We start from the raw sequence: 72089 nt of genomic DNA, 5'->3' as shown, positions 1-72089 counted from the left end.
TGAACTGGCAAGATGAAGTTTTTAAGTGTCGAAGTGTTTTTGTTTGCAAATTATTGCCACTAAGTGCCGCTAAATAGCGAGTTGTCTTAAAATGCATTGTTCAAGCACACACCCAACGCTGATTGATCTTGCAGGTAACGCCTAGAACATCACACAACTAAGGCGAAATAGCCATGTCCATTGAGTCCTGTCTTTGTCATGAGTTACCAAGGGGGTGGGGGGGGGGACTTATATAGCCTACCAGTCCCAGGTATAGCCTACAAGTCCCTCCCACCCCCCTTGGTAACTCATGACAAAGTCAGGACTCAAGCTGCGTGGCTCTTTCGCCTTAGTTGTGTGATGTTCTAGTCGTTACCGATCTTGCAGTTTCTTTGTACACAAAGTTGAGCACATAGCCGTACGAGACCAAATCATTTTGGGGGAGCAGAACGTAAATTTGCCCAAATATGCTCGCTTTTATAGAAATTGCCCAAATATAATGTCTGCAGAGCATGATAACAGTGAAAAACTAACATAACAAGATCACCAGCTAGCTAGAATTTCTTACCAAAGTACCGTAATCAAAATAGAAGAACTGAATTCATCTTTGAAGATACCTTGCTTGTGCATTGCTCGATGATTCTGCACTTTGGCATGGTAGATTGGTAGGTAGGAGCAGGGCCCACAAGAGGGAGGGACAACCGGTGCATTGCACCGGGGCCCGGTGAGTTCAAGGGGGCCCGACAAAATGTCTAAATTCACGCCATAAAAAGATTGATTTCAACGATTTTGCATAAAATATTGTTTTTATATTAGTTTCGTATGTCGAATGGGGCCCCCTTATGGGTAGCCTGGGCTATGTCCTTTTTTAAAATTACAGAATTTTCAAATTTTTGAGTTTAGCGGGGCCCGACAAAATGTTTAAATTTGGTGCTCAGGTCGATTTTGCATAAAATATTGTTTTTTATATGAATATTAGTTTTGTATTTTAAATGGGCCCCCTCATGGGTAATGCCCTTTTTTAGAACAACAATATTTTCATATTTTTGCGTTCAGGGGGCCAATAAAATGTTTAAATTTGCGTGTTAAGGTCAATTTTGCATAAAAATTTTTTAATATTTTGAAGTTGGTATTTCTTACATGAAGTTGGTATTTCTTATATTGAAGTTGGTATTTTTTAATGTCATGAACAATAGCAATGCATTCATCCTAAGTTTGCTTCCCTAGTCTCTGCAGATTTCAAGGTCAGAAATGGTATGGTATGTTAGTGTAAAGCTGTAAGCACATTTATGCAATGCTATGTCAGCCATGTCGGATATTATTGCAATTTTTATCTTCGAAACGACTGACTTTACCCACTTGCTGCCATGGTTACAATCAGGTGTTGCCAGTGTTAGGAAGGGTTAGAGTTAGGAAAGGTTAGGGTTTTGATCTTTGCCCAGGACTAAAAAAAAATATCCAAAATACAAGTTTTTGTTTTCAACAGCTATAAACTTTTTCTCAAATTAGGTCAGAATTCCATATCTGACAACGCTATTGAGGCTATATTTACACTATGTAGTGTTTTAGCTTTTTACAGCATTTTATCTTTGTGTATAACTAGTGTGTATCTGTGAATTTAAAGTTATATTTACAATAGTGCATTGTTTGTGAAATAATGGAGTGTTAATACTTTAACTTAATTTATCCTTTGTAAGAACGCGCACCGCAAATTTTGCTTGTGATTGGTGAGATATCACGCGACATGTCGCGCTGGGGGGCCCGGCAGCAACATCTGCACCGGGGCCCGGCAAGGCTCTTGGAGGCCCTGGGTAGGAGTAGGGGCGCCGGAACGATTTTTGGCTGGGGGGGCAGGATTATGAAAAAAGGGCACTTTTGTTGCTGAAAGGACAATTTTTTTTTAATTTTTAAGATAAGATATAGCGATAATGCTGATCTATCAGCTCATTATCGAGTAGCTTAATGGTAGGCTACAAGTGTCCAGTATACAAAGAACAATGGCACAGAAGGGCATCATGCTGTGTTGTAATGATGTAGACCATGGGTGGCCAACTTCTCATTGCTTGCGATCGACTAGAAAGTGTCTTAATCACTAGTGATCGACTGGTCGGTCATGAAGTTTCCTGTGGGCATAGGATCTTTACTGTAAATGGATTTACATTTATCACACATTTGCCATCGTCAGCCGTCGTCGTTGGCTCAAGCTCGTGTCTGAGCATTGGTTTTGTCTTCAAGCTGCTGTGATGGAATAGACGTGAGCAAAAGTCATATTGTAGATGGAGAATGTGGAAAGTGTTTTTTTTGCTTTTCCTTTCAGATGTTTTGTTTATCCTGACCCTTTTGTTTCCTTTCTTTTTTCAAAACATTTCGTGCCATCCCTAGTTTTCTTTTTTCTGATTGACCTGCCACTGACAAGTTCTTCTTACGATCTCAGATCAATGCTGGCTTAGTTCAAGAATAGGCCTAGTTTAGCCGATTTTTATATCGAAGTTTTGGCCTTCCAAGAGGCTTTTTTCTTGTCTCCAGTTTTCCACAGAGCATTAAGCTTATTCGAGAAAGCCTCGAGTCCATCCGTACGACATGTCCTGTCTAGCGAAAGCAGTGTTACAGTAAGGTGACTTCTACGTAAACGCGATTGAGGATTGCATCTTTGGTGAAACTATCATCCCAACGAGTGCCTAGTAACCTACAAACCATCGTCAGTACCAGGGCCCGATTAACCATGAGGCACACGAAGCACAGGCCTCAGGCCCCCTGGTTTTGGGGGCCCCAAATGTTTTTACATTAGTATCATAGGCGTAGGTGGTGAAAGTTGTTGTGCCAATGTGCCAGTGTGTGTACAAATGTTATTTTTGAGTAACAATTTCAAATTGTGTAACGATTGCCAAATAGAATAACGATTCCAAATCGTTACGCTTCAGCGAATTTCTCTATGCTTCAGTTGAGCACTGCTGCTCTGCATCGAAAGCGATTGTCAATAGGGGCCTCTAAACTTTGCTGTGCCTCGGGCCTCCGTGAGCCTTAATCAGGCCCTGGTCAGTACTAAGCAGTAGGCTCTGTTAGTGTTTCAGCTCATTTAGTAGAAATGATTAAATAAGTGTTAGGCTGCAATAAACGCACGTATAACAACTCTTGTAAGAATAACTAGCTTCTTCTTTTAACCCAAGCAGCAATCACACTGGAAGTTACTGCTTTATCTTTGCCAAGGCACCTGCTTTTTATCCTTGTTACATAATAATCTGCTTTAATAGGAGTGTATGACAAGGATTTTTTATATCAACTGAAGCCCTGATTAAGTTTATTCAAACAAATAAGTTGTCCGAGTTAAAGTGCCCCTGACAGGTTGGATCCAAGTATAGTAACTTTTTAAAGCATTTCCTAGCGCAGAATTATACTTAGCGAACTTTTTAATCTTAACCTCGTAGCTCGACTGGTTAGGGCGTAATTTAATCAAACGACTGCTCCGCAGCGCCACCACAGGCGAAACTCCATATTTCACTGCTCTGGGACGACTTTGGTGGTATTACGTCATCCTAAGTGGACGTCGTTCGCAACGGATGAAACAAACGCTTCCTAGATGTAATTAGTGGATCACAGTTTGGTCGGAGTTGATACAAGCGGTTGCTTTTTTCGAACATTTATTGTTTTTTGCAGTTTAATAAAACTGTACTGGATACGTTCCTACAAAACCTAAAGTATACTGTGAAAAATGAAGAAATCGTACGAATCATCATTCATATTTAATTCATCATCACTATTCAAAAATAAATAAAAGTTCTCTCTCTCTCTCATAATGTGCCTTCAGTTGGCCATTGAAATCCTGTGTTACGGCCATCTGGATCTGGAAAATTGTTTCGGATTCGCCAAACAATGCATGACGGCATCACAATCCGATTGTTGGTTCCGAGAGCATCACCTTGTAGTATGCACTCCAACACATGCCTGTAGGCATTTTTACTTTAGTGGTATTAACAAAATCATCTTCAGTGAAGTGAACATATACGACTAGTTTTGTACGGCCCATCCCACTTTCGAACACTTGAAGAAAACTTTGATCATTTTCTTCTCAGTAGCCTACCTTGTTTTATGGGAAAAGAAAGCACACGGTCTTTGTCACTGACAATGTCACATAAACAGCAATTTGTAGGCATTGCCTCAACCATAAATTAAAGGTGCTGTTTGTGAGATACTGTTGTTACACTGCAAATGGCTATAGCCAGATTAGGACAAATAAAAAAGTATGAAAATTGTAGCCCTATTGAATTGAGATACTGTTTGATAAAAGTAACCTCAACCTATTTGATCGAAACCTGATAGTAATAATAAGTCCACTTTTTCATTTCGGTAATTCTTAATTTGCACATGCTTTAGACCAGTGGTTCTTAACCTTTTTTTCCCCAGCGCCCCTTTTCAGAGATTTCCATAGTCTGGCGCCCACCATAATATAAGGGCTGTAGCCTACTAATGACATTTTCTTCCAAGACTATAAGGCTAGCCTACAGCCAGTAGTAATTAGTTAGTAAGAAAAAACTAGTTTAAGCCGATGTTAGTTTTAATACTAAAAAATCAGCACAGATGTGCCTTAAGGCTCTTAACTTAAAAGTCTTAAGGCACATCTCTGCTGATTTTTTAGTAGTTAGTAAGAGTTACACTAATAACCATTATTGACTGACTATTATTATGACCAGTCCTTATGGTTTGCTTGCACTGCCTGCCCGCTGTCCCTGCCAAAAGCTGACCACAAAATGCCATTTACTTACTACAAGGAAAGGGAAACAATGCCCATTATCAACAACAAAGGCCATGCACAACACCATCCGGCGTCCACGCTTGTCGGATGGTGTTGTGCATTGTGCTGTATAGGCCAACATAGAATGCTCTGAGAGAGAATCACTACTTCCCTTGTTAAACACAATCTCTATACTGTATATAGCTCCTCATCCTCGGTGGATTCTCGTACCCCCAGCAGAACTACTAAAGCAAATTTGCAGTGAGGAAAATATCGTTACACCTTCTGAATGTAGCGCCCCCTATAACGCCCCCTGAATATTTCCGCCCCTCTAAAAGTTAACAGCGCCCACTAGGGGGCGGTAGCGCCCATGTTAAGAACCACTGCTTTAGACCAACAGAGCCCCACACATTCACGTTTTGCAGTAGCCGTACCATACTTCACCAAGTCATCACAGAGAAAAAATGTATCCTTCCCGCTTACTGTGACGTCACAGTGGTGTTGCCATTTTTATTTTCGCAATTGAATGAGTGCCAGATTCGCCGATGTCAACGAAAGTTTGCAAGCGTGTAACTTAGTAGCCTGTTGATATTTTTTACGATTTGCTGGTCAGGGAAGTTTGTTAGTGTCATCTTTTTGGTATCTTAGGTAAATTTAGCGAATTTATTTACCTGTCAGAGGCACTTTAATAGACAATTTTCCTCTCAGGACTATCGATAATAATTGAAAAACGCGCTTTTAAGAATCTTGTCAAGTCAACATAAAATCCGACGCGATCGACCAGTTAAGACTTGGAGATCGACTGGTCGATCGCGATCGACGTGTTGGCCACCCCTGATGTAGACTAACCTACTGTGATACAGAATTTTGTGTCGAGAATAGGCTATTACTTTGAGGCAGAAATGAAAAATTATAATTTGGTTAAAAACGAATAGCTGAAATTGTTATATCGTATTGCAAAATGTGCAGTAGCTTACATAACCTCAAATGGGCACCATTGCCCCCCTGCCCCCCCATCTACAGAAAAAGTGAGGGCAGGGGGAGCATCTGCCCCCCCTGCCCCCCCCGCTTCCGGCGCCCCTGGGTAGAAGTAACAAATGTTGTTTTACACACCACAAATAAAAAACAACACCACTTAAATATTGGATTAGTTGCAATTTCCTTGGATTGCAAAAGTAACAAACAGATTTTGGACCAAATTAAACCAGACATATCCCTAGCTAGAAGCTAGAAATTATAATATTTTGCCAGCTTGCATGGCAGGCTTTAAGTTTGGAAAGCTTTGAAATAAATGAATATATTATGATTGGTTTGAGATTATATATTTCAGCAGTAGCATTTTAAATGTTGGTGAAGTTAACACGACACAGTTGCATAAACAAACTAAATATTTTATTTTTATTTTGGGGCGCAACTGCATCATTTTAAGTAGGGTAGTTTTTTAAAAGTAACCAAACAAAGCTAAGCAACACCACAACATTACATTTAACAGGTATAACATTTTTTTGTTAAATGTTGTGGTGTTGCTTAGCTATGTCTGTTTATGGAAGAAAAAGTACTGTAACCTCTCCACCCGAATTGTTTTATGAAAGTATTCACCAGATTTATATACAGTCATATTTTGTAGTTGCCCAAATCAAGATGATGCATTTATGGATATTATGAAAAAAATTAAACACTGTGTCAATTTTGATGCCGAGGCAACTGCATCATGCCAATTTGGGCAGTTTTATAAATAGAGTATGATCAGATAATTTCATATTTTTTGTTGCCCAAATCTAAACGATAGGCTACAGTTATGTAAATGGGAAAAATTAATGAATTTGTTCATTTTGGGGAAACTGCCTCACGCTAATTTGGTCAGTTGTATATACAGACTAATCAGTTTCATCGGATAATTTCATGTTTTCAGCTGTCCAAGTCAACACGATGCATTTAGAAAATTATAAAAATTACCTATATAGGACTAGCAAATTTTGCATTTTGATTTGGGCAGTTTCACAAAAGTATTAGAGACATCTTTTGGTGGCTGCCCAAATTGGCATGATGCAGTTGGTTAAATGCATTTCGTACTACAGTTTGATCACCATGCAATGCAATACATCAATACGGACGTGCCAAATGAAAATTTTGCGCGCATTTCTTATGCAAATAAGAGGCTGTACTTAGTTTGATAGGTAAATTATATTAATTTATAGTTTTTCTTAATTCATGCATTTTGTAGCTTTTTATACAGCAGTTTTTGCCCTAATAATTGCAAGATTTTGCCCGGATTCGCGACGTTTTGAACCAATAGGGGGGCAGCTGCCCCCCTGCCCCCTGGCTCGTACGGCTATGGTTGGGCACAACCAATTGAGCTATCGGGGCAGACATTTATTTCATTAATTATAGTTTTGTCGCTTGTAGGCTATACAATTTTTTAGACCTCTGCTATCCTTGGCATATATCGTTTTTTATTGTGATGGTCAGAAATACAATTGAACAAACTCAGGTTACTAGTTTGACTCCCATCTATTCATCATGTACCATCAAGTTATCCCATTTTCAGCTGAACTTTGTCCACAGTTTATGCTTTTCAATTTGGTTGAGTTCTACCGAAATTCTAAAGTAGATCTACATAAGATTTAATCTACTTGCATGCACCCACTTTTCTGATTTTCATTTCCTTCTACTTTGCAACAATAGCTGCACGATAATTCAAAAAGTCCAATGTTTAATTTAGCTAATTTAGCTATTTTTATTAGGTCTACATACGTAGGCCTACCTTTTGCAGCACTCCAAAAGCAAGACAAAAAGCACGGATAACCAACTGTAGCCTAAAATAAAAATAACAAAAAAACAAACGTTGTATCTTTCATCTCTTAGACTTAGGCCATTCAGTAGAATGAAATATGTTCGGTTACTCCATAAACTTCAATTACCTCATTTTCGATAATGCTCAGAAAGTAGGCTACCTGAAAGATGTTGCTTGATGACATTTCACTCAGAAAACAGAATAGCATTAGCTACCGCAATTGATTTGACGACTTGTTAATATTTTTCATTACAAGTTGTTTCATAAAATGTTTTTTGTAATGCAAATAAGGTACCTGCAGCTAAGAAGGCCCGGTCAGTAATAAGCATTGGGCCATGCCCCCCCCCCCCCCCCCTTAAAAATGTTTTAGTACTTAACGACTTAGATTAAGGCATTTAATATGTTTTGGATAGCACTTTCAAAGCAATTAACAATATTGCTTTATAGACTAAGCCAATACGAAATACATGGCCCAATCCACCTACTCCACCCCAGGTATGCCAATGTAGCATATTGCGAGAATGATTCAGCTCTCAAACAACTATTGCATTTTCACTTCAATCTCTGCTACCGAAATATTGTTCAAGTCGACCATTTGAAGCCATTGAAAAAAACGTTAGCACGTACAGCTCTTTTCTTTCATGTGGAAAAGATTCGGTCAAAATAGAATATTTGAGATGGCAAATCCATTGGCGAGTTCATGTATACCTGATAACGTTATTGCTGTTTTCAAAGCCGCAGTGGACCAACATCGCAACGTTGCTACAGATACTTGCAACTATACCAGTAACAACAGCTACGAATGAGAGATCTTTCAGTAGTCAGTACTCTAAAGCAGTGCTTCCCAACCGGTTGGTCGTGACCCATTGGTGGGTCGCGAAGCTATTTCAGGTGGTGTTACGGACAATCTTCAAATCGAACGTCACATAAAACCGTTGTCTACTGAACCTGACGTCTTACGTCTTATGGACTATTGCTAGAAATAAGCAAAAATTGCATCACCTTTGTCACACCTGTGAAGCATTACATCATCGTCAAATCTTGAATTACGAGATGTGGTGTAAGCCAAATTGAACAGGTGCTTGAATAACTTCATAATGCTTATCATTATTACGTTACAGAAGATGGTTACGTGCGTTTGGAATATTGCAATCTATTCTCTCATTCTTAAAATTGTTGCTTGAAAAGTTGGTCGCATATTAAAACGGTTTTGCTTGTGCTCATCAACTGTACGAAATTTCCGTCTTTATCTACTATAGTATAAGGCAACTCTTGATAAAAAAAAAGTCAAATTATATCGAATGCCCCCCTCCCTACGGAACAAAATCCTGCGTACGCCACTGAACGTACCCTCAATACGCGTAGTTCATTGGGTTTAGTAAGCCAACTACGTCGTCTACGTAAGGCATTAAATGCGTCCTTAAGAATGTTATATCGTATCGTTTGTTTTCAAGACAAGATCTATCCAAATGAGTAAACTAGCCGTTGCAAATTAAAACATTATCATCATTGCAAGCTGAGTACCAGAGTACCTATGCCAGTACCCTATCGGCTATTATTAGCAAATGGGCGTTTTTTAATTTTTTTCGTTTCAATCCAAAAGCATTTTCAATGCCCCCCCCTTGAGAAAATCCTGCGTACGCCACTGCTCATATTGCATTGCCGCTATGACTCCTGCGGCAAATATCAGGTTAAACAGTCGCTCAAATAAGAAAATGAATGAATTGTTCAAGAAATGTCAGCAGTATTTGAATATTAAGTTGACCCAAAGTGCCATGCCGAAACTTATGAGGTGAACTTTGGTTGCATCGCATGCTTTAATTCTATTACGTAATAGACGAGCCGATCCTAATTTGACTGTAATCGACATGCGTTGTGGTACATGTAGTTTAGGGTCAATGTACACACTGTAGGCAGCAGCATAGATTTATTTTAATGCATTCCGGTACAGTTTATTCTCGCGGGCTTGAGCTTGACACATTGAAAATAACAAATCAACAATGAAAACTTAGCTAGCTTGGTAACTCCAAGCACAAATTTTAATAACTCTTGAAAATACAATCTCCTTCAAATTGTTTGTTCGCAATTAATTTATTAAAATAAAAACTTCAAAACTGCTTGATCATTGTTTGCAGGGTTCTTATGATCTCAACAATGTAGCATCGTGCCGTACAATAATAACTCTGTAAACGATCGGCGACGTGGAAGGGCAAACTAGTTTGTGACTTCGCTAAGTGGAAGGTTCTTCAAACTGTTGGTTCATGATAAGATTAATTTGCGCAACATATCAACGAACAATGCGTGTGATGCCAGGACTTGGTACAGCGACCTTCAAACTGTTTGTTCACGATAACACTGATTCTCATAATTGCCAACCTGGTATCGGAAGATGTGTTGACAGAACTGACCGAAGCACAAATGTCAATCACAATATTATGCCAAAGTGATGATGGGGAGAAAATGTTGATCAGCTGTGACGTGGTAGATTGAGGATTTATTACGTAATTTGTTAGAACAACGACAAGTTGCATATGACCCGGATGCTGCTATGACCTTCTTACATATTACGTGTGTTTTTGTCAAAGACGTTTCCATTTTGATATTTGGGTTCTGGGGAAAAAGTTAATCAACTTTAACAATGTTGTTTTTGACATTTTACGTAATTTTTAGATTCTTCGCATAAGCTGCACAAAACGCTTTTATTTATTGCATATTAATTTTAATATACAAGGTGTTCATAAAGTTCTGTTACATTCTTTCATGTAACATAATTGAAATTGTAACAGAACTTTGTAAATATCTTTATAATCTATAAGTCTACTGCATCAAATCCTATTGCATTATTGTTGTAGAAGTGAATAGCAAGAGCTTTTTTCATGTTGGTTTGATCATTGTTGTGAGAGCTTTACAGTAAACAGTAGCAGTTCCAAGACGGAGGGAGGCACCTTTGGTCATCTGCCCCAATAAAAAACAAAAGCGCAATCCATATATACTTGCATAAATCGGGAATATATGTACTCAAACATGCAGTTTTGCATACTTGTAGAGGCTTTTGACGTAGGGCTGGTTCCCCAGATTGACAAAGTGAAGTTTCTGATAGTTGTTCGTGTTGTTGCCGGGAAGAATTATTCCATCCATTTGGTGCGCGAATAAACTGGTGTGTAAGTAACACAAAATATTTCACTTAAATTTTTTTCAATCTGTCTCTACTTTTGTACGTTGTTTGTCGTCGTTTTCGTGTTAGCCTCTGGGGCCGAGGGTTTATCTTTTTACCATCTAAGATTTACGATACTCCCGGATTCGGCTACGCTAGAAAGCTACTTCTTCATCGTGTGTCACACGGCCGTAGCCCAGAGCATCACGCAGGCTCTTGCTCTATTGTTGAACTCGGCCAAATCCTGTGCAGAGCACCTTGCTTTTAGGTCAGGGCATTCAAGTAGATGTTGCATCGTTTGCTCCTGTCCGCATTTGGAACTTGTGCTCCCCATGGAATACCCCCAGTAGTCCAGTCAAAATAGGGTTTGACCCACCACTAATTGCAAATGTTTTGACCCATACATTTTCTGAAAGCTTACATCATACAGAATAACATACTAAAAATCTGCCACGAAAAATCTAGTGGAACCCCCTTTTTAGGGGTAAAAACAAAATGGCCGCCATGTGTCCTAAAAATCTTCATTTTTCCATATTTTTTCACCTAATTCATATAATTTAGGCTTGTAAAAGAGCTCATTCTATATTTCTGGTACAGGAATCCAGAAACAGACATTGAAAAGTTGCAATATGAAACAAAAACGTGTCTTTTTAAAATTTATAACAATTTAAAAATAAAATGGCCTCCACAAGTCCCAAAAATCTTTAATTTTTTCATATCTTTTCATCTAATTTAGTTCTGCAAAAGACCTATGTTAATAACTCATTGTAAATCGAACATAAACCTTTAAAAAGTTTGCTAGTTTGATCATATTCATGTTTCTTCAACTTGCAAATCAATATTTCACAAACATTACCGTTTGTATTATGACGTAACTATCGTGATAATTGCGCTGCTTTGCCTGAAAAATTTAGTTCTGCAACAGACCTCATTCTCTATATCTGATGATCTGGGAAAGACTGTATATCCTTCGGTGTCCGACAAATTGTTCGTAAGCAATTGTTCGTAAAGCAATTGTTCGTAAGCAATTGTTCGTAAAACAATTGTTCGTAAAATTAATTCTTCGTAAAACAATTCTTCCTAAAGCATTTTTTTCGTGCATGCAGTTAAAATTTGATGTATACGAAGAAATGCTTTACGAAGAATTGTTTTACGGATTTCATTTTACGAACAACAGTTTACGAACAATTGTTTTACGAACAATTGCTTACGAACAATTGCTTTACGAACAATTGCTTACGAACAATATGCCTATAACCATATCCTTCTTGTAAGTGTGCTAGATTTTATTGATATCTCTACATTATGAATGAATGTGTTTTTTGCTCGAATTCTATACTGGAATGTGATGCAGCTGTGACTTTGACAGCGAAAGGTGTTGACGGAATTGTGAAAGCAAGTGCACAGAGAGGAGAAAATCTGAACATTGTTGTTGGTCAGTCTGTACACGTGGAGTGCAGAAAACGTTACACCAATCCAAAAGCACTCTTGGCACAAATGAAAAAGTGTCAGGAAGATCAAGATGAAGATCATGGTCAACACTCACTTCGTTCAGAATGCACTTTCTATTACAGAGACAACTGCATATTATGTGGATGTCCTGATATGTATGATGGCAAAAAAAATGACCATAAGCTTATTCCGATTAGAGCTTTGGACTTCCGTGATAAGCTACTTCAAGCATGTGTTGCTTTTCCTGGAACCTGGGCTGATGCTGTCAAGGGGAGAGTCCTCTATGTACACGATTTTCCAGCTGCAGATTCAGTCTACCATAGCCTACTGCTTGTAATGTCAACTTTCGCACTTGCCGCAGCATTCCAAAAGTTTTTGATGGTGATTACCCATTATCTACTACATGGAAGCGAAAGAAAGTTGTTAGAAGTGGAAGACCCAAAGATGTTAAACGACACGAGGCATTCCTGATGACAATGGAATACTTCACAAACAATGATGATGAGACATTGTCAATTCAAGATTTGAGAGATAAAATGCAAGAATTTTTGGAGGGCACCGACATGGAACCATATGGATTCACTCATATGAAAAATGAGATGTAGCAGTTTGTAGCACTTCAATGAGAAGGTAATAATTACAGACATGCAAGGAAAAGAGAATATAGTTACTCTGCACGCAACTGCCTCACAGATTATTGGCAACTTTCATCAAGAATCAAAGCAAGACAGAGATGAGGAAAAGAGAAACATAATAGAAACAGCAGCAAAGTTAATAAAGCAAGACATAAAACAAGTCGAACAGTTAAAAGACACCTACCCAGACTTTGAAGACTTGTCAACAGAGACGGCATTGCAATTCATACCTCAGTCCCTACTTCAATTTCTTCAGACTATGGTTTGTAGCAAGAATGCTGACCCTAAAACAGCTTCTATTGGACAAGCTATTATGTAAGCAGCAAGACCAAATGCTATTACTGCTCCCCTACAGTTAGGCTTAGGCGTGCAGATGCATCATCTGTTCCAGTCAAAAATGCTTGTTGACTCTTTGAGCAAGCATGGATTTTGCAGCTCCTACAGTGAGATTCAAATGTTTGAGAGAAGTGCAGCAGTAACACAAAATACTGACATTGTAGAAGATATGAGTGAGGGCACATTTCTTCAATATTCAGCAGATAATGTTGACCACAATCTGCATAGCATTGATGGTTATGGAACATTGCATGGAATGGGCATTATTTCCATGATGACACCGGCAGCAAAGCACTCATTAGTTATACCAAGAGTCAAAGTGACAGCAGATGACATTATTAACGTTGGCAGAATTTCTATTAAGTACTTTCACCAAGACAAAGAGAATTTACATCAAATGCAGTATGGAAACTTGAATGATCCTGGTGTAAAAGAACAATACGCAATGGCACATCTATTATGGGAATCGTCTTTGGTTCTTAAGGTACCACGTCCTCAATGGTCTGGCTTCATGCAACTTATCCACCAAGGAGAACACCAAGGAAAAACTTCCGTCTTGTTCCTGCCCATGATTGCCATGGACCCCAGTGATCTCTCATGCATCTATTCTACCCTGAAATTCATTTCGTCTCATGCAACCAGATACAAAGTGTGTCCTGTCATCACACTTGATCAACCATTGTGGCTAAAGGCATTTAGCATGGGTAAAAGTCAGCCAGAACTTCAACCATCTGTGATAAGACTCGAAGGATTTCACACCATGATGAGCTACCTAGGCAGCATTGGACATTTAATGAACGGAACTGGACTTCAACAACTCTTGGAAATAGTTTATGCACCTAATTCAGTGGTCCACATGCTGTCCGGAAAAGCAGTGAGTCGCGCAGTCAGAGGACATCTTTTGGTGGATGCAGCCCTTAATGCACTGTTAACTTCGTCAGCATTAGATATAAATTGTGCAAATTAGGTTAAACGATAAGGAAAAACGAAGATTTTGGGACTCATGGCGGCCATTTTATTTTTAAATTTTGTTATAAAATTTTATTAAGACAAATTTTTATCTCATTTTTCAACTTTCCAGTGTCTGTTTATAAATTCCTTGTACCAGAAATATAGAACGAGCTCTTTTACAGAACTAAATTACATGAATTAGGTGAAAAGATACGTTAAAATGAAGATTTTTGGGACACATGGCGGCCATTTTGTTTTTACCCCCAAATAGGGGTGTTCCACTAAATTTTTCGCAGCAGATTTTTAGTATGCTATTCTGTATGATGTAAGCTTTCAGAAAATGTATGGGTCAAAACATTTGCAATTAGTGGTGGGTCAAGCCCTATTTTGAGCCGGATTGACTGGACTACAGTGTCTCATCAAGGTTATACACCTGCTAATACGAGTTCTTAAGCGGTTGAGGCATCGCCAATACTTCCATGGTTCACGTTTTCCGGGAGGAAGGCTCTCCATGGGTGTGAGCTCTATATTGGCCAATGTCGGTCCGGCTGCCAGTCCCTCCTGCCATAGTTGAACCCGCACATTGGCGGCGACATCGTCTTGACCTAATGGGACAACTGAAGCAAGGAAACTTTTTCTTGACTTCAGACGCCAGTGTGCTGGAGTTTGGCCATGCAGTGGGTGTCTCAAATCTATGTCCTGACAAGATCTTTCCTTTCTGCTGGTCACGCTTCTTCTGATGTTGGAGGGAGCAATTCCAGACAGAATGTGCAGCGACGTGATGTTGGTTGGTTTGAGACAACCTGTAAGCAGACGGCAGCTTTGGTTCAATATGGGGTCAATTTTCTTGGCATGTGCTGAGCGTTCCCACACTGGGCAAGCATATTCTGCAACCGAATAGCATAAGGCTAAAGCAGTTGACCGTATTGTGTCAGGGAGGGCACCCCAATCAGAGTTTTCGAGTTTCTGCAAAATATTATTTCTAGAAGCCACCTTAGCTCTTACTTTTTCGATATGGGATTTGTATGTGAGGGACCTATCTAGAAAGCTATTAGAAAGCAGTCAGTCTTTTGTATCATCATCCAAGACACGCAGACCATCCACTCCCTTAGGTGGCCTGATGATGGTGCAATCGTTGATGATGTGTTTTTTTATCATCCAAGACACGCAGACCTTCCACTCCATAGGTGGCGTGATGATGATGCAATCGTTGATCTGCGATCTGTTTCTCAGCACCGCATTCAAAAGTAGAGAAAGAAACCATTCCCCATTGGTGCATGTTTGAGCGAAAAACCCGACACTCGTGAAGAGACGGTTGAGGCGCATCCACGCTTGTCTTTGTAGTGTCAGGCCGGTGGGATGGGTGTCGGCATCGAGGATGAACGAATGGAGTCTGGTGGTGTTTGACTTCCATTGAGAGTTCCATTTATGATTCGCCCAATTAGCCGCAGAGATGTTTTGTCTATCAGCTTTGGACAAAAGGTTTGAGGAAAACTTTAAGGGCCGCAGAGGTACAAATTCTTTGAAACGAAAGGACTGAGTTTTCTATTCCAATCAACGTATTTTGTGGCGTATTGTTGCTGGTTTGCGACCATAAAAGTAGTTTTCAAATAGCGTAGTGCCTCCTTGAAAGTTATATGGCTTTGAGCTTATTTTTTTGTGTTTAGTGCTATAATGTCTGTAATAAACTCCAGTGTGATTGATATTATAATGTAAAGCACGTCAGGCTCCATGGTTTCCCTATTGCTATTAAGAAATATCTCATCTACCAATTCCAATTAAACTCTCAGTTTTTCTCTGGTATTTTTTTGACGTTGAAGAATGGCGCTTGACTAAGTTTACTTCAACAACGACAACTGGTAACTTACGAAAGTCTATGCTTGCAACAAGACCGAATATTAACGTAGGTTTGTGACGTCACAAACTGTGAAAAGGTATTGTGACCTTATACATGAGTAAACAGTGGGCTGTCGTAAATTAAACGGTACTTCGACGTTGTAAGCCTACGACCAGGGCCGGATTTAGATAAAGAGAGGCTGTAGGCTATTCCTACTTCGGTAACCTGGTAACTATTAAGCTAAGAAATAGCTGAATGATTGATTCTATATTTGAGAAACCCGTCGAGATTGTTTTGCTTGTATATAATTTGATAAAGGTCCGTACCCTATGAGACAAAACGTGCTCTTCTATAGACTTAGTTTTGTCTCATGAAGGCTACAAGGCGCAAACTTGTCCACAACTATAGTAAGGGACTAGAGGTGTGCAAAAGTAACAGTTTTTTAAACATTAGCGGATATTTTCCTGAATGACTATTAGCAGTTGAGCTATTAGATAACAGTTAAAACGTAACCTTTTAGCTATCTTAGCCTATCTTTTTCTTTCGTAAAAAATAAACACACCAGAAATTTAATTTTCATTACCACCTGTTTATGAATAGCCTGAATAAGCTATCTACTTCATTAGAACTGACTGCCAGAAAATTTCAGGTTATTACCTAAAGAAATTTTTACCAGTCTATAGGTTCAAACGTTTTAAAATAGACGTGGTAAATTTTAAAATTTGAGTCTCCTAAATCTTGAGGCTCTAGACTTCAGCCTTTCCAGTCTAGTGTTCTTCAGATTGACCTATAGTATGTAATCGTCACTGCCCAAAGCGCAAAAATTCCTGTTTTTTTTTATTGAGTTGTCCAAAGTTGTCTTGAATCATTTTAATTCTTCAAATTCAATTACAAGAAATTTTCGTGCCTGGAATAAATAAGAAGGAGGTCGTTTTCATCATGAAAATCCAACAATTTATAATTTCATGTTGTACAACAAGTTGTCCATTTGGAAAGGTGAGTCTACGTTGTACGCTGAACTCGAAACACCAACGTAAAAATTTGTTCCAAAACAAAACTTCGTCACTAAACTTTTTATCAAATCTTCATCATTTTACCGATGATCCAAACGGATGTGTTTGTGTAGTGTGATAATATCACAATATCACACTAAATATCAAAAATATCAAAGGTAGGCAACATCACACTAAGTTGACAAATTCAATTTATTAAAGCAGAACTTTTACCACACACGTGTGGCTTCTTTAGTACAATCCACAGCAAACAAATTAAATAAAAGAATGCAGTAAAGATAATTATAAAATTAAGATTACTCATGAAAACAAAATAGGCTATCCTGGAGATTTATAAAAGTATTAAAATGTTTCATTGTAATTTGAAAAAAAAACAAAAAAACGTATCATACAAGTAACTTCAAGACTGTTGGTAAATATATAAGATGATAAGACAAATATTAAGACGTAAAAAAAGGTAGATTTATATTATTCTTCATTCAATATTTTGCGTAGACCTTTGGTTTCTTTAACGCATCCAGTTTGCCAATCCATTTATTTCCTACGTTCAGTAACGCTTCTGAGTAGTTTTTCCATGTATCGATTCTATATTGCCAAGATATCTTTATTTTTTTTTATCCACGCCACGTCAACATGGGATCCCTACAACATCCAGTTGGCCTTTATTAGATCGTTTTGCAATCATAAAAATATGCCGGAGGCTCTCTTCTCTTTGAGAAGAGATTTTTTTTACAGTACTCTTGATTTCCTTATTATTTTTTTCTCGTTATTTTGGCAGTGTGGTGAATAATTGTAAAGTCAGAACCCTGCATGGATTGATTCAAACAGTTTAGAGAATCAAATATATCGGCTAATTAGGCCTTAGCCACTTCTGCAATGAAATGTTGTGACGTGTATGACGTCATTACATGCAATAATTATTTTGCAAACAATTTAAAAATAGATGGAAACTTGACTACATCAAAAAACTTTCAACGTTAGTCTAAAAAACAAACCCAAAACTTACATAAGCTAAACTAGCAAAAAATAACCCAAAGACAAGCAACCCGTAAAGAAAAAAAAACACTCAAGCTCGAAAACGTGAAACTATGGGGAGTTATGGCGACCCCAGAAAAATTTTAGGCGTCCCCATGTGGGATCGCGACATATAGGTTGGAGACCACTGACATATGGTACATCGCATGAATTTGCAAACAAGCCAGAAAAATGACAAGAACAGGTGGTATCACAATGTGTTCATTCATTATTGGATAAAAATTATAAATATTTTACTTATTTCTTAAAATATTCATTATTATGAACATTTTACTTTTTTGGACAGTCTTCATGAGTGCTGTAGTAGTTAACGAAAAACCTGCTGCTGAACACTACTTTCAAAAACACTTAAGTAAAGATTTACAATGTTTGCCATCATGTGACAAAGATTTAAATATTGTACTGTAAATATTGTATCGACATCATGTGATGAGAAAGAAAAAAGTCTCACTCTCTTTCATATAAAACTTATGAGTCGGTTGGATATTCATATCTCGGTTTCTGGAACTTTATAGCGAGACCAGTCGTCGTTGTGTGCGCAGAGTGAGAGTAGAAGTTGCTAACATTTGATGGTTAGACTTTGTTGCTAACAAGTTTGTAGAAATACAGATGAAAATAAAATTGTGAATGTAACAAATTGTTGTTTAAGAGATGAATATTGTTTTGACAAAACGAAATCAAAATCTAAATACTTGGATCGAAATGAAACAAAAGTCTTTAGAAAAACAGTTTTTACGTTTTTACTAGAAAAACAGTTATCAAATCAAATATTAGGCTACATGAGAACAGACAATACGAAAGTCAAGCTCAAAGGAACTAATCTCCTGAAAGAAATCAATAAAATTCCAAAAATATTTTGGGTACATTTTTCTTCATTTGCTCCTTTTTATCATCTAAACATTTGTAACAGATTTTTGTTTAAATAACATGATGCATTCTTCTGATACAAACTAAGCTGAACTATTACAATATGGATAAGGTGATAGTTCAACTTAGTTTGCACCAAAAGAACGTATAGCCTATCAGTGCTTCCCAACCGGTGGGTCGCGACCCATTGGTGGGTCGCGAAGCTATTTCAGGTGGGTCGCGAAGCATTTCTAAATGTTACTGATTGTTAAAAGTTTCTAAAAAATACCGACATTACTATGGATCCCACAAGCCGCAGTTTGGTCTTGAACAGTACCGCGCCTTCGCCATCGTTACTCTTATCTTCACTTCATTTGTTGACTTTCCATTTTCATGAATTGTGCACCCTGTTTTTTATTAGATCGGGAAATTATTGCATTATCATTACGTGATATTTATGCAACAATGTAACAAATATAATATGTAACAATTAGATCTGTTGTGCCGCATTAACTATTTCAGTACGTACGCCAGTAGTAAAGATGCCATAATAAAGATGTCATGTCTCATTGTGGGTCACACAATAAAACTTGCATTAAAAGTGGGTGGCGAACTGAAAAAGGTTGGGAAGCACTGGCCTATATCAGATTATTTAACTAAATGCCTCGTGAACAGCCTCATTCAATTTTTAGATTTATGTTTGTTGATCACTTTTAGGCAGTTGGTGATATATTGTGTTGCATTTGTTGAACTGTGTGTATCAAAACTTTTCAAATCTCAATATATAGCCTACGCAAAAGTAAATCATGAATGGAGCCTATTCGATGAAAACATGTTTTCTCTAGCCTACTGTTTTAAACTTTCATTCTGATAGGAGTGTGGTTTGGTTAATGTTTTTTTTGTAAATTGTTTGGTGCAGAGTCACTTGTAGTAAGCTCAGGGCCTCCAAGAGTCCTGCCGGGCCCCGGTGCAAATGTTGCTGCCGGGCCCCCCAGCGCGACATGTCGCGTTATATCTCACTAATCACAAGCAAGATTTGCAGTGCGCGTTCTTACAAAGGATAAATTAGGTTAAAGTATTAACACTCCATTATTTCACAAACAATGCACTATTGTAAATACAGTAGAACTTGGATAACTCGTCACCCCAAGGGGAACAGAAAAAGTGACGACTTACGCGAACTGACGACCAATGCAAACAGCTAAATTTTGCAATTGTTTCGCGTCGCATTTAATTTCATGGTGCTCCGCGACTTAATTAAATGCGATAGTGGTAAAGTGAGACGAAGAGGAAAGCGAGAAAAGAATTTAATTACGGTACACAATAAAGTACAGTAGGCTACAGTAGCGTAGCCAGGAATTGTGAAAGGGGGGGGAGGGGGGTTTGACGGCGTTTTCGCCAAAGGCGACACCCAGCGGCGGGGGGTCTGAGGGGCCTCCCCCAAAAAATTTTGAAAAATTACTTTGAATTTGGTGCATTCTGAGAGCATTTTCAACAAAAATGTGGGTATAAATATTCTTGTAAAATGGTGCTGTCCGGTAGCATAGCAAAAGGATAAGATCATGTTTTCTTGGGCATTTTTCGGAAATCAAGCTAAGTTTCTATGTTTTCTTGTTGCTAATTCTTGGCTGAGATATTTGAATGTTTGGTATTGGCAAAACTCGCTCTTTTAATGCAGTTTCGTTTAAAATTAAGCAAACTTTGTTTTAGAGACATAGAGACTGAAAGCATCATTCTCAATATCATGACGTCACATGCGTGCCAAAGGGGGGGTTGTAACCCCCCCCCCCCCCTTGGCTACGCCACTGGGCTAGGCTACAGTAATAACACACTTTACAGCTTAACTGAAGAACACAGATATTTTTGACTGCGTTTTGCTTGCAAGTGTCTTGTCAACCAAGTAGTCATGCATTTTTGATGGTGAGCTTGCGAATTCACCACTGTTTTCTTGGCATAACATACAGTGTTGGAGCTTTCCAACCATCTGCAAAGCTTCTTTTGTAGATGGAGGTGGCACAGGCTCTTCTTCCTCTTGACCATCATCTTCTTTGTTGTCTTCATTTTCTGTACCTAAGGTGCCTTGGATTTCTTGCAGTATTGTTTCTTCTGTGATTGTTTCTCTGGTTACCAGCTCCTCATCGGCTTCATTAAATTGATGAAGTCCTACTGTGGCAGGAACCAAATCGGTAGCTTGCAACTTTTCCCAGATCCCTAGAAAATTTGGACCATTTTCTTCTTGAAGAGTTTCTTCAGCTTCATTGCCATTCAGTGAAAACTTGCGTACGTGCGCACACACCCGCAATCGACCAGACCAACATACTCGACGCATGTGCGTCTGGCCCGATAGAGTGTGTGCGTGCACACGTCCTAGCGCTGTAAATTCTTCTCAAAAGAGTCTGTAAATGCCACGTCAGCATTTGGGTGGATGACAGCTTAGATGAATTTTACGTCCCAGGGGAAGAAAAACAGTGACGACATAATCGAATTGATGAATTATGCAATGACCACTTAACCGAACTTGATTGTGTACAAAAGATAGGCTTTCTGCCGGGACCTGGCAATTATTGACGACTTGGGCAAACTGACGAGTTTTCCGAAGACGAGTTATCCAAGTTCTACTGTATGACTTTAATTCATAGATACACACTAGTTATACACAAAGATAAAATGCTGTAAAATGCTAAAACACTAGCCTACAAAGTGTAAATATAGCCTCAATAGCGTCGCCAGATATGGAATTCTGCCCTAATTTGAGGAAAATTTTATAGCTGTTGAAAACAAAAACTTTTATTTTGGATATTTGTTTTAGTTCTGGGCAAAGATCAAAACCCTAACCTTATTCCTAACTCTAACCCTTTTACCTTAACCCTTCCTAACTTTAATCCTAACTCTGGCAACACCTGATTGTAACCATGGCAACAAGTGGGTAAAATCAGCCATTTCGAAGATAAAAATTGCAATACTATCTGGCAGTGGCATGGCTGACATAGCATTGCATATGTGTGCATACAGCTTTACATTAACATACAATGCCATTTCTGACCTTGAAATCTGCAGAGACTAGGGGAGCAAACGTAGGATGAATGCATTGCTATTATTCATGACATTAAGAAATACCAACTTCATATAAGAAATACCAACTTCAAAATATAAAAAACATTTTATGCAAAATTGACCTGAGCACGCAAATTTAAACATTTTATCGGGCCCCCTGAACGCAAAAAATTGAATTTGTTGTTCTAAAAAGGGCATACCCATGAGGGGGCCGAATCAAAATACAAAACTGATATAAAAAACAACATTTTATACAAAATTGACCTGAGCACGCAAATTTAAACATTTAGTCGGGTCCCCCTAAACTCAAAACATTGAAATATCTGTAATTTAAAAAAAGGGCATAACCTATAGGCTACCCATGAGGGGGCCCATTCGACATACGAAACTAATATAAAAACAATATTTTATGCAAAATCGTTGAAATCAATCTTTTTATCGCGTGAATTTAGACATTTTGTCGGGCATCCTTGAACTCACCGGGCCCCGGTGCAATGCACCGGTTGTCCACCCCTCTTGTGTGCCCTGAGTAAGTTACTGATTTGAATGGAGCGGTCATATGTTGGTAATGTTCGCAAGACAGATGGTATACAGTAGCCTACAGTGTTAGTGGTTTCAGCATGCGTGTGTTTTGCTCTCAGTATTCTCTAGTGTTCTTTCCGATCAGTGGTGTTAGTTGTGTGGTTGCGTTAGTTAGTCAATGTTTTTTTCGGTCAATGGTCTTTCGGCTCTTCATTTAATGTTTGTGATTCGGTACAATGTTAGTAGCTAAGTTAGTTTTTTTTTTTGCCCAACGCTTAGAGTTCAAGATGGATACCACTACACCTTGCAGGTTTACAATTTTCCATATAAAATAAAATTTTTATCTGATTCATCGTTTATGCGTTTGGTTGTGTGAACACTCGGCAGGCACACAATGCTTACATTCATTCATAGCTTGTCACGCCAGTGCCGGAGCCAGGTAAGAGCATTGTTTGTGATGTTTTTGAGGTCGTTGTCATCACATGAAGGGCTAAGGGGGCAGTTGGTGAGGATGTGCTTCATCGTCTGATTGTCTAGGCCGCAATCACACGTAGGGTCAGGGGTCATCTTCCATCGGAAAAGGTTGCTTTTATTTCTCCCGACTCCGCAGCGGGCTCTATTTAGGCAGCACCACTCTCTTCTCTCAAAGGTGGGAGTTTGTTGAAGACTTTCGGAAGGACTTGGGATGGCAGGATGTTGTATCCTATCGGGCTCAGAGGTCCACATTTCTAATCGTGCAGCTGCCGCGCTTGTGTGTTCCAATGGGCCGACTTTGATGAAGCTCTTACGTGATTTGAGTCTTGTTGAAACACGTTTGTGTTCATAGAGAGGGTGGCGTTGGTCGGATTATTGTTTTACTCTTTCCTTTTTTGTAGCGTAATGCTTACATGGAAGATACCTACCAGGGAGGCAAGGGACTTAAGTTTGTTTGAAATAAAAAGTTTGTTTAATAAGAAAGCTTCTGAATGCAGCCAAACATCTATAAATCGCCATTTAACATGGAATACGTTGTTGTTAACAGTTGTTAACAGTTGTTAACAGTTAACAGTTGTTAAAGTTTGTAGTTGCAACGTTGTAATAGTATTTAAGACCCATGTTTAGAAGAAGGAGGAAAATAATATTTTGATATGGTGACTACTCTCCCAAGCCATCCCGTGACTACATTCTTAATTGGTACTGTCTCAAACAATGCAACAAGAATACTTCAACAAATTACCCAATGAAACCGTAAGTTATGTGAATAAATAAAGTAAAAATTTAAATAAGACTATCTAAATACCTTATGGGCATCATAAACAAAATAAAACATTAAAATTGAACTATATTTCCACAGTAATGTAATGCATTGGGCATGACGAAATAACAAAAGTAAATTTGGTTGAACCTTCAGGCTTCTAATCCAGTGCTTCCCAATCTTTTTCAGTTCGCGACCCACTTTTAATGCAAATTTTATTGTGCGACCCACAATGAGATATGACATCTTTTTTTATGGCATCCTTACTACTTGCGTACGTACTGAAATAGTTAATGCGACATAACATATTGTTACGTAATCATAATGCAATAATTTCCCGATCTAATAGAAAACAGGGTGCATAATTTATGAAAATGGAAAGTCAACAAATGAAGTGAAGATAAGAGTAGCGATGGCGAAGGCGCAGTAGCCTACTGTTCAAGACCAAACTACGACTTGTGAAATCTATAGCAATGTCGGTATTTTTTAGAAAATTTGAACATTCAATAACCTTTAGAAATGCATCGCGACCCACCTGAAATTGCTTCGCGACCCACCAGTGGGTCGCGACCCACTGGTTGGGAAGCACTGTTCTAAACAACCATCTTGTGTCTGCTTCGGTATAGCCACTTTAACATAACCAATTTTTGCAAGAGCCCAATGAAATTTTGAACCAATCAGCCAATCAGAAGTTTCAGGAAGAACAGAAAAAAAAACGCTTACATTTCTGATAGAAAGTAAAATGTTTTGCTTTCGTCAGTTTGGCGTAGAGAGTTAGGGTAGTCATTTCGATGACTTGGGTGCCTTTCTCATTCTATCATAACTTCTTTTTTCTTCTGTAATTACCAACAAAGTTCAAAGCAATGGTCAACTCTTTAGCTTAGTGCCGAAAGGATTACAATTGGACCATAGCCAGGGGCGCCGGATGCGGGGGGGCAGGGGGGGCAATGGTGCCCTTTTAAAGTCATGTAAGCTACTGCACATTTTGCAATATAACAATTTCTGCTATTCGCTTTTAGCCTAATTATAATCTTTCATTTTTGCCTCAAAATAATATTTATGGCACAAAATTTTGCAACACAGTAGGCTACAGGCCTTAGAACTCGCTTTTTTTTCGACAGCCATCGTGGCCTACCGGGAGCTCCCTCTCGGCGGCCAAATTTGCGTGCTTGGAGGCCAAAATACAAAATAAAAAGAACGATAGCACAAGTAAATAGAATTAAACTTGCAACAATGCTAAAATGATCACTTAGCGTTGTTGAAGTCTGGGCCTGGGCGACGTCCTACAATAGAATCGTTGTACCACGCAATAACTGCTTTATCGCGATTGTAATCCAGTACTGCGGGATCATCTAACGACACTCGCACGAGTGTCTCTAATGTGGCTGATTTTAAAGAAGTTCGCCACTCCCCTAGATTTCTTTTTAGCAACGAAAAACAACGTTCGACATGTGTTGACGATGACGGCAAGGTAATAAAATACGTATTTCAATGATGTAAAGGACATTAATGAAAGAAACATGATTTTTGCAAAATATGATCAAAAAATGTCTTCCCCTCGGATGTCAACTGACCTAGTTCTCCTTTTTAACAACGATTGATTCAATGTCCGACAACATCGAATCGACAAAATAACGACAATATTGCCAGCCGATGTAAATTAGCACTTTGGATTAAGACTTTGTTAAAATAAACGTCGGGAATTACAAACAAGACTTACAGCGTTGGTGATCGCAGATGGATATATTCCATCAATAACAAACATTCCCGCACAATGCAACAGTGGCGATTATGACGTGCTGACCTAATTTTGCCTCACTCTTTCATACTACATATTTTCGACAGTTAATCCACGATCATTCTATCGCGAAATTAAATAATTGGCTAGGAAGAGATCGGCGGCCAAACTTGGCCGATTGAGGAGGTAGCACCGGCGGTCATTCAAGCACTACTTAGCGGCCATGGCCGCAGGCTGCTTTAAGGCTTGTGGCTTGACAGTAGGTTACGTCATTGTAACATAGCATGATGCCCTTCTTTGTATACCGGGCACTTGTAGGCTATCTGACATGACCTACATTGAAACCAACAAACTCATTTCGGTAAAGTAGGCTTTAATAAACTTAAAACGTGAATATCCTGCAATTGAAAACTAGCTTTAAAGAATGTTAACAAAAAGTATTAAATGACAAACTAAAACAAGACTCTACTTAAACTGTCGATTGCACTGCTACACTGTTAACTGAAAACTAGAGAATAATAATAATGTTATGGTTTTATTTATTGTCGCTCTACAACAGCTAAGGTCTTTTAGCGACAGGGCTCATTTTTAATTTATATCAGGTTTACGATGTTATCACATTATTACCCGACTCATTCTCACTGCGCTATGCAGGATAGAACACAATCGGTACCGTTTTTAAAGTCTTCGGTTTGACCCGACCTGGAATCGATCTCAGATCTACCAGCACCAGAGCCGAAGGCGAAGCCACTCGGCCACTGAGCTGGTGAAAACTAGAGAATGAACCAACACGAAAGAAACCAAGAGAAGCCAAGCCAGGCAATCAGCAAACCCACACTGCGCTGTCGGCAAGAGAGATGTGGTGCGTGACGACACGCGCTACACCACATTCTCCCCAGCCAAAAAAATTTCGAAAAGGACCAGACAAGATGTTGACTCAGAAGCCATATCTTTCTGGTGACTTTCGAATTCTAGTAGAACGTCTCAAGATAGGTGTACTGTTGTCGGTAAACCCTTCATTAGTTGATGTGATCGGGTTTGTAATATCACAAGTAGGCCTACTGCTTTCGCGAAGGTAAGTAGTTAAATTCGAAGGATCGTCTGTTGACGGCGTGTTATAATCGTTTGTTAGTATGTTATGGATTTCAGGTTCATCCGGCACATTTAAGGTAAGATCCGTCGTTGTAGAAAGGCGTTCTTCTGCACCAACTTCAGTTTGAGGAGAGGGTGCCAAATCCGAGGTCGAAACAGTCGCCTCTCTTCCACTTTGATATCGTACACGAGCATAAGTAGGATTCGCATTGAGTAATATTACTGGATCACAGACAGGTTCACCTTTATTACGCACAAAGCGTCGCAATAAAACTGTTTTACCGGAGTCCAAAAGCCACGAAGGCATTGCCATGCCATACATGGCTCGTCGTGCAAATGAGAATAACCTCTCGTGGGGTGTTTGATTAGTCGCGACACATAGCAATGACCTAATAGAATGCAAAGCCTGTGGAAGGACTTTCTCCCAATCGTCCTCCAGAACATGGTGCGTTTTCAAAAGAAGTTTTATTGTTTTCCATACCGTTTGGTTTGTCCTTTCGCACTGTCCATTTCCTTGAGGATGGTAAGGTGATGAGCAACTAGTAGCTATTCCACGCGTAGAAAGAAAGTCTTTGATCTCTCGGCTAGTGAAAGCAGTTCCTCGATCGCTGTGGATGTAAGCAGGGAAACCAAACAGGCAAAATAAGTTAGTTAAACAATCAATGACGGACTCGGAAGACATTCTTTTGCATGGAAACACAAATGGGTAGCGACTATATTCATCTACAATCACTAACAGGTAGGGCTTCAAACCTTTAACAGGACCCTTGAAATCAACAGATAGTCGTTCCCATGGGTGCGTCGCTTTGATAAGAGTTCCTCTTGGTGGTTTGTAAAAACGTGGTTTGAGTTCAGCACAAGTTTGGCATTGGTTGCAGATTGCTTTAGTCTCTTCGCTGGTGTACGGCAAGTTGCGGGATCGAATAAAGTGATACAATCTAACATATCCTGGATGTCCAAGTGATTCATGTAAAGAAAGCAAGTCTTTTTCAGGGCTCAGAGTTGCAGACACTTTTGATAGTGCATCAGGAGCTATGTTTTCTTTTCCGGGCTTGTGACGGATTTCGTAATGAAACTGGCTTAGCTCTAGACGCCACAACAAAATTTTGTTATTTTTGATCTTCCCACGGTTGCGTCTATCAAACATATACGAGATCGATTGCTGATCGGTGACAAGTGAAAAGGTGCGACCCTTTAAAAAATGGGCCCATTTTCGAACGGCTTCAATGATTGCTGTAGCTTCTTTTTCGATAGCCGGATACTTCTGTTCGCAGTTACTGAGGGTGCGGGACATAAAAGCGACAGGGCGACCGCCTTGGGATAGGATTGCGGCTATAGCGTAGTCAGAAGCGTCACTTTCGATGTCGAAACTTAGGTCATCACGAATAGTTCCCAGACTAGCAGCCGCCAACTCTTCCTTTAGTGTTTTAAATGAAATCAAAGCATTTTCGTCCAAAGGTATAACAGCCTTTAAGAGTGGACCAGCCTTCAATGAAAATCTTTCAATCCATTTGGCATAGTATGCAAACATACCACAAATTCTTTTCAATTCTTTCAGAGTTTTTGGTGGGGGCATTTCCAGCAGTGGTCGAAGTCGTTCAGCGTCTGGTTTCTTTTGGTTGTGCGAGATTTGGTAGCCAAGTAAATTGATTGTAGATTGTCTAATGTTCGATTTGTCTTTATTAAAAGTAAATCCACTCTTCTCTGCAGCATCAAGCAAGGCATTCAAGTTTTCATCATGTTCTTGTACAGTTTCCCCTGTAACGGTCAGATCATCTAAATAGGCGTAAACTTTCTTCAGATTGTATCTTTTGATGAAGTCATCCATAACTCTCTGAAAGGCAGCAACTCCATTTGTTACACCAAAAGGCAGTCTTTTGTATTGATACAAATGGCCGAGAGCTTCGAATGCTGTAAATGGTCTTTCTTCTTGCAAGAGGGAAACTTGGTGGTAAGCGGACCGAAGATCAAGAGAGCTGTAGATTTTATCTTTTGCAACCTTGTTGACAATGTCTTCAATTCGCGGAAGGGGATACGCATCCAAAAGTGTAAAACGGTTGACGGTCTGTGAATAATCGATCACAAGGCGGCATTTATGTTGATTCCGGACAACAAGCACCTGCGATCTCCACGGAGATCTTGAAGGTTCAATTATGTCTTCGGCTAATAGTCTTTCCACCTCCTTTTCAATATACGCGACGTCATCTTTTGAATAAGAACGGGAAGGGGCTGCAACAGGTTTATAATTAAGTTGCATGTATTGAAAAAGACTTGGTGGATCCACGCGAGCTGAGGTAAGTGCTACGAGCTTCGGTGTTGCTGCGGAAATTACAAGCGGTTTTTCGGGGCCACAAAACTGAAAAGTGACTTTCTCGTGTTTTTGAAAGAAATTTTGGCCTAAAATCACATCAGCGCAAGAGTTTGGAATGACATCGAAACAAATCTTTGGATAACTTCTATCGAGGAGTTCAAGATGCAAACAAGCGCAGCCATCGGTCTTGACCAAGTGATGGGTCGACGCCATGGTCACAGTGTGAGGTTGTTTCGTAAGGTTTATCTTTAGCTTGTTTACCAATTTTCTATCAATAAAGTTATCCGAGGCACCTGAATCCAGCAAGGCTTTAACTGGATGTCCATTTACCAAAGCGTCCACCACTGTGCGATGTAGGCAGTTAGGAGCTCCAGCAAAATATAACGGGCCTCTGTGCCTGGAAGGCGTTGACGAGTAATTAAGAGAATCCGCGTTAGCAACTAGGTTTTCTGCAGCAGAAGCCAAAGATACTGATGAACTTTTACTGCGACAGACCTTGGAAAAATGCCCTAGTTTTCCACAATTGTAGCATTTCTGTTTGTGTGCTGGACAAGACCAACGGTCATGGAGTGGTCCGTTGCAAAAGTAACATGATTTTCTGGTTTGTACCTTGGACTTGGAAGTGGCTGCAGAAACGTCGTGATCCTTGTGCTCTGGACGCATGTTGTTACCTTCTCGCGCATAATTTGTCGTTGAGGCTATCGAAGTGTTTGCAGCTCTCCCCATGATGCAAGATTGTTGTTGTGCTCTTTCTATACTGTCGCTCAGTTCCGAAGCACGTTGAAGGTCTATGTTATTCTCTTCCAAAAGACGTTGGCGGATGACAGGAGACTGTAAGCCATTTATGAAAGAATCCCGAATAAGCTGCTCTTTATACGTTTGGGCAGAAACGTCGTCAAAAGTGCAGTCCTTAGAGAGTAATTTCAGCGCTCTAAGGTATTCCAAGACCGTTTCTCCACTGGCTTGCTTTCGGCTGATTAGTAAATGCCTGGCGTAGACATTGTTCTTCTTCTTTACGTATGTTCTCTTGAGAGTATCTACAATTGCATCATAGTCGTCAACTTCCTCGACATAGAGGTATACCTCTGGGGACAAGAAGCTACGTATTATTCTAGTTTTGTTGATATTAGGAGTTCCTTCCTGGCGAACCTCTTCAAGTGTAGCGATGTAGTCAGTGACAGTCTGAAACCAGAACTTGAAAATAGTAGGAGCGTCAGCGGAGTTAGGATCAACTGAAAGGTCTTTAGGACGAGGAATATGTCTGTCCATCTTTCTGATTCTTGCTTAAATAGCTTACAGTCTCCTGTCATCCGCCAACGTCTTTTGGAAGAGAATAACATAGACCTTCAACGTGCTTCGGAACTGAGCGACAGTATAGAAAGAGCACAACAACAATCTTGCATCATGGGGAGAGCTGCAAACACTTCGATAGCCTCAACGACAAATTATGCGCGAGAAGGTAACAACATGCGTCCAGAGCACAAGGATCACGACGTTTCTGCAGCCACTTCAGTTTGAGGAGAGGGTGCCAAATCCTATTGTTCCATGATGATCCAGCTCTCCCCATGATGCAAGATTGTTGTTGTGCTCTTTCTATACTGTCGCTGTATACTATACTGTCGTTTCTGCAGCCACTTCAGTTTGAGGAGAGGGTGCCAAATCCTATTGATCCATGATGATCCAGATCCAGATGATCCTCGCTTGCTTCCTCTGGCAATACGTCAAACGAATTCGGGCAATTCGATGCTTTTTTCAATGACAGCAAGTACTGGGACACCAACTTATTAAACAATAACCTTGTTCTAAAAAAATTCGATGCTTTATTTTTATTACACATCAATATTAGAAGTCTACAAAAAAATATTGATAAACTGGTTAACTATTTATCTGAATTCAAACAACAACCTGATATCATTGCCATCACTGAAACGAAACTAACTAAAGATCAAATTTGCACCAATATTGGAATCAGCGGTTACGCTTTTATCCACTCTGATAGTTCAACCAAAGCTGGTGGAGTGGGTTTGTACATTAAGGACACTCTTGAATTTTCAATTTGGAAACAATTTGATCCAAACTTACCAAACTCTGAAAGTTTGTGGGTAAACGTAGAAACGGGAAATTACCACGTAACGATTGGTGTAACTTATCGTCACCCTGTGTACACTGTGCAAGATGTAGACAACTTTTGCGAAGCTCTATCAGATATTTTTCAAACATTAACTTGTAAGAAAAGCCCATTTTATGTATTAGGTGATCTTAATATTGATTTGTGTCAAATATTAACAAACGATTCGTATCGCAGGTATGCAAATATGCTTTTAAGTTTCTCTTGCAAGTGCCTTATTAATCAACCTACTAGATTAACGCCGAACTCTAAAACATTACTTGATCATATTTATACGTCGGACATAAACAACCAGATGTTAAGTGGCATCCTTGTGAGTGATCTCTCTGATCATTTTCCTGTATTTACCCTGATACAGACTCCAATAAAAACAATGAATAATGACTATGTATACTATGTTCGTGACATGCATAACTTTAATCTTGAACTTTACATTGACGAATTAGACCGTAAACTCAATTATAATAATAATCTCAACGATCTTTCAGTGCATGAATGCTTTGATAAATTTGAAAGCATTTTCTCTGAAGTAGTAAACAATCATGCCCCTTACAGAAAAGCTACCCGTAAAGAAAAGCGCCTCAAGCTTAAACCGTGGATCAGTCGGGGACTGCTAAAATCAATTAAAACGAAAAATTCCATGTTTAAGCGTCTACATAAAAAATTTGAGCATGCAACGCATGAACGATATAAAACTTACCGTAATCTACTAAACCGTACTATCGAGGCTGCTAAACGTAAATATTATCACAACACCCTAACAGAAAACAAAAACGATTCCAACAAAATATGGAAAAGTATTTATGAATTATCCAGTATCAAAAAGAAAAAAACAACAATGCCCTCTAAAGTAATTACTACAAATGGCAAACCTCTGACGTCTCCAAAAGACATAGCAGAGGAACTAAATAATTTTTTTGTTAACATCGGGCCAAACATGGCAAAAACAATTAAACAATCAAAAGACCAGCGTAATATAACTTCATCTCCAGACAGTGTCAAAAACTCTCTTTTTCTTGATCCCGCAAGTCCAGAAGAAATATATAAGTTAATCTCTAATTTGAAAGACAAAAAGTCAACAAGGAAATCTGACTGTGAAACTAAATTTATAAAATATGCCAGCCCTGTGATCTCTTTCTTCCTAAGTAAACTATTTAATTTGTGCGTCACTACTGGAGTGTTCCCTGATGCCTTAAAAATTGCTGAGGTTATTCCGGTTTATAAAAAAGGTGATCCTCATAATTCCACCAACTATCGACCAATATCACTGCTATCTCCATTTAGTAAAATATTTGAAAAGCTTCTTCACACTAGAATTTACACATATCTAGAAAAATTCCACCTTTTGAGTGCTCAACAATTTGGATTTCGTCAAAATACATCCACTGCAATGGCAATAAGCACGCTGTATGACGATCTGTTAAACAATGTGAACAAAAATTTCTATACCTGTTGCATATTCCTTGACTTGTCAAAGGCATTCGATACAGTTGACCACAACATACTGACAAATAAACTTCAACATTGCTACGGAATACGTGGCACTGCTCTTGAGCTGATGAAAAGTTATCTTACTAATCGATACCAATATACCAAAGTGTCTAATTCTGCTTCAAGCTTGCAAAAAATCCTTTGTGGAGTCCCTCAGGGTTCAACATTGGGACCCCTTCTCTTCCTAATGTATATTAACGATCTTCCTTTAATGTCTAAATTTTCTACCGTGCTTTTTGCGGATGACACATATCTAGCTTTACGTGGTGAAGACTTGGAATCTTTACAAACAGAAACCAATACTGAACTACAAAAAATTGATGCTTGGCTACGAAGAAACAAACTCTCTTTAAACTACTCTAAAACAAGCTACATTTTAATAAACAAAGTACCTAAGCGTACTGTTGAAACTAATTTCAGGTTGTGTATAAACCAAACAGTGATTGAAAGAATGAAAACAGTTAAGTACCTGGGAATCCATGTCGATGAAAATCTAACCTGGTCCTCACACATTAAACATTTGTCGCTGCAGTTGGCTCGATATTCCGGAATTTTTTATCGCCTTCGTAACTATGTGTTAGAGGAAACATTGCTTATGTTATATTATAGTCTAGTATATAGTCGTGTTCAATACGGTATTACTATATGGGGTACTGCAGGTAAAACACTAATCAAGGAAGTTGACGTAAGACACAATAATATTATTCGCGCAATCACTAGAAGTACAAAATTCAGTCACGTCACTAGCTTATACAAATCTTTGAATATTTTACAACGTGACGATATTTACAAACTCGAAATTGCAAAATTTATGCATAAAGTTTCCAATAATAATCTACCGCCCAGTAAACATTGATTGTTGGGGCAACATTGGCAAGAAGTTGGCCGCAACATTGGCAAGATGCAGACGCCAACGTTGGCAAGATGTTTTATGCACCATTTGGATGCATCTGACCAGCATTGGCCTCTGCATCTTGCCACCGTTGGCTTCTGCATCTTGCCAACATTGGATTATGCATCTTGCCAACGCTGGCTTCTGCATCTTGCCAACGTTGGCTTCTGCATCTTTCCAACGTTGGCAAAATGTTTTATGCACCATTTGGATGCATCTGGCCAGCATTGGCGTCTGCATCTTGCCACCGTTGGCTTCTGCATCTTGCCAACATTGGATTATGCATCTTGCCAATGCTGGCTTCTGCATCTTGCCAACGTTGGCAAAATGTTTTATGCACCATTTGGATGCATCTGGCCAGCGTTGGCGTCTGCATCTTGCCAACGCTGGCTTCTGCATCTTGCCAACGATGGCTTCTGCATCTTGCCAATATTGGCTTCTGCATCTTGCCAACGTTGGCAAAATGTTTTATGCACCATTTGGATGCATCTGGCCAACGTCGACTTCTGCATCTAGCCAACGTTGGCATCTGTATCTGGCCAACGTTGGCAAGATGGCTTGTGCACCATTTGCTTCATCCGGCGCCTAAATTCTGGTTGACGTTTACGCACCATGACGCTGCTTCATCTGACCCATTGACTATTGTGATGCCCGCGCTTTGACCAAGGTTGGCCATGCGAAGCAAGCTGGTGCATAAAACATCTGAATAGCATTGGCATCTACATTTGCCAAACGTCTCTGTACCTAAACCTCGCTGATCACCAAAAGTTTATTGTTGAACCTAGCTAATCCTTGGGCGAAAGAACAGCAGCAACACGGATTTATAAGCAACACTACTCCCTTTGTGACAAAGCAAAGTAACAGTCGAGCTTCGTATATTTTCACATTTATTAGAAACAAGCCACATCAAATCGTATTGATAGATGGAGATTCATTGCACATCATCAGCTTTTTCTTATGTATCTTTATCATTCTGAATTCCTGCGAATGAAACAAAAATATCTAATTCAAGAGGGCTGTTTGGCAACAGTGTAGGATTTTGATCAGTTGTCGTCCAGGATAATACGCAGTTAATTGACAATCTGCAATATCAATGTAATATCCCTTTCTCCAACGTGCGTGACAAAAAACTTATCATTCGATTCTGCGCCACGCAGAGCGATAATCAAGTTCCAATACATTCTGTGTGTACAGTAGTTATTCAACAACTAAAGCAAAACATTCGCTGTTGTCTTTCAAACATATAACAAGCTCACCAAAAGTTAGTTTTTGCCGTTTTCGGCCACCTTGCCTGTCCTTCCCATTTCGAAATCACTCTGAAACTCTTCCCCAATTTGCTGCACGGCAGCAGCTTTGTCGTGCGCCATCACCATGTCTAATCATGAAAGTAAAAAAAGAAGTGTTAAATCAGTATATAAATGCCGACCATCGACATAGCCTACTAACCACCATGTTCGTTGTTCACATCAATGCGAGTACACCACTAAAACATTTTCATACATTACTCAATATACTTCACAATTACATCATACATTAATCAAAAGAGCAAAATGGCATAGTTATGACATAATCATTTAGTCATAGTAGAAACATTTATCCGTACTCACCAAGAACAACATTTTTCAGATTCTTTTTTAAACAATCAAACGAGTGCTTAGACTTCACGATGTTTTTTTCTTTCTTTGTTCTCGACATGACTTGAACTGTGTTGTGTTCGATAATAATAGTTGGAATAAGTCCACTGATACAATCGCTTGCATTTTTGCCAACAACTTGACTTAAATTTGCCACCTGCAAAATGTAAATCGAATGTAATGACAGGGGTTTCATCCATCATATTAAAAAGCTTCAGCACTTGTTACAGAAATTTTCGACTGTTACAAATGACAGCCAACGTTTAAAGTTTATTTTGGGATTCCAGTCGTCTGTTGTGTTGCGTATGTAGGTCGCAGTGTAGGCTACTGTAGGCTATGTTGTCGCAATGGGCGCAAAATAAAACATGTTATTATTATTATTATTCAGTTGACGGCAATGAAAGCTACATTTGCAAATACTCTACAACCATCACAGACCAATCCACACGACATAAAAATACAAACACATTCAAGCAGTCAGGCAAACACTGCCGGAGCAGCAAAATCAAAGATTGAGTAAAACCCTACACATTTTGTGGGACATCACAAGCTCTGCTACTTTGCTGATATCTTCTTAGCACTCATCTATGAGCACTGGCACTAAATTTGTCACGAAAATATTTCATATGAAAGTTTTCCATTGGTCGATGAGTTTTATAACTTTCTTTAAATTGTGTAAACGTAGCCTAGTGACAAAAACGACTTTACACAATTATTTCAGGTTTAATGAATAAGACATTCACTTACCAGGTTTTCATAAACATTGTCGTAAGTCATTCCTATAGTTTCATTTTGATCATTTCTAAAACTTCTTTCGGCCGTAATATCGCAATTGAATTCGATTTTTTATATTTTCGATGCAAGAAGCGAAAATTCCTCTTAGCGCTGTTCACATAAGCATTGTGCTTTCGGCTCTCCACGTAATTGTGTATTGCGCACAACCGCCATGTTTGAACAGTCGAAGTGAATCGAGTGACGTCATAATCCCTTTAGCAAAGGATTAAGTCATGGCCTTTGTCTTCCTTCATCAAAAAAAACCAAGTTCTTCTGCTAAATTGCATCTCCTCACGTTGATATAACACATCGCCGCATTCTGAAGCTTTGTTGCCTATTCCACTTCAACGCGTCATATTGCCCAGTCAAAGTTTAAGTAGTGACGTCATAATGGAGTTTTCACAACAATTATTGTGCCTGCAGCATTGTTCTATGCACCGCGGAAGAAAAAACGATTCGCCGAATCGTTGAAAGTAAAAGTAGCGATCGTTTTGTGAAATCTCGCTTCGAGAAATTGAGGAGAGATTTCGACGCAACATGACTGCTCCTGAAGCTGGCCTATTGTGCAAGCTTTGCTACATTTAAAGTAAAGACGCCCCTTTGTTGGCGACACGAGAATCTAATCCACGTGGTCAAAATCAGACAGTGAGCGAGACTGCTCTCAGAACACAATCGATAAGTGATAGCGCATCAATCGATTTTTTTTTACATTGATTCAGCGTCTGCAGACAGGTCAGCAGCGCGGCGGCAGTGCAGCCGCAACTCAATGATCACATGATCACCACAATCATGCTGCTGTGTCGAGCGCTACCAAACATCAACAAGTGAATTCGATTAAGCTTACAAGTTGTTTTAAATTTTCTTAAACTGCACGCAAATTTTGAGGTTAGTCCTGAAAAAATGTTTTCAAAAATAACTTATTACAACACATTTTAGTATAGTTAAACTTGAAAATTAAAAAAGCTTTTGTTGAACACAAGAAAAAAATGAAGACCTGGTAACTTGAATTAGCAACCACGCTTTTAAGTTTATCGCTTGTTAGTTACCTTACCAACGTCTGCAGACGTTGAATCAATGTAAAAAGAACGGATTATGCTAGTTGGGTATTGGAGGCGCCAAAGCCTAAACTTTCTGGAAGTGCCCTCCGAATCACAAGACATTTATTGCACTAAATTATCTGAAGCAATTGAATATGAACAAACGATTTTATCATGGCGTTGTTGCTACAAGAATACGGTATGCTAAAGAAACTGTGTTTCTCCGCTAAACCACATGAGTCATTTAGTTAAAGAGTCATTTTATTGTTGGCTATTAATATTTTCAAAGAATAAATCAAGTGAAACTGAAATGAAGTAGCCAACGTTGCAATTGTTTATTTTGTAGAAACGTGTCGGGCTAATGGAAACTTTAAACTGTTTGGGTATCAAGCACGTTATCGCGTTCGCGTTTCTGTTGCTCCTACCTTTTTCTAGACCTCTGCTCCGTTTGGCATAAACAAACTTGGCAAACTGTTGGCTACACTTCTGACCAACGCTGGTCTTAAATATTCATAGTATACTTGTACGGTATTATAAAAACAATAACAGCATTGATAGCCTATTATAAAAATGTAAAATTGTAGCAAAATGATGGTATACATTTGCATAATTTTAAATAAAACACCGAAATTGTTATGAATTGGCACAACGCGGGCAATGCTTCTGACCGATGTTAGCCAACCACACAACTGTGTTTTGAAGCAATACCACATGAAAAGAGGTTTGTGTTAGTAATTTTAAAGATTAAAACAAATAAACCTGAAATAAAATCTTTTAGACCTTTTTGAACGCATAATAAGAAATAAGCTATTGAAATTGATGGCATATTGTTGGCAACATGTTGGACATAATTGCCAATCTTGTGCCCTCACATCCAGCATATAGCCGACGTTGCAATTGTTTATTTTGTGGAAACGTGTCGGGCAAATGGAAACTTAAACTGTTTCAGTATCAAGCACGAAATCACGTTCGCGTTTCTGTTGCTCCTACCTTTTTCTAGACTTCTGCTTTGTTTGGCATAAACAAACTGAAATGAAACTACTTTGTTGGCAAACCGTTGGCTACACTTCTGACCAACGCTGGTCTTAAATATTCATAGTATACTTGTACGGTATTATAAAAACAATAACAGCATTGATAGCCTATTATAAAAATGTAAAATTGTAGCAAAATGATGGTATACATTTGCATAATTTTAAAGAAAACACCGAAATTGTTATGAATTGGCACAACGCGGGCAATGCTTCTGACCAATGTTAGCCAACCACACAAGTTTGTTTTGAAGCAATACCACATGAAATGAAGTTTGTGTTAGTAATTTTAAAGATTAAAACAAATAAACCTGAAATAAAATCTTTGAGACCTTTTTGAACGCATAATAAGAAATAAGCTATTGAAATTGATGGCGTATTGTTGGCAACATGTTGGACATAATTGCCAATCTTGTGCCCTCACATCCGAATTGCAATTGTTTATTTTGTGGAAACGCGTAGGCAAATGGAAACTTAAACGGTTTCAGTATCAAGCACGAAATCACGTTCGCGTTTCTGTTGCTCCTACGTTTTTCTAGACCCCTGCTTCGTTTGGCATAAACAAACTAAAATGAAACTACTTTGTTGGCAAACCGTTGGCTACACTTCTGACCAACGCTGGTCTTAAATATTCATAGTATACTTGTACGGTATTATAAAAACAATAACAGCATTGATAGCCTATTATAAAAATGCAAAATTGTAGCAAAATGATGGTATACATTTGCATACTTTTAAAGAAAACACCGAAATTGTTATGAATTGGCACAACGCGGGCAATGCTTCTGACCGATGTTAGCCAACCACACAACTGTGTTTTGAAGCAATACCACATGAAAAGAGGTTTGTGTTAGTATTTTTAAAGATTAAAACAAATAAACCTGAAATAAAATTTTTGAGACCTTTTTGAACGCATAATAAGAAATAAGTTATTGAAATTGATGGCATATTGATGGCATATTGTTGGCAACATGTTGGACATAATTGCCAATCTTGTGCCCTCACATCCAGCATATAACCGACGTTGCAATTGTTTATTTTGTGGAAACGTGTCGGGCTAATGGAAAGTTTAAACTGTTTGGGTATCAAGCACGTTATCGCGTTCGCGTTTTGTTGCTCCTGCCTTTTTCTAGACCCCTGCTTCGTTTGGCATAAACAAACTAAAATGAAACTACTTTGTTGGCAAACTGTTGGCTACCCTTCTAACCAACGCTGGTCTTAAGTATTCATAGTATACTTGTACGGTATCAGAAAATAATAACAGCATTGATAGCCTATTATAAAAATGCAAAATTGTAGCAAAATGATGGTATACATTTGCATAATTTTAAAGAAAACACCGAAATTGTTATGAATTGGCACAACGCGGGCAATGCTTCTGACCGATGTTAGCCAACCACACAACTGTGTTTTGAAGCAACACCACATGAAAAGAGGTTTGTGTTAGTATTTTTAAAGTTTAAAACAAATAAACCTGAAATAAAATCTTTAAGACCTTTTTGAACGCATAAAAAGAAGTATTGAAATTGTTGGCGTAATGTTGGCAATGTTGGCAACATGTTGGACAAAATTGCCAGCCTTGTGCCAACATACCCAGCATATAGCCAACGCTGGCCCAGCAATCAATGTTTGCTGGGCGCCTGTATTGCAAGATCGTTTTATAAAACTTGATAATATTCACTCGCACAACACTCGACAACTAAATAAAATGAAGTATTTTCTTCCACAAATAAACAAATCCGTGGCACACAATCTTCTGACACATCGGGGTACTAAATTGTGGAGTGAATTGGATGAATGTATTAAAAGCAAACACCTTGCTTTGTTTAAAAAACTTTATAAAATTACCTTGTTAAGTTCTTATTAAATCGTTAAAATCGTTCAGTTAAATTATTTTATCTCATGTAACCTCGTATTTGTGTTCTTAAACGATATGATTCATTATATGCTCATGTTTTCCCAGCTGGTCTTGATTCAATATTCTACAAAACCTTATATATTCAATTCGATTTCGAAGCTACTGTTCCATCCATCATTATATTTTATTGATACAGTTATAATGTCTGATGCTGCAATGTAAGATGACTGATGACAGGCAGCACCTTGACTGGTTAACCGCAAGGTTGTTCGGTGCTGCCAGACCTTTCTATTGCCATATTTTGATTTGTATGTAATTGTGTTTCTTTATATCGAGTCGTATTAGAAAGGCAAATAAACAATATCTCTCTCTCTCTCTCCCCATGATGCAAGATTGTTGTTGTGCTCTTTCTATTGTTGTGCATTTTTTTGGCTGGGGAGAATGTGGTGTAGCGCGTGTCGTCACGCACCACATCTCTCTTGCCGACAGCGCAGTGTGGGTTTGCTTAAATAAGTTTATTAAATTGACATGACCTACATTGCAACCAACAAACTCATTTCAGTAAAGTAGGTTTTAATAAACTTAAAACGTGAATATCCTGCAATTGAAAACTAGCTTTAAAGAATGTTAACAAAAAGTATTAAATGACAAACTAAAACAAGACTCTACTTAAACTGTCGATTGCACTGCTACACTGTTAACTGAAAACTAGAGAATGAACCAACACGAAAGAAACCAAGAGAAGCCAAGCCAGGCAATCAGCAAACCCACACTGCGCTGTCGGCAAGAGAGATGTGGTGCGTGACGACACGCGCTACACCACACTATCATTACTCAATACATAGTGAGCTGATAGATTAGCATTATCGTTATATCTTATTTTAAAACTTGAAAAAAAATTGGCCTTTTAGTAAACATAAGTGCCCTTTTTTGTAATCTTGCCCCCCCAGTCAAAAATCGTTCCGGCGCCCCTGACCATAGCCACTTAAAGATGTTCTGATTGGTTGGTGGTGTCATTGCTATCATTGAGATCTTATTGGGAATTAACCTGTTAAAGTGGCTACCTTCTGCTTTATTCAAAACACGTGTTTTTCGCATGTTGTCAACTTTGTTTTTAATAAACTTAGATTTTTCACAGATTAAAGATAAGAAACAAAAAACTACTAAAAGCGTAGTAAAGGCGACAAGAATTACCAAACAAAGACTGTAGCCGATTTGCTATAGTGGTTAATACAGGAGTAAAAAACTTGTTTCGTTAATCGTCTTGGTAGGTTGGTGTAGCAGCTGGGAGTCAAGTGGCGCAGACAGGTGTTTATTGATACTCAGGGGCGCCGGAAGCGGGGGGCGAATGCCCCCCCTGCCCTCAATTTTTCTGCAGATGGAGGGGCAGAGGGGGCAATGGTGCCCTTTTAAAGTCATGTAAGCTACTGCACATTTTGCAATATAACAATTTCTGCTATTCGCTTTTAGCCTAATTATAATCTTTCATTTTTGACTCAAAATAATATTTACGGCGGGTCATTCCATGTCAAGTGATCCAGAAAAATGGGATTTCGTAACCCTCCGTTTCAAATTTTAATGAAAATTCACACACTGATAAAACTTTTCTTTCTGATTTCAAAAAACTAATTTTTTTTTAAATTGGTCAACTAAAACAAAAGTTACGGCCACTTAAAGTTGACTGCTTTTTGTGATCGCTGAAGCGTAAAGTCCATTTCGCTTTCACAAGTTTAACTATAGGAAGATATTTCCCAGCTTGTAAAAAATTGTACTGATTTATATTTTCAGGTATTGTAGGACATTTACTTCTTCAGCCATATCACTCAAAACTAAAGCTCTTGACCATCACCTTTGACCTTTAACCTCATGTTTATTAGTAACCCAATTGTGCTCAATCATGCGGAACATAATTTTTGATCATAAATAACCCATGGTGCTCACTAGTTACAATCACATGCAATGCATCATTTTAAAGGTATTTTAAAGGAGAATTGATATCAGAAATAAAATTAATGGCTTATTGAGTATTTCACTTCACAAAGTGAAAACAAAAGCTTGTGTCTGAAAATCAGTACTATTTTTTTATTGCAAGTGCGCTATGCCAAGTTCCCCTAGTGATGTTTTGTATATTTATAATTTAAAATAGGCTCATTAAATATTATAATTGAAGAAGATTGTGCCAAACAATGCAAAAACACCCTCCACACATCCAAGACACCCATTTGAATGCCCCAAGCTCCCAACTTCCCTGGACACAACCACCCTATGGACAAATCCCACAAAAGCGACCAAGCTTGTGGCTGTGTGGGGGAGGCCATGGCTTGACCACTAAACAACTTGGAATGGCTCCTCCTCAATGACTTTCAGGGAGAGGAGCCAACAACAAGATTGTGCCAAAAATTTATGTTTTTCAACTAATATGGGTCCTGCTACTTAAAAATTTTAAGCCTTAGATCCATCTGAGCAACAATGATAAATTCTAAATTCCAGAACAACATTTTGTCACTTAGGGTACATACTCTTTCTTGACCTATTTTGAAGTTTCACTGGTGATTCACCCAAATTGCCTAAACTTTCATTTAAAATGTTCAATGAGTCACTACTGACACTATCTACCTGCAGTGATTGTATATCGCTTTCACTAGATGAAGAAGCTTTTCCAGAAGTATCTATAAATTGTTGAATTTTCATTCTGCAATTGGAACAAAGTTTTTTTTCCAGGTATGAGTTTTAATGAAGGCTGACAAGATTTAACTTTTTCGTGCCATTCCAGACTGATAGTGCGCAAACTTAAATTTCGTACAGGTTTTCTATGGACTATGAAAACGTCACAGCAAGTCTTCTGCTTTGATGAGTAAGCATCAATATACGTACAGTATGTCTGTGGAACATACAGATTGTCTCAAGAATGCATTCTCTTTTATTCTCATCTGCAACTCGAATATGAATAGGAGGAATTCTTGTCACAGGGCTGCAATAAGCAAGGGCTGATCAATATGATAAGCAACAAACTGCGAGAGAAAGGCCCCACAGTTATAAACGCTGAAGGAGATGCCGACTATGATATTGTTCAGGCAGCTATTGCAGCTTCTGAATACCCGGAATAGCCCGTTTCGGTGAGTCCGATTCGGTGAGTCCGATCCCTTAGCGGGGGGATTTTTTCAATTTTTTTTTTAAATTATTGGGTACCGTGGCCTAATTATCATTGCCGTTTTAGGGTTAGGGGTTAGAGGTTAGGAACTCACCGAATCGGACTCACCGAATAGTAGCTGACTCCTGAATACCACACTACAACCCTGGTTGGAGAAGACACAGATCTCTTGATCCTTCTCCTCTATCATATGGACAGTCGGAAGAAGACAATGTATTTTCATTCGGACAAGAAGTCTAAAGATCAGAGGGTGTACAATATTAATACCCTAAAGGAATGTCTCGGACAACAGCTATGTTCTCAGTTACTTGTTACAGTTACTTGGGGCATTCAAATGGGTGTCTTGGATGTGTGGAGGGTGTTTTGCATTGTTTGGCACAGTCTTCTTCAATTGTAATATTTAATGAGCCTCTTTTAAATTATAAATATACAAAACATCACTAAGGGAACTTGGCATAGCGCACTTGCAATAAAAAAATAGTACTGATTTTCAGACACAAGCTTTTGTTTTCACTTTGTGAAGTGAAATACTCAATAAGCCATTAATTTTATTTCTGATATCAATTCTCCTTGAAAATACCTTTAAAATGATGCATTGCATGTGATTGTAACTAGTGAGCACCATGGGTTATTTATGATCAAAAATTATGTTCCGCATGATTGAGCACAATTGGGTTACTAATAAACATGAGGTTAAAGGTCAAAGGTGATGGTCAAGAGCTTTAGTTTTGAGTGATATGGCTGAAGAAGTAAATGTCCTACAATACCTGAAAATATAAATCAGTACAATTTTTTACAAGCTGGGAAATATCTTCCTATAGTTAAACTTGTGAAAGCGAAATGGACTTTACGCTTCAGCGATCACAAAAAGCAGTCAACTTTAAGTGGCCGTAACTTTTGTTTTAGTTGACCAATTTAAAAAAAAATTAGTTTTTTGAAATCAGAAAGAAAAGTTTTATCAGTGTGTGAATTTTCATTAAAATCTGAAACGGAGGGTTACGAAATCCCATTTTTCTGGATCACTTGACATGGAATGACCCCGGCACAAAATTTTGCAACACAGTACAGGCCTTAAATCTCGTTTTTTTTTTGGCAGCCATCGTGGCCTACCGGGAGCTCCCTTTCGGCGGCCAAATCTGCGTGCTTGGAGGCCAAAATACAAAATAAAAATAACGATAGCACAAGTAAATAGAATTAAACTTGCAACAATGCTAAAATCACTTAGCGTTGTTGAAGTCTGGGCCTGGGCGACGTCCTACAATAGAATCGTTGTACCACGCAATAACTGCTTTATCGGGATTGTAATCCAGTTGTTCTTTCTTTTTGATAACCGCTATGTATGAGCTGCTATCCAACCTGTCTTCTTCCTAACTTTCGACTCAAGTTCCACATGTGTTGTTGAGTGAAGATTGATGGTATATTGTTAACAAGAGACGGGTTCAATTGTGATGTGGAATAGTCACTTCACACTCTTATTACGTCCGTCCGTTAGATTCCCACATCGTAAAAGAAAGACGCAACACGTTTGGAAAACACAAGTTAGAAAAATAGAGAAAGAATGACGAGAGATTGTCGCTCAAGCGTGACAGTGCATCGCAATGATGACGTCACGATTGCGCGACAATCTGTCACAATACGGAGACAGATAACTTGGCCATAATTTCGTGAACACCAGTACTGCGGGATCATCTAACGACACTCGCACGAGTGTCTCTAATGTGGCTGATTTTAAAGAAGTTCGCCACTCCCCTAGATTTCTTTTTAGCAACGAAAAATAACGTTCGACATGTGTTGACGATGACGGCAAGGTAATAAAATACGTATTTCAATGATGTAAAGGATATTACTGAAAGAAACATGATTTTTGCAAAATATGATCAAAAAATGTTTTCCCCTCGGATGTCAACTGACCTAGTTCTCCTTTTTAACAACGATTCTATGTCCGACAACATCGAATCGACAAAATAACGACAATATTGCCAGCCGATGTAAATTAGCACTTTGGATTAAGACTTTGTTAAAATAATCGTCGGAAATTACAAACAAGACTTACAGTGCTGGTGATCGCAGATGGATATATTCCATCAATAACAAACATTTCCGCACAATGCAACAGTGGCGATTATGACGCGCTGACCTAATTTTGCCTCACTCTTTCATACTACATATTTTCGACAGTTAATCCACGATCATTCTATCGCGAAATTAAATAATTGGCTAGGAAGAGATCGGCGGCCAAACTTGGCCGATTGAGGAGGTAGCACCGGCGGTCATTCAAGCACTACTTAGCGGCCATGGCCGCAGGCTGCTTTAAGGCTTGTGGCTTGACAGTAGGTTACGTCATCGGAGTTTACCAGACAAATTGATCCACCAACTAAGACCGGCCATGCAACTTTCCTGCAGAAAGAGAAAATATTATTCAGGATAACATACAAATAGATTAGGGTTTGTATCTTGACGGCGGTACAACCACGCGGCCAGCACGCGTTTGCACAAAAGCCTGCCAACTATCCTCTTCCAGAGAGCCTGGGATTGTTCGAGCATTGTTGCCGTCCTGCCCGTTGCTGACATTCCGTTCTGGTTCATCTGGTTCATCTGGTGGTTTATAAAAAACTTTCAGTCTGTCGACAGAAACTGATTTTTCTTTGCCGTTCATCGAAAGTATAAAATACTTTTCATTGCGCTTGATTACTTCGTATGGTCCGCTGAATCGGGGACGTAGTGGGACCTGTTGGTGGTCGTTTCTAACTATCACATACTTGCAAGTCCAGAGGTTTTTGTCCACATATGAAGTTACTTCACTGTGAACGCGTGGAGGTGTAGGGCGGATGCTGGCGAAGTATTCTTTTAGTTTGCGAACAAATTGGTGAGTATCCACAATCTGATTCGGGGATTCCCTAAATTCTTGAGGCAACTTCAGTGTTTCACCATAAACAAGTTCTGCAGGTGAGCATTCTAATTCTTCCTTCAGAGTGGTACGTATCGTCAGTAGAACGAGAGGGAGATTTTGATGCCAAGTGTCTGGATTCTTTTGCATACGAAGGGCATCTTTAAGCCTTCTATGGACAATTTCGACGATTCCGTTGCTTTGAGGATGGAAGCTTGTTGACGTAATATGCTTTATTCCCAGGAATTTCATAGTGTCATGCCACAGTTGGCTGATAAACTGGCCGCCACGATCTGAGGTTATGGATAACGGCACCCCATAATATTGGATCCAACCATGTAGAAATGCTTCGACGGTTGATTCCGCTGTAATGTCTTTCATCGGTGTAGCTGTGTACCAACGAGTGAATCGATCGATGACCGTAAGCAAGTATCGGTAACCGTTGCTGGGTGGAAGTGGACCAACAATATCGATATGAGTATTGGAAAATCTACGAGACGGTAAGGTAAATTGTTGAAGCTTTGCTTTATTGTGTCTAATGATTTTTCCTTTTTGACATGCGGGGCATGTTTTAACCCAAAAGGCGATCTCTTTCTTCATGAGGTTCCATACAAATCGTTGTTGAATTAACGATCGAGTTGCGTTCACACCAGGATGTGATAAGTTATGAATCTTGTCGAAAACAAGTCTTTGAAAATCGAGAGGAATAATCGGTCTTACTTTTGGCATAGATGTATCGCAGATCAAGGCCACATCGCTGTTCTCAAGAGGAAATTCCTTCAGTTTCAGGTTGGACTTTTCTGGGTTGGTTAGCACTTCGCGAATATAGGCGTCTTGTGCTTGAGCTTTCGCAATTGCAACGTAGTCAATTCCTTCCTGTCTACACATAACATTGTTAATTTCGATACGTGACAGAGCATCTGCAGTAAAATTAGCTTCTCCTTTTATATGCTGGACATCATTCGTGAACTCCGCAATGAAACTCATTTGTCGTGCGCGCCTTGCAATTATGGGGTCAGATCTGGAGTAAAATGCAGCGACTAGTGGCTTGTGATCAGTGAATAAGGTAAACGTCTTACCTTCCACCAAGTGATAGAAGTGCTGCACGGATAAATAAGAAGCCAGAAGCTCCCTATCAAAAGTAGAGTACCTTTTTTGTGTGTCATCTAGTTTCCTGGAGAAGAAAGCAATTGGTTTCCAGGTTTCATCATGTTTTTGTTGTAGAACTCCCCCTATGGCAACGTCACTTGCATCCACCTGAATACTTGTTGGCAAATTATTGTCAGGATACACTAGTAGTGCTGCATTTGCTAACAACTCTTTACTGTTTTCAAAACATTCTTTAGTTTCGTCAGACCAAGAAACAAGATCCTGGTTTTTGTTTTTGGGCTTCTTTAGCAGGTCGTATAACGGGGCTAAATATTTTGACAAATTCTCCACAAATCTGTGATAGTAGTTGATAAATCCAAGATATGAACGCAATTGCTTACATTTTTGAGGACGAGGATAATCTTTGACCACCTTTACACGCTCTTCTAAGGGAAGAATTCCGTCCGGTGTTACGATATGTCCAAGAAAGTTGAGACGTTGCAAACCGAATTCCGACTTTGATGGATTAATGGCTACTCCAAATCGGTCTAAGCGTTGGAAAAGTTCTTCAAGATGACGTTTGTGATCTACTGCAGAAGAGGAAAATATTATTAAATCGTCTATGTAAGCCATTACATTGGTTAAGCCTTGCAAAACATGATCGATGAATCGTTGAAATGTAGCACCCGAGTTTTTAAGACCAAAGGGCATGGACAAGTATTCGAAAAGGCCGAACGGGGTTGTAACTGCAGTCATCGGAATAGATTCCTCCTCCAGCGGAATCTGATGGTATGCCTTAACCAGGTCGATCTTTGAAAATATTGTTGAGCCTTGTAACCTGTGAAACAAAGTTTGAATTTTTGGGACCGGATATTTGTCTTCTACTGTCATTTTGTTTAACTGTCTGTAATCACCACACATCCTGTAAGTAGACCCATTTTTGCTTGATTTAGGGACCATATGTAGAGGACTAGCAAAAGGTGAATCGGACCTTCGTATAATGCCGGCTTCCATCAGATCATCGATTTCCTTCTGAGCATGACGAAACTTCTCGGGAGTCAGAGGGCGTGGTCGAGCAGAACAGGGGTACCCACTAATCACTATTTTATGCTTAATTCTATGCTTCGGTGGGTCTTTGCGGTTTGGAGGTCTGGTTAGATCAGGGTACTTAGCCAAAATCTTCATAAAGTCGTTTTGTGGAACAAATGGTCGTGGAGCTTGAATGTTGCATATCATCTTTTCCACCAGATATCCGAAACACTGTTGCTCTTGATCTCTCAAGTATTTTCGATCGAAGTCCAGCGATAAGGAAAAGTGAGCCAAAAAATCCACACCAATAATATTATGGGACACATCTGCAATCATAAAAATCCATTTAAATGGTTTAGTAGTACCAATCTCTATTGTCATGGAACGGTACCCGTAGGTTGCGATGGGGGAACCATTGGCAGCCGCCAAAGTACGATCAGTGATTTTATACTTCCGCTCAGTTTTACTCGGTTTCACCACTGAAATTTCAGCACCCGTGTCGATAAGAAATAGAGTTCCGGTACGTTGATCTCGAACATGAGGAAGTGGGCTTCTGTCTTGATTCTCCACATCCGCCACTATTGACGTGGATTCCATCCGTTTCCCTGGTTATATGCTCTTGGACGCCATTCGCATGGTGCTGTGCATCGGAATGCTCTATTGCCGAATCTCTGATGATAAGAACATAATTGATTAAGATTTTGCCTTCCTCGTGACTGAGGATGGTTGTGCTGGTTAAATCTAGGTGGGCAAAAATTGCTCGAGTCCGAATATCTATAATGAGGTGATTGGCATTCAGAGGTTGAAGGCTTATTAGAAGGTGAATGTTGGTTTAGAAGAGTTTCCATTTTCTCCTCCAAGTGACTAAGACGAGCTTGAAGGCTTCTTCGTTCGTTTTTAGCTATGGATTCGCTCAAAGCGGTATTTCCTGTAGAAGCGGAGGAAATATTATGAATTCCGGGTGATGGAGAGATTACAACCATTTTATCCGCGGCTTCCGCTAGCTGTTCCACGGAGGATTCAGTCATGGTGCACAACGAGAGGCGGATGCTTTCTGGCATGCGTAGTATGAACATTTCTTTTAGCATGCTAGGGGAGATATCTTTTCGCGCTAGAGTTGCCTTTAAGTGTATTAATAAGTCTGAAGGCCGTCTGTCACCCAAGTGTGTTGGATTGAATAATTCCGCCACCCTGCTACTCATTGATGGTTCAAACCTGTTTAATAAACGAGATTTAATGGAATCGTAGGTAGGCTCTTCAAACAGTAAATCCTGGATAACTAATAAAGGTTCCTCAGTTAGATGTGTTACTAATATATCTGTGCGGATATTTTCGTTTGTAATGTTCCAGAATTTTAGCCTGAGTTCCAATGCGGCAAACCAGATGGAAGGATGTTGTTTATTAAAATCTATGAAAATCTTTCTTCCTGGTTGGTAATTCAAAGAGGGTGTTTGTTGTTGAGATGCTACTGGTTGAAATGGGTCAAATGTGAATGGATCAGTAGCGGGATTGTTTGATTTGAAGGGAATCTTTTGAGTCAAAGGGGGATGCGAAAATTTGTAATCTGGTAGGCCTACGAGTGGTAGGTTACCTGGTGTTGTCGATCTTGATGCTCCTTGTTTCTTGTCCATCTCGCTTCCCATTGTGGGGCTTCCCATTCCCATTGTGAGTTTTGCTCGTGACCTAGTGACCATCTGATGTGACGACGCCAGGGTTGCTGTTCCTTCCTTCCTGCCAGTATATCGTAATCGATCGCACTCCTGTTATAAACTGAACTGTCGGGGTCACCAATGTGCGCGATACGGTCTACTGGTTCACTTTTCTTTCTTCGGTCTCAGTTTTCAACGACTTGCAAAATGAAGAGAAACAATAATTGTGCACTTTTGTTTTATTAATTCAGTTTCTTCTCTCTCGTGATAAGCAAAAAATGAATAACCGTCCTGTAACTCAACCAACTTAAAACTGATGCATTTTTCTCCCTAGTCAAAAAATGAAACGTGTAACTTACAAAAAATGTGAGATCATCTGAAGGCAAGCGCGAGACTAATTTAGTTTCTCGCGCGGGCTTGCGGTGGTCGAAGCCAAATGTCACAGTAGCACCGGCGGTCATTCAAGCACTACTTAGCGGCCATGGCCGCAGGCTGCTTTAAGGCTTGTGGCTTGACAGTAGGTTACGTCATTATAACATAGCATGATGCCCTTCTTTGTATACCGGGCACTTGTAGGCTATCATTACTCAATACATAGTGAGCTGATAGATTAGCATTATCGTTATATCTTATTTTAAAACTTGAAAAAAAATTGGCCTTTTAGTAAACAAAAATGCCCTTTTTTGTAATCTTGCCCCCCCAGTCAAAAATCGTTCCGGCGCCCCTGACCATAGCCACTTAAAGATGTTCTGATTGGTTGGTGGTGTCATTGCTATCATTGAGATCTTATTGGGAATTAACCTGTTAAAGTGGCTACCTTCTGCTTCATTCAAAACACGTGTTTTTCGCATGTTGTCAACTTTGTTTTTAATAAACTTAGATTTTTCACAGATTAAAGATAAGAAACAAAAAACTACTAAAAGCGTAGTAAAGGCGACAAGAATTACCAAACAAAGACTGTAGCCGATTTGCTATAGTGGTTAATACAGGAGTAAAAAACTTGTTTCGTTAATCGTCTTGGTAGGTTGGTGTAGCAGCTGGGAGTCAAGTGGCGCAGACAGGTGTTTATTGATACTCAGGGGCGCCGGAAGCGGGGGGCGAATGCCCTCCCTGCCCTCAATTTTTCTGCAGATGGAGGGGCAGAGGGGGCAATGGTGCCCTTTTAAAGTCATGTAAACTACTGCACATTTTGCAATATAACAATTTCTGCTATTCGCTTTTAGCCTAATTATAATCTTTCATTTTTGCCTCAAAATAATATTTACGGCACAAAATTTTGCAACACAGTACGGGCCTTAAATCTCGTTTTTTTTTTCGGCAGCCATCGTGGCCTACCGGGAGCTCCCTCTCGGCGGCCAAATCTGCGTGCTTGGAGGCCAAAATACAAAATAAAAAGAACGATAGCACAAGTAAATAGAATTAAACTTGCAACAATGCTAAAATCACTTAGCGTTGTTGAAGTCTGGGCCTGGGCGACGTCCTACAATAGAATCGTTGCACCACGCAATAACTGCTTTATCGCGATTGTAATCCAGTACTGCGGGACCATCTAACGACACTCGCACGAATGTCTCCAATGTAGCTGATTTTAAAGAAGTTCGTCACTCCCATAGAATTCTTTTTAGCAACGAAAAACAACGTTCGACTTGTGTTGACGATGACGGCAAGGTAATAAAATAAGTATTTCAATGATGTGAAGGACATTACTAAAAGAAACATTTGCAATGATCAAAAAATGTTTTCCCCTCCGATGTCAAACTAACCAGTCTAACCTAGTTCTCCTTTTTAACAACGATTCTATGTCCGACAACATCGAATCGACATAAAAACGACAATAATGCCAGCCGATGTAAATTAGCACTTTGGATTAGGAATTTGTTAAAATAAACGTCGGAAATTACAAACAAGACTTACAGCGCTGGTGATCGCAGATGGATATATTCGATCAATAACAAACATTCCCGCACAATGCAACAGTGGCGGTTATGACGCGCTGACCTAATTTTGCCTCACTCTTTCATACTACATATTTTCGACAGTTAATCCACGATCATTCTATCGCGAAATTAAATAATTGGCTAGGAAGAGACCGGCGGCCAAACTTGGCCAATTGAGGAGGTAGCACCGGCGGTCATTCAAGCACTACTTAGCGGCCATGGCCGCAGGTTGCTTTAAGGCTTGACAGTAGGTTACATCATTATAACATAGCATGATGCCCTTCTTTGTATACCGGACGCTTGTAGGCTATCATTACTCAATACATAATGAGCTGATACATTAGCATTATCGCTATATTTTATCTTAAAACTTGAAAAAAAATTGCCCTTTCTGTAAACAAAAGTGCCCTTTTTTCGTAATCTTGCCCCCCCCCCAGTCAAAAATCGTTCCGGCGCCCCTGTTGATATTGATAAACTGCAATCGGTACTGTCTCATGCTGGGTCCTATAATTACTCCTTAAATTTGTGAAATAAAAAAGAAGTATGTTACTTGAAGTGAAAATTTTTTTATTTACAATCTAAACTGCCATCTTCTACTTTCTTTGTTAGACAGTTAGTGTAAACGTACGGTTTACAACATGTAGATATAGACAGACGAATGACAGCGTGTTTCAATCATTAAACTTTTTTTTCTGCAACGCTAACCTCATCATACTTGTGTTTTTATGTTTTGTACCATAATGATAAGAGCGCATTGGACAAATGCAAGTGGTGGCTTTGCCAGTATCTCAGCAATTCTGTGACAAAACTCGTAATCATCGAGGTTCAAAAACATATAACAATCAACAGAACATGCCTAAAGTTGACTTTTAAAACAAGACACAAAAGTACAAAAAACAGTTTTTAAGTCTAAATATCTTTATCATTGAACAAGACTGCAGAGCTTAGGTAGGTGTCTTTATCTGACTTGATGGTATGTTGTTTAAGGACAAGCTTTACGCTTTATCATTGATCTTTACATAACCTATCACGTTCTTGTTAATTTGTTTCACTAATTTGTTTCGTGTTAATAAAAAAAGTATTGCAGACTATTGTAAAAGTATGAATTTTTATGTATTTAAATAAGCCTACAACGCTGGTAGTCGTTCAAGAATTTTTTAGCAGTCATCGCATGGATGATGGCCATCTTTTGTGTGATACGCTATAGACGGAAAGTCAATTCAAAAACATTATCATACTGCAGATTTACGAAGTTATCTTGACGTATTTGTTTGTAAAGTAATTTTTTCGATTTGCAGTGGATACATAAATAAAAAGGCTAAGAAACGTCCTTCCACGAGCTTCTTGTCGGAAGCAGCTAAATGTGAAAGAGATTAAACTTTTTCAACAATAATAGCTTCTTTATTCTCAGTTCCTCTATATTACAGCATATAGACTATTGTAGCTGCATTATGTCAGTTACAGAAGAATTTGAAATTGCTGAAAAACTTAAAAAAGTTTGTTATCCAAACGGCAAAGAAAAAGATGTTAAGGAATCCGCAAAACTTTTACATCAGATGGGAATTATTTATCAAAGTAGAAGTCCAGACAAAATCAGTCTCATCCAAAGTGCTGCCTTGATGAACGCAGCGATAACAAGAAAACCCGATAACGTGGCAGAGATGGAAAGGAACTTGCAAAGTCTCTGCAAAGAAATTCTTCAACAAGCAGGAGCAATGGAACAACAATCCGATTTAGTGGATAAAGCAAAATATGTCAAAGAACGTGTCAACCAAATGAGAGAATTTGTAGAAAATGCTTTACTTACTGTAAACAAGATTCCAGATGACTTAAGTGAACAAGAATTACAAGAAAAGGAACTTGAAAAAATTAAAAACATGCAAAGGATTCAAGATCAGATAACTGCTGACTACACGTCAATTATGAATGAAGTTAGTGATTACTGCGAACAAGTAATGGGAAAGCGACCTTGTAAATACAGTCTTGTAGGCATGGGATCACTTGCCAGAAAGGAAATCACTCCATACTCGGATTTCGAGCACATAATTGTGTTAGAAGAAGAATCTCAACAATCAGACAGTTATGAAGCTACATTGGATTATTTCAGATGGTTTTCTGTTATTTTTCAGGTTATTCTGATCAACTTACAAGAAACAATATTGCCAAGCGTATGCATCAATAGTTTGAATGATACAACCAAGAAAGATGGAAATTGGTTTTTTGATGCTTTCACCACTCGTGGTATCTCTTTTGATGGCATGATGCCACATGCTTGCAAATTCCCACTTGGTCGACAGCAGATCACAAAAGAAAAACCGTGGACAACAGAATTAATTAAGCCAGTGAGTGAAATGCTCAATTATTTGAAATCCAAAGAATCTTTAAAAAATGGTTATCATCTGAGTGATATTCTCACTAAAATAACATTTGTTTCTGGTAAAAAAAAAATTTACGACCAATTTTTTGATGGTGTACAGAAAACATTAAACTCGATTCCTAGTGAGATTCTACAAAATGAGATAGTTGAACAACTCAAAGAGGATTTGAACAATTTTGCAATAAAACCAAGTCTTTCAGTTGTATCAGAAACAAATGAATTCAATCACAAGAGAATTGTTTACCGAAGCATAACATTGTTCATGTCTGCCCTTGGAAGATTGCACAAGATTTCTACCAATTCTTGCTTTGACATTGCTGCTGAACTTTACAAACAAAAGACGATCAGCGAATACGCAATGAATAAACTTTTAACTTCCATTGCCTTGGCACTTGAAGTAAGATTAAAACTTTATATGAACAACAAAGGACAAGTGGATTTGGTGAAAAACATCGAATCGATGAAAAGTTCAAGCATCAAAAATTTGAATTTAACCGACGTTCTTGGAGAACAAAGTTGCCTCAACTTTTTTCAAATCGCTTATTCATTGCAAAGCGACATTTGTAAACAATTGCAAATCAAACCTGCACATTTTTATTTCAATTTAACTTTTTGTTGAATGTTCGCATCTGCAATTTTCTGAACTTAAAAGATTTTGCAACTGACTTAATGAAATCACTCATTGACAATCCAATAAAAAATTCACTATTACTTGATTTTGAGGTAAGTCTTCGTTTGTTAGAAAGTGACATCCAAACAATTAAGCCTAAAGCTAAAAAACTAACACATGACAATCAAACTCAGACAACGCAAAAGAAACAAGAAGTATATTGTGAAATTTGTGAAACTTTGTATATTATGGGTAGTTACAACGATGCAATCGATTACGGTCAAAAATATCTTCACACCACAGGAAATGTTCCTGCAGAAAACAACGAAGAGAAAAACATCAAAACATTCTCACGAACAATTACAATTGTTGCAATGTGTTACTTTAAAACACAACAATACAATGACGCTTTGAAATATTTCGAAATACTGATGAAAACTGAACAAGAAAATGTTGCACCTGGCACCTTGAACTATATTGGGCGTTGTTTATATGAAACTAACAAATATGAAGAAGCAATGAGTTATTTTCAAAAAGCACATTAAATCAACCAAACAATGTCATTAGATGCAGACAGTGATAGGGATGTGGCAAGCAACTTGAACAATATTGGGCTTTGTTTATTGGCAACTAACAAACATGAAGAAGCCATGAGTTATTATCAAAAAGCACTGAAAATCTACCAACGAGTGTCATTAGATGCAGACAGTGATAAGAATGTGGCAGGCACCTTGAACAATATTGGGCTTTGTTTATTGGCAACTAACAAACATGAAGAAGCCATGAGTTTTTATCAAAAAGCACTGAAAATCTACCAACGAGTGTCATTAGATGCAGACGGTGATTGGTATGTGGCAATAAGCTTGTACAATATTGGGCGTTGTTTATATGAAACTAACAAACATGAAGAAGCCATGAGTTATTTTCAAAAAGCACTGAAAATCCATCAACGAGCGTCATTAGATGCAGACAGTGATAGGAATGTGGCAAGCACCTTGAACAATATTGGGCTTTGTTTATTGGCAACTAACAAACATGAAGAAGCCATGAGTTTTTATCAAAAAGCACTGAAAATCTACCAACGAGTGTCATTAGATGCAGACAGTGATTGGTATGTGGCAATAAGCTTGAACAATATTGGGCGTTGTTTATTGGCAACTAACAAACATGAAGAAGCAATGAGTTATTATCAAAAAGCACTGAAAATCTACCAACGAGTGTCATTAGATGCAGACAGTGATAGGAATGTGGCAAGCACCTTGAACAATATTGGGCGTTGTTTATATGAAACTAACAAACATGAAGAAGCCATGAGTTATTTTCAAAAAGCACTGAAAATCCACCAACGAGTGTCATTAGATGCAGACGGTGATAGGGATGTGGCAGGCACCTTGAACAATATTGGGCTTTGTTTATTGGCAACTAACAAACATGAAGAAGCCATGAGTTATTATCAAAAAGCACTGAAAATCCACCAACGAGTGTCATTAGATGCAGACAGTGATAGGGATGTGGCAGGCACCTTGAACAATATTGGGCTTTGTTTATATGAAACTAACAAACATGAAGAAGCCATGAGTTATTTTCAAAGAGCACTGAAAATCTTCCAACGAGTGCCATTAGATGCAGACAGTGATTGGTATGTGGCAATAAGCTTGAACAATATTGGGCTTTGTTTATTGGCAACTAACAAACATGAAGAAGCCTTGAGTTATTTTCAAAAAGCACTGAAAATCCACCAACGAGTGTCATTAGATGCAGACAGTGATAGGAATGTGGCAAGCACCTTGAACAATATTGGGCTTTGTTTATTGGCAACTAACAAACATGAAGAAGCCATGAGTTATTTTCAAAAAGCACTGAAAATCCACCAACGAGTGTCATTAGATGCAGACAGTGATAGGGGTGTGGCAATAAACTTGAACGATATTGGGCGTTGTTTATATGAAGCTAACAAACATGAAGAAGCCATGAGTTATTTTCAAAAAGCACTGAAAATCCACCAACGAGTGTCATTAGATGCAGACAGTGATAGGGGTGTGGCAATAAACTTGAACGATATTGGGCGTTGTTTATTGAACACTAACAAACATGAAGAAGCCATGAGTTATTTTCAAAAAGCACTGAAAATCCACCAACGAATGTCATTAGATGCAGACAGTGATAGGCATGTGGCAATAAGCTTGAACAATATTGGGCGTTGTTTATTGAACACTAACAAACATGAAGAAGCCATGAGTTATTTTCAAAAAGCACTGAAAATCCCCCAACGAGTGTCATTAGATGCAGACGGTGATAGGTATGTGGCAATAAACTTGAACAATATTGGGCTTTGTTTATTGGAAACTAACAAACATGAAGAAGCCATGAGTTATTTTCAAAAAGCACTGAAAATTTACCAACTAGTGTCATTAGATGCAGACAATGATAGGGATATAGTGATTACCTTGGAAAATATTGGAAGTTGTTTATTTCAGTCTAATAAACAAAAAGAAGCTATGAGTTATCTACAAAAAGCACTGAAAATCAAACAACGAATGTCATTTGGGTTAAATGAAAACGTTAAGTTTTTCATTGATCTTTCTGAGAAAAACATTTGTATAAAAAAAGTTGATAAAAGTTCATAAGCCGTTTAATCATGTAAAATAGAAAAAAAGCGTTTTCTTTTTATTTTATTTTTCAGTCTACCGATTTTGTGGTAGATCTATTTGTTTAGTGCTTTCAAAATCTTGTTCACGTTTTTAGCATTTATGTCTTCAAAGTTATTACTTTTTCAATTCAAATATTTCAACACTTTTTATTTCATTGAAGTAAAAATCTGATGTATTGACCAGCTTGACAAAAAGTTCGTTACTTGATATGTTGTGCATTGTTTTATTAATTGAAGCATAATCTTGTTGTGCTTGTTTATACGATGAAAATTTTTTGTTACAATTGTTAATATTTGCGTCATATTAATGTACAGCACTATGGCATCTGCGTGAGTTTCATGAGTGTGAGCTTGTGTGTTATATCACGCATTGGCAACGTATGTGGTTTAGCAGCAAAATAAGAGCAAACCACTGACGCTTTAACAACCTTTAAAAACTTTATAAAATGAAAATTTAAAATTGCTATTAAAGAGATGTGTTGCAAACAAGTATTTTAGAATGCTGTAATATTTGCCCTCATGCAAATGTGATGTCACTATTTGTTTTATTACATTACACTTACGAATTATTATACTTTGTCACTCTCGTAGTTGTTTTTGTGTTTTTGCTTTATTCGGATTCTGTGACGTAAAGTAAACTTGAAACCAATCAAAGTATATTTTTAGCATTGAATCCTTAGCTTTGTTATTATGAATGGTTGTGTTTGCTTTGACAGGAATATTTCAACCGGAAAATGTTTCATTTAACTTTAAATTAATAATGATGTTGATTTAATTTCATCATTCTGAACGTAATTATAATAACAACAGTGATGTACGAGACTAAATTTTTTCGAGTTTTCATTAACCCTATTCGGAGTAACGGTAGATGGGTTCCGTCTTTACCTAATGGGTTAGATCCGACATATAATTTTGCAATCTACAAACATCGCGTAACAATTATTTATTATACAAGCAGAGTTGTTCCCTGTCATAATAACCCAGCCAGCAAAATTTCTATTTTTAACATGGTTTTAACGTCTGACAACTTTAAAACGATGTAAAACTGACAATATTTGCTGGCTGAAAAAGAACAGAACAGTTTTATGAATTTGTAAATTCAAGTTATGCAAACAAACAATTCGAAATAAGTAAAAATGTACAGAACAAAGCGATGTTTTCATAACTTGAGTTTTTCTATTGGCCTACCTTATTTTTTGTGACATTTTTGTACCAAATCAGTTCTTATAGGAAACTTTGTATCAATTTGTGTTTTAATCAACGTCTCATTGAGCGTGCAGAACAATAAAGAATGATGCTTCAAACTGAATAAACAAACAATTATTTGCGGGAGACGCGTCCATTCTCCTCAACATTTACCAGGTCAACATTTACTATAATGTACTGTAATTTGTTTTCCGTATGTCTGTTTGTTTTCCACACTATTGCTTTTAATCGCTGCGTGTTTCTTGATGCTTATAGTCAGCTAGTTAGTTGCATTGAAGAAGTTTCAATTTATTGCAATATTATAAATATTTTCAGATTCCTGATGAGGGCTTAAGTTAAGCTGAAAACGTTTGACTGTTAAACTATTTGTAAATATGTAACATATACTGTTGTAATGCTTAACCCTGTGGTATTGTTGTGTCCTGCCTGTCTTTGGTACAAAAAAGCAAACTCTCTGCCAAAACTATATAATAAAGAATGATGCTTTAATTGGTACCCGGTCAGTTGGTCGACAGGACAATTGGTCGACAGACAATTGGTCGACAAGACAGTTGGTCGACAGGACGTTACGTCGACAGAACGATTCATTTTAGGGTTAGGGTTAGTTAACTAACCTTAACCCTAACCTAACTCTAACTCTAACCTTAAAATGAATCGTCGTCGACCTAACGTCCTGTCGACCAACTGTCTTGTCGACCAATTGTCCTGTCGACCAAATGTCTGTCGACCAATCGACCGTGCACCGTAGTCAATCAGACATCACCACAAATAAAACGTCAATCAAACACAAACAACGAATCATGAATATGTAATAAAGTCAATGAGCAATCGTCGTTGTCTTCGTATGAATGTTGAGGCCTGGAGTCTATCGCTTCATTAGCCCATGTGCCGTTGTTTTCCGTACTATACCGGGAATCTATTGGTGTACCAATCTATTGGAGAGTCACCAGTTTTTAGTTTCGTCATCTCAGACAAGCAGACCTTCAGCTTCACGAGGTGAATGAATATTGGTGCAATTGTTGATAATGTGGCCTGCGGCCTGTTTCTCAGCTGTACCCTCGCAGGACGAATATGCCACTTCTCATTGTTGCTTAGTTAAGCAGTGGTTTGACAGCATCACTCAACTCTGCCACTCAGAGTAAGTCGAAAGACACTAAACCAAAAAAGGATATAACGTTTGTTGGTGAGCGTTGCAACCAAGCGACAAAGCAAGTTTTATATTTACATGCAAGTTTAAGGTGAAATGATTGAGAGTAATATTGATTGTCATACAAACAAAATGTACTAAACAGCAGTTTGATCTTAAACAGAAAGAATTAAAACAAATAACAAACAAACAAATTATTTAACAGCAATTTCTTAACCCCATTAGGAATAAACCATTTTGGCAACAAATGGCCTGCCGAATAGATTTATTTTTTCCATAGTTTTATTTTCTGATAACTTCAATGCAAAAACGCTACAAGGTTGCTTTTGTTTGCATACATCACCACAAATAAAACGTCAATCAAACGGTGCACGGTCGATTGGTCGACAGACATTTGGTCGACAGGACAATTGGTCGACAAGACAGTTGGTCGACAGGACGTTAGGTCGACGACGATTCATTTTAGGGTTAGCGTTAGGGTTAGAGTTAGAGTTAGGTTAAGGTTAGTTAACTAACCCTAACCCTAAAATGAATCGTTCTGTCGACGTAACGTCCTGTCGACCAACTGTCTTGTCGACCAATTGTCTTGTCGACCAATTGTCCTGTCGACCAACTGACCGGGTACCGAAACGAAGCAATTTAAAAAGAAATATCTCCTCGAAACCAACGTTGTCCGCTCCAAATTCGAAAGGAGTAGTTTTATGATCAACGCATGAAGAAGAGATAGAAATTGTTAGAGCAAGACGAACGTTTTTTAAATAAATAAAAAGGGGGAAAAATCGTGATTAAGTCTAAATTGTCCGTAACATTTGTCACGTCATCCTCAACCCTCATGTTTCTAAAGCAACAATTGTACATACAATGCTGGCACTAGACGAAGCTACACTGGTTTAGTTTGCCACCACATGCCTTCAAGTTTAAACAAGATCTATCTCATACAAATTAAAAAGAACATTGACGTCACTGAGAACTTGTAATGTTTATTCAGTTAAGTCAGATGTTTGTAGTCAAGGTACCCGGTCAGTTGGTCGACAGGACAATTGGTCGACAGACAATTGGTCGACAAGACAGTTGGTCGACAGGACGTTACGTCGACAGAACGATTCATTTTAGGGTTAGGGTTAGTTAACTAACCTTAACCCTAACCTAACTCTAACTCTAACCCTAACCTAAAATGAATCGTCGTCGACCTAACGTCCTGTCGACCAACTGTCTTGTCGACCAATTGTCCTGTCGACCAAATGTCTGTCGACCAATCGACCGTGCACCTTCGTTTCAGTAAGTGATGCATCCATATTATTCATATTATGCATTCATATGTCAATATCTTGGACTGGATCGTCATGCTAATGTCTGTTTGTTTGTCTGCTACTTTTTTAAATGTAATATGCCGAATTCGATTACTTTTTTGATTTATCGCGTAAAACATACGGTAACCCAAATTTCTCATATTACTATGACATGCTACTATTACATCCCAGCTAGTGGGGCCTGTCATTTTTGCATTGATTTAACGTTTGCAGCCGTTAGATCGGTGTGAAGGTGACGAGTTTAGCTGGCTGGGGTCTTATAATTATCGCTTTATCGTCGCAACTTAATATCAAAGCAGGCTTGATATCTGCAAGACATAGCTTCCCTTGGATGTCCGCAAGATGATGATGTTGTGTTTGCTTGTTGTTTTTATTTCTTTTTGTGATTGTTTTCTAGTTGTTATAAAATAAAAATTGTGATTGTTTCGTGTCTTTAAGTTGTAACTATATTTCGTGAGTGGTGCAAGGCCTGGTGCGTTGCGCTTGAAATGGCTTTGCTCGTGGTAGGATTTCTTTGTGGGATTTTCTTTGTCTGCCTTGCTCTTCTTTGCTCTGAGCTAAGCGCATCAAGAAGTGTTCCACTCACGAACATCAGCAGCACTCTTGATAACGTACCATGGCCGATCTTCATAGCAAGTGTCCATTTTTTCATTATTTTTTTATGTACAATCATTCAAATAACTGCAATTCAACAATGACAACTTACCCAGCTTGGAACCACCAAGGGAAAATTTTAATAACTCTGCTACCAACAATATTCTTCAAATTGCTTGTTCGCAATTATTTCATCATAATAAAAACTTCTAAAGTAGTTGCTCAATATTGGGTTCTTATGGTCTCAACAACGTAGCGTGGTGTTTGACAATAATATCTTGGTAAACGAAATGCAAACTAGTTTGTGTAATTGCCAACCTGGTATCGGATGATTGGCAGAACTGGTCGAAGCACAAATGTCAATCACAATATTATGCCAAAGTGCTGATGGGGAAAAAATGTTGATCAGCTGTGACCTGGTAGTTTGAGGATTTATTACGTAAATTATTAGAACAACGACAAGTTGCATATGACACCGATGCTGCTATGACTTTCTTACATATTACGTGTGTTGTGATAACTTTTTAAGACGTAATGACCTGAAATTTCCTGAAATCTCTACTCATTAGATTGCAAAAGTCAAATAAAAATAAAAATGTGTACAAGTGCCCAAGATAGGTGGCCAAGTTGTTTTTACATTCTTAACCGGTACAGCAATTGTAACTTCGCATGTTTTGTATGGAATTACATTAACGCAAGAAAAAAGATATAATTTTTATTTTTGAAGGAATATTTTGTTTTATAAAATACAACTTCTTTACAATTTCAACGATAATTTAGAAAGCTTTTTTATTCATTTTCACAAATATCACACATTGCTTTTGCATGTGAATGTTCGTCACAAACAGGTTTGGCGTAAACCACAAAGCTTTTCCTAGTTTTATGTTGTTTCTGTTTGTGATCTCGGCAGACATAGCAGCTGCAAACAATCATAATAGGATATGTATGAATGGTGTATTGAAACGTTCGGACAGTCAAAAGCCCACATCATTGCTGTTAGCAATATAGAAGTATCTTTTATTTCCTGAAACATGCTTCGAGACATTTTTTCTTGACTACATTAATGGCAACGAGAAGAACAGAGCAAAAAGCAAAAAAAGCGTCATTGGCATTTGACTGATAAATCTGGAATGAGGAAATGGAAATCTCTAGATTCAAAATAGACGAAAAAGAAGCTAAAACATCGCCCGATGCCAGGTTGGCATTTTACGAGAATCAGTGTTATCGTGAACAAACAGTTTGAAGGACGCTGTACCAAGTCCTGGCATCACACGGATTGTTGGACAAATTAATCTTATCATAAACCAACAGTTTGAAAAGCCTTCCACTTAGCGAAGTCGCAAACTAGTTCTTCCACGTTGCCGATCATTGACCGAACTATTATTGTCCGGTACCGTGCTACATTGTTGAGATCATAAGAACCCTGCAAACAATGAGCAAGCAGTTTGGAAGTTTTTATTTTAATAAATTAATTGCGAACAAACAATTTGAAGGAGATTGTACTCAAGAGTTATTAATATTTGTGCTTGGAGTTGCCAAGCTAACTAAGTTTTCCTTGTTGATTTGAATGATTTGCAGCTCTGAAATTTCCCATACATGTAGGCTGTCGAACGTTGACCATGCCTCGTTTTTTTTTGATAATTTTAGTAGTGGCCTATTTTCCACTCTTTTATTATTAGGCTACTTATCAGAATAGGTTTCTTGTTTTGTGGCCTGCAGATCTCATTGGTGAGGATCGTAAAGGGTGGTAGCCTATCACAGATCACCAGAAAACAAGAATGCTATGACAAGTTTTTGCTGTTTTGGGATAGTTTGTGACAATTTCCAATTTTTTCCATTGTATGATGGCAATTACTTGATTAGGGAAATATTGCTCGCCTTCATGGCTGGGACCGATAACTTTCCATTTTGTACAACAAAAGCTTCAATCAAGCTTGGTCAGTATTTCTTTAACCTGTCATAGCATTCTTGTTTTCTGGTGATATGTGATGCGGGCCACAAAACAAGAAATCTATTCTGAAAAGTAATAAAAGAGTGGGAAATAGGCCACTACTAAAGTTATCCAAAAACCATCACGGTCAACGTTCGACAGCCTACATGTATGAGAAGTTTGACAGCTGCAAATCATTTAAATCAACAGTGAAAACTTAGTTAGCTTGGCAACTCCAAGCACAAATACTAATAACTCCTGAAAGTACAATCTCCTTCAATTGTTTGTTCGCAATTAATTTACTTTCAAACTGCTTTCTCATTGTTTGCAGGGTTGTTCTGACCTCAACAATTTAGCATCGTGTAGGGCGATAATAGCTCTGTAAACGATCGGCAACGTGGAAGAACTGGTTTGTGACTTCGCTAAGTGGAAGGTTCTTCAAACTATTGGTTCATGATGAGATTAATTTGCGCAACGTATCAACGAACAATGTGTGTGATGCCAGGACTTGGTACAACGTCCTTCAAACTGTTGGTTCACGATAACACTGGTTCTCGTAAATGCTAACCTGGTATCGGATGATGTGTTGGCAGAACTGACCGAAGCACAAATGTCAATCACAATATTATGCCAAAGTGCTGATGGGAAGAAAATGTTGATCCGTTGTGACGTGGTAAATTGAGGATTTATTACCTAATTTGTTAGAACAACGACAAGTTGCATATGACACCGATGCTACTATGACCTTCTTACGTATTCCATGTGTTTTTGTCAAAGACGTTTCCATTTTGACGTTTTGATTCCGAAGAAAAAGTAAATGTACAACTTTAACAATGTTGTTGATTTTGATATTTTGTGTAATTTTTAGATTCTTCACATCGGCTGCATAAAACACTTTTATTTTGTTGCATATACATACACAGGGTGTTCATGAAGTTCTGTTACAATATTTCATGTCACACAATTCAAATTGCAACAGGACTTTATGAACACCCTTATAATCTATAAGCCTACTGCATCACATCCTACTGTATTATTTTTGTAGAAGGGAATAGCCAGAGCTTTTTTTTATATTGGTTTGATTATTGTTGAGAGAGCTGTACAGTAAACAGTAGCAGTCCCAAGGCGGAGGGGTACCTCTGGTCACCTGCCATCTTGAAAAACAAAAACGCAATCCATGTATACTTGCATAAATCGGGAATACACGTATACTCAAACATGCACGTATGTCGTATATTTCTCATGCGTGCCAAGGTGATGTTTTTAATGTATCAAAGAACAACTTACCTAGCTTGACACCGCCAAGCGCAAATATTAATAACTCCGCTAAGCACAATCTCCTTCAAATTGTATGTTTCCAATTAATTTACTGTATAATATTTAAAAACTGCTTTCGCCACAATGACAACTCCTGAAACAGTTGGTATATACGCCTAGTGCCTGCTGGTGATCAGTATCGTTCACCTTTGACGTTGAAAAAGGTCGAGAAAGCTTGCAATCTTTTTGTATCCCACCACTGGTGGTTGATTGATTTTAGAATTTTATCTGGGGACTGACAATGGTGTGGATTATCCAATGGTGTGGGATGCAGGCATCTGGTCACTGTGCACAAGGCAATGTTTATGGCAGTGTCGATGTTGTGGCAGTGAGCACCAAACAGATGCACAGTACTTTGCTGAGGAGTAGACAAGGGCGAGGGCTGCTATACGCAAAGTGTCAGCCCTTGCTCCCCAGCTGGAGCCTGCCAAGCGCTTGAGCAGCGCAGAACGCGATGAAAGTTTTTTGCGCAGTGACACCAAATGGTGGCGGTACGTGAGCGATCTGTCTAATGTCACCCAGAGATAACTTGGTTAGGGGCAGGACAATGATTTTCCGTTGTTCAGGACATTCAGTTCACGATCAGCTTCCCAGTTAAGTAGATGGAAAGCTGCTGCCACAGTTTTGGTTTCGCTGAGTTTCAGTCGCCATTTCTGGAAATAAGCTAAGAGGGTTTTTATGTCCTGGCTCAGGCTGTTTTCTAAGCTTTCTGACGACCTTGTAAAGTGGAGCATTGCCAGGTAGACCGGTTTTTGTCGTGTCCCTGATATGCATTAAAAATCAATGTGTTTCATTTTATTGCGTTTGAAAGACGCAACGGACGCATTCTTGTATTGCCCAGTCCTAAGTTATAATACAAATTCTAACTGAGTTTTTAATTTTTTTAATCAGCGATTTTATGAGTTAGAGTTACAAATGATTCATTTATTAACTTCAAAATACATTAAAGTTAATGTTGACTTTTGAAAACAATTTCAATGATTCACAAAACCTTACTTAGGTCTGCAGCATTGTTGTTGCAAACGTTAAAACGGATCCACCAATGAACTTTAACTCTTTGCTCAAGAATGTTACAATCCGCTCGATGGTGGCTCCTAAATGAACAACTTTTAGTCAACTCCTCCAACATGTTTCGTGGCTTTTCCTATCGGATCACATTTCGTATCAGCGACGTTAGCCTGATCTGCTATCGTACAAACAGTTTAGGTTAGTACAGGGTGGTCCAAGAGTGAGAGCATGAAGGGCCGCATTGAGGTTTGAGGAAAATTTTAGGGGCGGCAGAGGTAAAAATTCTTTGAAATAAAAGTACTGAATTTTCTATTCCAACCAACGTATTTTTTGGAGTATTGTTGCTGGTTTGCAACCATCAAAATAGTTATCATAAAAATATATGCAACCATAAAAATAGCTTTCATATAGCGTAGTGCCTCCTTAAAAGTTATTTGGTTTTGAGTGTATTTTTTTCTTGTGTTTAGTGCTATAATGTCTGTAATAAACTCCAATGTGACCGATATTATAACGTAAAACACGTCAGGTTCTGTGGTTTCCCATTACTATTAAGAAATACCTGATCTACCAATTCCAATTAAACTTTCAGTTTTCTTCTGATATTTTTTTGGCGTTGAAACATGGCGCTTGACTAAGTTTTCTTCAACAACCACAACTGGTATATTATGAAAGTCTATATTTGCAACAAGACCGAACATTAACGTAGGTTTGTGTCGTTACAAAGTGTGAAAAGGTATTGTGACCTTATACAAGAGTAAACAGTGGGCTATCGTTAATTGAACTGTACTTCGACGTTGTAGACCTATACGACCAGGGTCGGATTTAGACAAAGAGAGGCTTTGAGCTATTTTTATTTTGGGGCTCCTAACAGCCAGATCGACGAGTATTTTAAACAACCATTAGTCTACCATAGATGGCCTACCATAGTGATGAAGAAATTGACGCAAGTGTTGAAATTAACCATTTGAAGATAAGCAATTTTGTAATTTGGTTGGTTGGTTTTGAATCTTTATCCTCGGACTGACAAAGCCTTGATAGGTTATTCCTGGTAGTTTGCTTACTTGTAGAGGCTCTTGACGCAAGGCCGGTTACCAAGATTGGCAGAGTGAAGTTTTCCGATTGTTGAAATGTTATTGCCAGGGGATTATTCCATTCACTAGGTGCCGCTGAATGGAGAACAGTTCTGAAATGCGTTGCTCAAGCGCACACCCGAGATTCGAACCAGCATCGCGTGATCTTGAGCCGGCGCGTAACCACTGAGCTATCCGGGCGGACAAGTTTATTGTCGCAATTTAATTGTAGCTACACATTTTGTGAAATATTACTGTAAAATAGGAAATGTTAGTCAAACAAAATAATATTGCACTTGGTTGTTAATATTATGTTCTTCAAGGACATATTGAATTTACAAATTTTATATTGCCTGCATGAGAAAAGCTAATAACAAGAATATAATAACTGCCGGCTTTCGTGTAAGCTCCTTGACAATAATAGTGATCGCACAATGCATATAACTAACCCTAACCCTAACCAACTATAGGCGCACCATATATGTTAAATTATTTGGTAACACTTTAGAAATGAACTATTATCATCAAAAATACTTAGTTTGACTAAAAAGTTTATTTTCTAGCTTTCCTCTTAGCAAAATCATCCAAAATCTCATCTTAATTTATTTGCTCAGTTTGTCACTTTTAATCACAAAATATTTAGTGCAGATAATCTGTCTTGAAGCATTGTGGACTTCACAAGACTTTAAAGCTTCATCTGCAACATTGCTCTCCACCCAAGCGAAAGTTTTTCCCAAGAATGGCCTATAGGTGCGGCCCAATCGCCTGCTCACTGGCGCCAAATTGTTTCGCTCCAATATGCACAAATGGAGGATGGCACCATTCGCGGTCTGTGAGCTCGGCAAGAAGGAAGGCACCCCAGACCACATTATCTGCAAGTGTTCCACTTATCATGTCTCAAATAATATGCGTAGTATGTGTGCAATGGGTGACCAAGCAATCCAATGGCTGATCGACACCTGCCGCCGCTTATGCTCAAGGGTGATAAAAGGCAGAACCTCGTGGAATGGCAAAGAAAACAAAACGAAAAAAAAGCAGCGGATCTTAATTAAATTCAGGTCTAATTATTTTAAGTTTTGAAGAAAAACTCTTTCCTAAGAAGTTGGTAACCATAAGCCAAGAAACAGCTTCAATGATTGATTCTACATTTGAGAAGCCCATCTAGATTGTTTTTCTTTTATATAATTTAAGAAAGGTCAGTACCCTATGAAACAAACGTGCTCTTCTGTAGGCTTATAGTTTTGTCTTATGAAGATTACAAGTAACAAATTTGTCCACCACTACAGTAAGGGAATAGAGATGTGCAAAAGTAACAGTTTGTTAAACATTTGCAGATAATTTCCTTAATGACTATTAGCTGTTGAGCTATAATCAACAGTTAAAAATCTGACCTTTTAGCTATGTTAGCCTATATTACCTATTCGTAAAAAATAAACACACCAGAAATTTAATTTGCATTACGACTTCTTCATGAAAAGCCTGAATAGGCTACCCACTTTATTAGAACTGACTGCCGGAAAATTTCACATTATTACCAAGTGAAATTTTCTACAAGTCTATAGGTTGAAACTTTTTAAAATAGACGTGGTAAATTTAAAATGTGAGGCCCCAAAGTCTTTAAGCCCTTAAATCTTCAGCCTTTCCAGTCTAGTGGTTATCCAGATTGACCTATAGTGTGCAACCGTTACTGCGCAAAAAATATGTAACATTTAAAGATTTCTCAGGAAATTTATTTTTAACCACGTAAACAACTTTTTTCACCAGTCTCAGGTTTGTTTTTTTTTCTTTTTAAATATGACGTTCCTACGGAAGGTTATGATTTACCAACATTCTCGAAAATAAGTAGGCCTAAACGTTTTGAAACAATATACTGACACCTAACCATAAATTAAGTTGAAAAGCCATAGCGAAGATATACAGTAATTAAATAACTTTTCTAGAAGACTATTGCACAATTTAAAGAAAAGTTTGATGTGTGAGTAAATTTTTTTATGGTCGTCTTGCCAAAACCAGAAAAGTTTTCAAATAGAATATGATAGGCCTAGTGTTTTAACTTGATCAGAATAATAGAGCCTTTGTAAGGAAAGAATCTTTTATTTTCTCACTTTCATAGTTAAACTTTAAAATCGGACATTTTGTTAATATTTATATGCAGCCTGCAGGGATCAGTTGCTGCACTTGAATGCAACCAATCACAAGTCATTATGAAAAGCGTCGTAGGGTGGTGGCTCAATAACGCCACCGAGCGAAAGTTTCTTAACAGCTTCTAAATCACGTGACCTGATAACTGCACCGTGGTGATTGTGGCACCATCTGTTCTGTTGGTGCCACAGCAAATATTGTTGTATTGCTTTGCGCCGAACTATGCAGTTTATCTTTGTGATTTTGATACCCACAGAGTGGTATCAATTTGTAGGTCTGATTTGATGATAATTCTGTACTGATTAAGTAGGTTATTCTGTGTTTGCTTACACATTATATCTCATGTGGTTTTATAATTAATTGCTGTAGCCTACCTTGTTACTTTCATACTGAAACAGCAATCTCAAGTTTGACCAAATCACAGCTTTTTGTGTGTTTGTTTTGAAACCATAAACTTTGTTCTAAAATTACCACACTTCATTGTTAGTTTATAACAACGTCTAGCGACATATTAGCCTACATGTTCAGTTAGCTTTAAAAACAGCATAATTCAATCGCACGTGTACAAGGCATCTATACTATTATAAAGAAGGTTATGGCTATTGTTGTGTTAGTTTCGAATGACCACAAAAACCTCAGTCATCGCTCACGTAGCAGTCCTTGCGTCGCCCAACGGCAGGTACGCGCACAGTGCTGCGTAATTACCATTGCGTGGCGTCTCAGGGCATAACATGTATTATGCCTTTACACTACATCTCCGCCCAAGCATCGAGGTACTGTAAAGACACCATACAGAAACAGGTGTATAACCACACATTTGTTGAGTTGAGTGTAATCGACACATATGCGTAATTTGCCGTTTTTCTTTGGAACGACGACCATCCCTGAACACCAATCCGTTGGTTCATTAACTTCCGATATGACACCATCTTTTACCATTTGATCAATTTCACCTTTAACTTTTGGAAGTAGAGGGATAGCGACTCTTCTCGCTACGAACACTTGGTAAGGTTTGGCATTGTCACAATCACCACGGTGCACCGTGGTGAAATTGGCAAAATATTTTATATACATTTAAACACATTTTCTGGTTGTATCAAGAAAATGCAATATCTTGTGACAGGTGTTGGTTGTATTACTTCTGGTTGTATTATGAAAATATTTAGTTTGGTACTGCAAAATGTTGTTAATCAACAATTCTTGTCATGCTGATAAGCACCGCAAGTGACAGTTGTCTAATAATCAAGAAATACGGTTTTATAGACTCTCACAAAAAGATGAAAAACCAACTCATTGTTTTTTTAGAGGGAACACCGTTCATGAGTTACGGTAGAAACGTTTTTTCGGTGATTTCTACAAGCGTTTGTTTCATGGTGCCTAGTTTCTTTCTCCCTGTTATTGAAGCCTATTTTTAGCTGATATGTTAGCAGCATAGCAGGTCACTGTTGTTGCCTGTATTACAATGTGTCAAACATTTCTTTGGTTACTGAAACTGTTAATTGCAAGGTATCTTTTGTGAAGCGAAGTGACAACATCACTCTTGCTTGGCGATAAATATTCTAATGAAACCGTTCGCCTCGCTACAAGTGCGCAAAACAAGTGGCCTCGTTTAGGCTATTAGGCATTGTTAAAGAAGTCAAAAGTGTTGTTAAAGGAGCTTGGTCTGGCAGTAGCGTTGTTCGACTAATTTTGTTGCTGCGGTATTCTAAGATAAATAGTAACAACATGTAACGCTGAATACTGGGTACGAAATGCGTTCTTTTCTAGCAGAAGAGTCAACATACCTAAAATTTTATTAGTGCGGCCCGCCACAGCTCTCCTAAGTGCCAAAGTGGCCCGCATGCAAAAAAGGTTGGTGACCCCTGCTATATAACATGAAAGCTATGTAATTGCAAACTTAAACAAAAGTGACTTTTCCGGTTACCTGCCATGGCTCTTGGTTTTATTTGCATCACAGTTTCATTTAGGCTACTGTGCAAAATCCTTTTTGTTGAAATTGAGGAGAGGCGATAATAATCAATCAAGTTGCAGTTTTATAAGCAAATGTAAAACAGATGAAATATATTAAAAATGCTTGATCTTTTTAAGCCAGTCAAAGCGCTTGATTGGTTTAATTAAAACCGCTTTTGATGCAATGTCACATCAAGAACAACTTTGAAAAACACTAAAAGTTTATAACATGAGAACTATAGGTTAGTTATCAAGAAACCGATGTCATGTCAATGTACATTGTATATTACCTTACGCAGGAAAGAGGAAATTAACTTTCTCAAAATTTGCGTTGAATGGTTTTGCTTCGTCTGAAATTGCACCTTTGTCATTATTGTATAATGAAAAACTTTTGCAAACCACTCTTGCTTCCTGCTTTTGAATTTTTTTTGTAACTGCGATTTTCATCGTCCATACAACTCAAAATAGCAGGTCTTGAGTTATATTCAGAAAGCGGTAGCGTATACACGTTGTTGGACAAACAGTCACTGATATCCAAACAACAAAATCCGTTTGCAGACGTTGAATCAATGTAAAAATGACAGATTTTGCTGTCTAGGTGGTTTGACGAACTGGCGATTGTCTGCTGCGAGCCTGCGAAGAATAATGAACCTGGTTATCAAGCGAAATTTATTTTATAATGATTGGTTTAAAAGAAAAAAAATATGAAACCGTTAACATAAAAGAAATCTGCTTCGTGCTTTGTATGCGTTGTTTATTATTTGGCAAAAAACACTTATTTTATCACTGCGCATTTTGCAATTTATCACTGCACAAAAATGGTCATCACTGCGCCTTAGAATTAGATATGTGGTCACTCTACATGTGCGGATGATGAACTGAGGATCAATCAAACGCTTTGATCGTTCAAACTTTCCCCAGTTACAAAATCCTGCTTACGCCACTGAACATACACTCTCACTACGCGTGGTTAATTGAGTTAAGTAAGTCAACTACTTTGTTTACGTAAAGCATTATATGTGACGCCAAGAGGGTTATGTCATATTGTTGCTTTTCAATACAAAATTTGTTCAATTCAATACTCAACATTTTTCTGAATTTTTGTTCTTTTTAAAAAATCATTTTACTAAATTTGTAATCAAAATTGAAACGGCCACTTTCACAAAACTGGCAAGAACCAATACTTCTATTTTCTGATAAAGGTTTAGAACGCAATACTTAGAACAAAATACAATATTTAAAAAAAATGTATTGCCAACAAAATTTTTATTGTTCATCATTCCGTTTTTTTAACGACTCCGACTCAACACGCCAAAATCCCACCGACTACGATTCCGAAGCCATAGCTCTGGATTTTCCCTGTAGAGTACAAGCAGGCGCGGATTTATGGGGGGGCCCATGGGGCCCGGGCCCCCCCCAAAATTTTGTGAAAAATTGTATGTTTCCGCATCAAATGGTTTGATATGCTTCTAAACAGCT

General features: G+C 38.4%; 2 protein-coding genes across 3 annotated transcripts; one reads left to right on the top strand and one right to left on the bottom strand.

The window, feature by feature from the left end:
• Positions 1 to 34093: 34093 nt before the first annotated feature.
• Positions 34094 to 35764, bottom strand: LOC145784850 (uncharacterized). 2 transcript variants are annotated; one of them, XM_082596691.1, is made up of 4 exons: positions 35605 to 35764; positions 34831 to 35014; positions 34480 to 34598; positions 34094 to 34204 (listed from the first exon to the last, which is right to left on the bottom strand). In XM_082596691.1, the coding sequence occupies exons 1-3, from the start codon at positions 35632 to 35634 to the stop codon at positions 34486 to 34488; spliced, it is 327 nt and encodes a 108-aa protein (XP_082452817.1). In that variant the 5' UTR covers positions 35635 to 35764; the 3' UTR covers positions 34094 to 34204; positions 34480 to 34485. The 2 variants fall into 2 exon arrangements, with proteins under 2 accessions (XP_082452817.1, XP_082452816.1); XM_082596690.1 differs by lacking the exon at positions 35605 to 35764 and having other exon boundaries at positions 34831 to 35351.
• A 16986-nt stretch (positions 35765 to 52750) lies between these two features.
• Positions 52751 to 54295, top strand: LOC145784065 (uncharacterized). The gene has a single exon (XM_082595819.1). It carries the CDS (start codon positions 52751 to 52753, stop codon positions 54293 to 54295), a length of 1545 nt encoding a protein of 514 aa, XP_082451945.1.
• The last annotated feature ends 17794 nt before the right edge of the window (positions 54296 to 72089 follow it).

This window comes from Aplidium turbinatum, chromosome 15 (assembly GCF_918807975.1).
Source record: "Aplidium turbinatum chromosome 15, kaAplTurb1.1, whole genome shotgun sequence".
NCBI classification, from domain to species: Eukaryota; Metazoa; Chordata; class Ascidiacea; order Aplousobranchia; family Polyclinidae; genus Aplidium; species Aplidium turbinatum.
The sequence above is the reverse complement of the archived record's forward strand: the minus strand, read 5'-3'. Positions and strand labels throughout refer to the sequence as shown.

Bases quoted from the DNA above. Each gene is read 5' to 3' on its own strand.
- LOC145784850 (XM_082596690.1), bottom strand. From the start codon at position 35,053: ATGAAACCCCTGTCATTACATTCGATTTACATTTTGCAGGTGGCAAAT. The intron at 34,599-34,830 runs GTGAGTACGGAT...TTTCATGATTAG, and splicing joins TCTGAAAAATGTTGTTCTTG to ACATGGTGATGGCGCACGAC.
- LOC145784065 (XM_082595819.1), top strand. From the start codon at position 52,751: ATGTCAGTTACAGAAGAATTTGAAATTGCTGAAAAACTTAAAAAAGTT.